This window comes from Pongo pygmaeus, chromosome 3, assembly GCF_028885625.2.
Source record: "Pongo pygmaeus isolate AG05252 chromosome 3, NHGRI_mPonPyg2-v2.0_pri, whole genome shotgun sequence".
NCBI classification, from domain to species: Eukaryota; Metazoa; Chordata; class Mammalia; order Primates; family Hominidae; genus Pongo; species Pongo pygmaeus.
The window spans coordinates 31772102-31844190 of record NC_072376.2 but is presented as its reverse complement, the minus strand read 5'-3'; positions in this window follow the sequence as shown (position 1 = coordinate 31844190).

The following is a 72089-nucleotide window of genomic DNA, read 5'->3' as shown; positions in this document are numbered from 1 at the left end:
TAGTTAGGTCTACTCATCAATAGACAAATACGTTTTCTCAGAAAAAGACACAAAAAACTGCGTGGAGCTGGTCTGAGATGGAATAAACATTATAGAAAAGAAGTTGATCCAAATGGTGGATTCTAGGAGGACACACTTTGGACAAGCTGCAGTGCATTGCCCGAATCCCCCTTCAGGAAAGGACACACATTCCCCTACCTATTGGGCACGTTGCCTGCTGACTGCTCAGTGAATTTATTCCCAGACATGTTCTTCAGTGAAAGACAGATTTCTTGCCCAAAATAATTTTCTCCTCAAAGGCAGCCTGCATCCAGTGACTTGTTCTTTACAAACTGCAAAATCCCAACCTCTTGCCTTAATCTGGAATTTCTTAGAAAGGACATCCCAGCTTCAGAGATTCTCCTTGGGATGAGCTTAAGTCTTGGTTGCAACTGCTATTGCATTTTAACTTTTTCTTCTGTCCAATTCTACTTCTCAGATGTTTTGATTTGCATGATTTCTTTGGGTATTTTTTTTTTTCCCAAAAAGCACTCTTCAGTAAAACTCCTGCTTGCAAATGTCAGTCTCTGAGTCTATTTCATGGGGAATCTGACGTAGAACTCCTATTGCTAAGAACCCCTGACAACATTTGGTGGGGAAGCTAGACAAGCAAAGATATAATCAACAAAGAGTGGGAAAGTACAGTGTAAGGAGCGGTGATCTGATCATATTACTGCAGACCCAAAAAAATGCGGAGGAATAAGTACATTACCTGCTCTGTACTGGTGCTGGGGGTTAGAGGTGATTAAAAACTTTACCTTTTAGACCTGGTACTGCTAATCTAGCTGTAGTCAATAAAATTGACATCAGCAGTTGGAGTTTCCTCCAAAATGCTGCTGCTGTTGGACTCCGTATGCAGAGGCACGCATAGGCCAGTTGATTATTTGGGAGATTTGAACCTACTTTTGGTCTGAATTTCATTCGAAGACATAGTTTAAGCCTCATTCCTTTGATACGTGTGTCACCATCAAGCTTGAATATCCAAATTTCTTCAGACTTTTACAATTCTGGGCATTGAAAAATCATTGGCAGGGTTAATCTGGGTATCTAGGTCTCTGGAACTGAAATTAGGATGGGAATACCTTGGTTTTGAAATAGGGACCCTCTCTTCCACCATCACACATTTTGGTCAGCAAGTATAACTCTTTCTTCTATAAACCTCACAGAACCTAACTCAATATTTTTAGTCCACTTCATATGCTAAAAGGAACTTCTGCATTTACACTTTAAAGTTATTATTATAATTTTGTCTTCTAATAGCTTAAATTTGGGGAAAAGATAAATACCTGTAGTTTTGAATACATTTTGTTTGCATGCCAATGTTAAATAATGGATGACAGAGAGATAAGAAAACCATGTCACACTCCTTTAAGATTTCTGAGGTGTTATTAACTCTGACTCTAAGTGCAGGACATAAGTCTTTGAATCAGTAGCTGATACAAAATAGAAGTGAAAGAATTGAACAAAAGGGAGTCAAATAATTTTGTAAGAGTGAATATAGACCTTCATTATCCAATAAGGTAACCATTAGTCACATATAGCTATTTAATTTAATATAGAAAATAATTAATTAAATTTAAAATTTCAGTTTCTCCAGTCATACTTAAAAATAGTCACATCTGGCTCCTAGCTACTGTATTGGAAATTGCAGATATGTGACATTTTTATCATCATGGAATGTCTGTTGGACAACATGAAGCAGATTCTTAGAGTTCATGAAATAATTCCATGATTTAAGGTAGTGAGGTAATAAGCTATGTACCATTTTAATGACTGAATAAAAAGTGAGAAAGATAATTTTTCTCAGGAGAAGGTTGGTTTCCTACAGAACAGCAATGTTTGGAAAGAAAATTCACTTCCCGGAAACTGGTAAATAAGTCCAATGCTTAAGAAAATCAATCTCTGTGGAAACTTGAGGTGGCAGATCAGAACCTGAAATCCCCAGTCTACTACATTAGACAACTGTAAATAGTATATTAACATGTGATGCACACACACACACACACGCACACAAACACATCCTAGATTTCTGTTTCTATATTGATATAAAAATAATTTAACAGCAATGAAGGACAAATCCAATTTTTTAATTTATTTTATTACCTAAATAGTGTTCTATTTAGGATATTAAAAGGGATGCATTTTACCAAATTAAGATATATAAAGATTAATTAGAAAAACACTTACGTATTTTTTCAGTCAGTTGAACTACATTTTAATGGAGTATATTTCTAATTACCAATGCAATTTGGATGTGGTTATTCTCACTAAAACAAAAAAATTAAATTTAATAGTTGTAAATTAATGCAATTTATGTGACAGGTTTGTATTTTCGGCATTCATTTCAAAATAAATAAATGTAACATTTATTACTACTTAATAAACTCTGATTTTCATGGTAAAATGGTTAAATCTTGTCTGATAACCCAGTTTTATTTGAAGTGTATGACATAATTTTAATGTTCAGAATATGGCGATTACATGAAGCCTGAGCATTTTTTAACCTATTGAGCATTAATAAAAATGATCTTAGATATTATTGTTTGCCATAGTCCTCCCCCTTAAAAACTCCAGAAAATGTGGGGGTGTTAAAAAACAGACGAACAAACAAAAAAACTACTTTCCTTTGGATAAACGCCCAGTGGTGGAATTGCTGGACTATATGGTAGTTCTATTTGTAGTTTTTTGAGGAATCTCTATACTGTTCCTCAGAGAGGTTCTACTAGTTTACATTCTCACTAACAGTGTATGAGTTCTCTTTTCTCTGTATTCTGTCCAACATTTGCTGTTTTTTTTTTCCTTTTGATGATAGTCATTCTAATTGGAATAAGATGATACCTCATTATGGTTTTGATTTGCATTTCCCTGATGATTAGGGATGTTGAACTTTTTTTTATATATTTATTGGACATTTGTATGTGTTCTTTTGAGAAATATCTGATTAGATATTTGCCCATTTTTTAAATCAAATTGTTTGGTAACATTTTGCTGTTGAAATATTTGAGTTCCTTGTCATATAAATGAACTGTTGGATAAGTAGTTTGCAAATGTATTTTCCAATTGTAAGGTGTCTTTTCACAATGTTGTTTCCTTGGCTTTGAAGAAGACCTGTAGTTTAATATAATCTTATTTGTATATTTTTGCTTTTGATTACTTATTCAAAAAAATATTCTCTCAGAAGAATGTCCTGAAGCGTTTCCCCATTTTTTTCTAGTAGCTTTATCATTTCAGATTTTAAAATTAGATCTTTCATCCATTTTGTGTTGACTTTGTAGAGGGTGAGAAGTGGAGGTCTAGTTTCATGTTTCTGAATATGAGTTTCCAGTTTTCCCAGCATCACTTATTTAAAAGACTACAGGTTCCCTAAAAAGTGTTCTTGCTACCCTTTATAAAAATCAATTGGCTGTAGATATGTAGATTAATTTCTGGTTCTCTATTATGTTCCATTGGACAATGTGTCTGTTTTTATACTAGCACTATACCGTTTTGGTTACTACAGCTTTGTGATATATGTTGAAGTCTGGTAGTGTGATGCCTCAAGCTTTGTTCTTTTTTGCTCAGAATTGCTTTGGTGATTGGGGATTCTTTGTAGTGCAATACAAATTTTAGGATTCTTAATTCTATTTCTGTGAGGAATGCCATTGGTATTTTTACCAGGATTATGTTGAATTTGTAGATTATTTTGGGAAGTAGGCTTACTTTAACAATATTTATTAAGGCTTCTGATCTATGAGCGTGGGATGCCATTCTATTTGTTTGCATCCTCTTCAATTTATTTCATCAGTGCTTTATAGTTTTCCTTGTAGAGGTATTTCATCTCCTCTATTTTTCTGATGCAGGGCTTTCCTCCCAGGCTGGAGTGCAATGATGAGATTTCAACTCATTGCAGGCTCTACCTCCCAGGCTCAACTAATCTTTCCATCTCAGCCTCTCAAGTAGCTGCCACCATAGGCTCATGCCACCACACCCAGCTAATTTGTGTGTGTGTGTGTGTGTGTGTATTTTTTGTAGAGATGGGATTTAATCTCGTTGCCCAGGCAGGTCTCAAACTCTTGGGTCTCTTAAAGGGCTTGGATTACAGTAAGGAGCCATGGTACTTGGCCTTTACTTTTTAAATATATATTGTAAAAGGAATAGCCATTTTGATTTTTTCCACTAGTTTCTTATACATGTATAGAAACATTACTGACTTTTGTATATTAATTTTGTGTCCTGCAACTACACTGAATTCACTTATTGGTTCTAGAAGTTTTTTGGTAGAGTCTTTAGGTTTTTTCTATATATAAAATCATGTCATTTGCAAACAGAGACAATTTCACTTCCTCTTTTCCTCTTTGGATTTGCTATTTCTTTCTCTTGCCTAATTGTTCTTTCTATAACTTACAGTACTATGCTAAATAAGGGTGGTGAAAGTGGGCATTCATTTTTTTTTCTCAGTTCTTAAAGGAAAAGCTTTTAGATTTTCCCAACTCAGTATGATGTTATCTATGGGTTTGGATCCACCATAATATGGGCCAACAATAATATATGGCCTTTATTATGTTAAGGTACTTTCCTTCTATACTTTATTTATTAAGGGTTTTTATCATGAAAACATGTTGAATTTTCTCAAATGCTTTTTCTGCATCTATTGAAATGATCATAAGGTTTTTATTCCTCATTCCTGTTGATGTGATGTGTCATATTTATTGATTTGCATATGCTGAACCATACTTGTATTTCTGGGATAAATCCCACTTGCTCACACTATATTATCGTTTTGATGTGTTGTTGGATTCAGTTTTCTAGTATTTGTTGAGGATTTTTGTGTCTATGTCCATCAGGGATAGTGGCCTGTAGTTTTCTTTTTTCACTGTGTCCTTGCTTGGTTTTGGTATCAGTAGTATGCTGGCTTTGTAGAATGAGTTAGAAATAATACCCTCTGCTTCTGTTTTTTAGAATAGTTTGAGAAAAATCAGTATTAGTTGCCCTTTAAAGATTCAGTGAAGTTCAGTGGTGAAGCCTTCTAGTCCCTGACTTTTCTTTGTTGGAAAGCTTTGTCTTACATTTTAATCTCATTACTTGTTATTGGCCTGTTCAGGTCTTCAGTATATCAAAGAGACATCTGCATGGCAATATTTATTGCAGCACTATTCATAGTAGCCAAGATATAGAATCAACCCACAGGTCCAACAACAGATGAATGAATTTTAAAATGTCATATGTATATATGTGTATATTTATGTATATATGTATATACATGTATATATACTTGTATATGTATACAGTTGAATACAATTTGGCCATATAAAAGAATAAGATCTTGTCGTTCCTGGTAGGGTGGATAGACTGGTGGACATTATGTTAAGTGAAATAAACCAGGAACGGAAAGTTAAACACCAGATGTTCTCGCCCATATTTGGAAGCTTAAAAAAAATTTGGTCTCATAGAAGTAAAACATAGAGTAGAGGATACTAGAGGCTGAGAAGGATGGGAAAGGGGAAGAATAGAGAGAGATTTGTTAAAGTATACAAGTCACAGTTGGACAGGAGGAATAAGTTCTAGTGTGCTACATCACCGTAGAATGATTATAGTTAACTCTCATACATTATATAGTTTCAAACAGCTGGAAGGAGGATACTGAATGTTCCTAACACAGGAAATGACATACGAATAAGCTGAAGGATATGCTAATTACCATGATTGATCACTATATATCATTATATGTATGGAAACACCACAATATACCCCATAAATAGGTACAATTATTGTGTGCCAATCAAAACCAAAATAAAAAATAAAAATAAGATAAAATAAAATTACATACATAGAAAAAAGAGAAAAGGAGGCAGGAGTCAACTAGAAAGGGAGAGAACTCACCTCATTTTCAAGCATCTGAAGCTGGTTAGGAAAGGAGAGAGGGCAGCACAATGAAAAAAAAATTGTCAAAGAACATAAAAGGGAGTTTGCACAGAGAAGAGAAAAGTAAGCACAAGAGAATAATTTTTTTTTCATGGAAGGGGATATTATTGCAGGTAAGCACTGTGATAAGCTAAAGTTATAATGCAGGGTAAACTGCTAGGAATAATAGTGTGTGATTTCTACAGCCAATTACTGAAAGTGAAATATAATCATTGCTATATTTATATTACAGGTTAAATTATACTATGACAAATAAAATATAGAAAAGGGATTTGCTAAAAATGCAAATGCTCTATTCATATGAGAAAGGGTGTACGAGAGATGAGCTCAGAGCAACACGAATTCCCATCTCCAAGCTTCCCACCATCAATGAATCAAGTGGCGCTCTGCAGAAGCTCTGAAGAGGGAAGACAGGTTTTTGTTAGATACCAGATGTGGAAAGTGGAAGAATCAAGAAGTTGAAGACAGAACAAAGGCTCAGACTGCGATTCACAGAGGGAGCACAGTGACCTAGAAAAATAAATTAGGTAGGAACCATTATCTTTACTAAATATGCCTTGGGGTAGATACTTGCTTCACAATGATGGCCCTTTCTCTGGAAAAAGCCCTAAAATGAAGTAGAAAATCTTTACTGGGCCATTTCTACACAGTATGTGCCTACTCATCTGATGATAGATAATGATCCTGACACAGACAACTGATCTGAAATGGACAAACAAAATTCTCTCTCCCAACAATTCTAAAATATGGAGGCAGAGATACAGACAAATTGTCAATTTTTCATTCTGTTACTAAATGTTATCTTGATGCTAAAATCTTAGAATAAACTCTAGTTCCTTTTTTCAGAAACTGTGGTTATTTCACTATTTCTTTAACTCCCAATGACGTAAAAAATATTTTTCTATTAAACTCATTTTTTTCCTTAAGCAATTCAACCTTGGTTTCTGCTGATTAATCCAAAAAACAAGAAGCAAACAAACAAGAATTTCAGAGTAACAAACTATTCAGTGCTAGAAAGAATTAAAAGCTGCTTGAAATTTTTTAATTAAAGCTTTACTTTCAATCAGATTTTTCTGTCTCATAGGTGTAAAATGTGATTTCAGTTATTTTTAAAATTAATTTCAAATGTTAAATTTGGAAGCATGAACAATGTATGACCAACGTCTACAAATATGGGAATTTCTGAAAAGCTTAATGTGATATTATCAGATTATCAATAATTCAGGCAACAACAGGCTAGTCTTAATAGCGTTCCTTCCTTCCACCGACCTTCTTTCTCTTTCTTTCTTTTGTTTAATTTTTAGAGATAAAGTCTCACACTGTCAGCCAGGCTGGAGTGCAGTGGCACAATCATAGCTCACTGCAGTTTCAAATTCCTGGGCTCAAATGATCCTGTCACCTCGATCTCCCAAGTAGCTTGGACTACAGACATGTGCCAACACTCCCAGCTAATTTTTAAATTTTTTGTAGAGGTGTTGTCTTGCTCTGTTGCCCAGGCTGGTCTCAAGCTCCTGGCCTCAAGTAATCCTTCTGTCTCTGCCTCCCAAAGTGCTGAGATCTCAGGTGTGAGCCACTGCACCTGGCCTAATTAAATTTTCCTTTTTTATTATATTTATGACACATTATTAGACTTCTTCACCCTCTGAACATTTCCATTTGAATGGCTTCCATACTTCCACAACCACAGAGTAAACCAAAGAGGCTTTTAACAAAATAAATTAGTTTCATTGGTTAGATCATTCTGATCTAAAATATACATACATGATGAATATTTGTTTCATACAAGTATTTTCAGTAAAGTGAATGATTGCGTTTATTGCTATTGTACAACTCAACCGAGAGATGCTAATTATTTCTAATGTTCTGGGAGATGTGTACCCTTCCCAATGACATGTATAATTTTATGTAGGTTAAAGGACCTTCTATTTATATTCTCTTCGCCTATTTCCACTCCTTGTCTTAATAAAGTCAGTAACTAACATACTCATAGGCTAGTTGACATCAGCTTTAACACAAAATAAATGCATTCTGTGCATAGAATTATAGAAATTCTAAGAAAGGGCATATAAATATTTGCATATACTAAGGAAGTATAATATAATTAAATGTTTAGATTTTCCTCTAATAATGACATCTATTAAGTGAAGTTCAAACATATTAAGTACCTACATATTTTGGGTGACGTTCTAACGGAAGAGATCTTCCAGCAATAGCCTGTAAGAAATCAATGTTTGTAATTTTTGAGAAAGTTTTGTGGTACTAATGGGAAAAATATTTTTAACTGGCATTTTAAAAAATAACCCAAAACATGTGATCCCCAATTTATGTTCCAATATATGCATTAACACTGTTCTTTTTATGTGCTAGTGCTTAATGATTATTCTAACTGAAATGTATAGATGGAAGGGTAAAATAATATAAGATACCTATATCTAATTCATTATTTAGAATGTAAGAACATTAAACTGTACTAAAAATGGTTTTTGCTATCAGAACAGTTCTTAATATTGAATATAAGAAAACATGGTGACTTGATATATATACATATACACACATACATATATAATGTACTGATATAAAATAAATATATATAATTTATAAAATGTTAATGACTTTAATTTGTATGTTCTCTTTAAACTTTCTTCAACCATCTGATGCATTCTTAAAAGGCTATATTTCCATAGTATCAATACAAACAATTTAAGAGTTAAAGTAGTCAACTATTACATTTATATAAATTTACATGATAGCAAATAACTGATGTCAACTTATTTCACTGAATTAGGCTGTTGAAGTGCTGTAATCATATCATAAGTATTTAATTAGATCAAACACAGACTACAGTCATTATGAAAATTAAGCAAAAATAATTTCCTTTGTATGTGTGAGAGAAAGAGCAATATGTTTAGATTGATATCTCACCTCTGAAACTGGTGTACTTCTATTTCATTTGCATTGCTCTATTTGCTTCAGCAGAAACATATACAACAGTATATATACATAGACATATACAGCAGAACACATATACAGTGGGTCAATTATGTAGTATAGTACATAGAATATTCCAAAGTATATGAGGGTACAAAATTGGGTTTAAATATACTCCTTCTGTGTTTAAGGATTTTGACCCTATATTTCCATGTTAGCAAACCACAACATACCAGAGAGAGTTGCCACTGGGACCAATAGAGCAATCCTTAGCTGTCAGATGCTGCAAGCCCACTGACCAAATATTCTTTACCAAACTGCTAAGATTTATGGATCTAAGTTATGAAATCCGTGTGTTACATTATCACATATTCAGCAGCTTCCTCAAAATTGAGTTCAGAAACAGGAAGCATGGCTGACCTCATTTAGCAGTCTTTCTGACACTGAAACGTGATGAGCTGACAGCACAGGAAACAAATCATATTTTGGTGTTGGACAGAAACAACACTCAGTGAAGACATTCTGGTTACACTTAACATTTTTCAGTTCCCTTTATCTCTAAGCATTTTGGATGCTACATATTCTCATGAAGGACAAGTAATAAAAATTGTAAGAAAATTTTAATTTTTTTTTTCAAATTGTAGAGACTCAATAGGGCAGAGCAATGAAGAAAAAAGAAAGCCTGTGGCTAATTATTCAAAAATTACATTTGCCGTGAAAAATTCAATGTTCCTTAACATAGTAGCCAGGCATCTGATGGAAAGAAAAAAAAAAATTGCCTTGTAAGGTTCAGCATTTGATGACCAGTGAAAAGACAAAGTAGGTTAACAGCTCAGGCTTCTCCGAATGACTAATGACAATGTCAGATATATTTTAGAAGGAGATATCAATGTTGTTAAAGCATCTAGAGGCTCATGAGCCCTTTTACTGAAAATACACAAAGAAAGGCAATAGTTGAGGTCACCATTCACTGTGCATACCAAACAGCGTAATGACATGGACGATTGGCAACTTCAAACATTTTATCAAGCAGGAAAAATTGAATTAGTGAGAACAAGAATACCGTGAAGCATCAAAAACCAAGAGGAATAATTTTAAAATGCTAGACTAGCACATTTTGAACATCAAATCCTTCACATTTTTACCCAGTCAGACATATAGGAATGGTGAATTCATCACAAATACACTGTGCATTAGTTTCTTTTAAAACTGGTTAGTGTTTGATTCTGCTACGTAACATTTCTAACTGGTTAGACTCCTTAAATATGCACAATCCTGCAAGTTTCCTGCTGTCTACAATTTTTAATTGGATAGTGGAGCCACAAAACTGTTGGGGATAATGATCTAATACACTGAAGAGGGGACATACAATAAAAATTTGAGGGAAGAAACAAAAAAAAATATTAACTTGCATAACAATCAGATATGGTAGAAGAAGAGAATCTTTGACGAGGGCTGATGAATAGGACAAAGGAGAGTATCATCTCCTGTTGTATTATTTCTTTTTTTTTTGACATGGAGTCTCGCTCTGTCGCCTAGGCTGGAGTGCAGTGGCACGATCTCGGCTCGCTGCAAGCTCCGCCTCCTGGGTTCATGCCATTCTCCTGCCTCAGTCTCCCACGTAGATGGGACTATAGGCGCCCGTCACTACGCCCGGCTAATTTTTTGTATTTTTAGTAGAGACGGCGTTTCACGGTGTTAGCCAGGATGGTCTCGATCTCCTGACCTCGTGATCCGCCCGCCTCGCCTCCCAAAGTGCTGGGATTACAGGCGTGAGCCGCAGAGCCTGGCCTCCTGTTGTATTATTTCTTTTAAGGTATAGGTAATTTTTGCATAAACGAAATATACCTTATTATTGCACGTTTAGAACTATACTTATAAACAGTCTTAACTGCTTTAGGAATTAACAATTTTAAGGAATTTATTATAGAATGCATTAGTTAATTTTAAGCAGCTATTTTACATACATTCTGTTTAAATTATTTTGTTCAAGAAATGAAGAAGAAATCGATAAATATTAAAGAAAAAAATTATATTGAATTTTTTCTTCTATTTCTATATTAGCAATTTAAACATTTTCATCTTAGTTGCTTTGTATTCATTTTATTCACATATACTATTTGAATTTGTAGTGTAGATAAATTACTATAGCTTTAGGGTTTCCATTTCTTTAATTTTACTATAACACAACTTTGTAACTTTATTATAAAAAATACTATATTACGTCTTCTTTCTTTTCACTTTTTTTCATTATTACCTGAACAGCAATTTTAATACTATTACTATGTAGTGTATACTGTTTTGAACTCTAATATAATATTTAGCCCATATCTATCTTCATTTCTGTTATATGTAATCCATTTTAATGTTGCTTTCATTCTGATAGCATAAATGCTCATAGGTCAAGCATGCTCATACTTCATACTTTACCAACAATCTTCTTTCTGTTCAACGGATAATCATCACTTTAAGAATTCATGATTCTGGGAAAAAAAAGTGGTCTTTCGAGAAGATACATCCAGTTTAAAACTGTAAAAATTAAGATCCCAAATATTTGTAGATACATGGATTTAATCCAGCAAGGTACATTTAAAAATCATATATATGTATATATGGCTCTTAACTTACTAATTTTTATGTTATTATTGTCTCTTTTCTTTTGTAACATGGCAAACCTTTAAATACTTTGTAATAAATATATTTTAGTATTAATTAGATGTCATATGTTCCTGAGATTTTACTCTTATCCAAGTTATACATGTAGCCAGTACTAGTAGTCCCATAAGGCAAATTATCTTAATTGACAAACTCATAATATATACTCATATATTACATAAACAATGTTGTTAATTTCTAAGTAGCAAGATTACTTGGTTTTCTCTTGATTAGGATAATCTAGACTATGCTACGCTATGCTAATGAACAATATCAAGCAAAGCAAATGGTTATCTATTGCTCTTGTAAATTCTGCTCTGGATCTGTGCAATTCTTGAGAGCAATTCTTCCATGCAGACTTAACAATCCAAGCTGCATAACTTCAGTGTTTCCTTCTTGGGTATTCTCCACTATCTCCTTGGCAAGAGAGGCAAAAACCTGGATAACTGATCTTACTGCCTCAGTTCAGAGTTATCTACATTACATCTGCTCACATTTTTTGGTACAGAATTTGCCAATATTTTATGCAATTTCAAGCAAGGCTGAAATACAGATTTTTTTGTCCTTTTACCTATTTTGAAAAACCCTGTCTTTTAATTTGAATACTGAGTTTAATAACACTAATAAAATTGCAGAAATTTTTGGATTTAGATCTTTCAGTTTGTGTTCTGTCGTTTTTTAAAAAATTAGTTTCTTATTTTATTTTTCAAATTATTTGAATATCTTTTAAAGTAAACTTTATTGATTGGCCTTTTAACTGTACCTATTTACATTAGTTTTAATCTAGAGATTACTATACATATTTTTAACTTTTCTGTTTTCTTAGAATATAAGTGAACTTGAAACTATAAAGGTCCATTTACCATCCCTGCCCCAATCCAAATTCTTCTTTATGGTTAGGATATGATGTAAAATATCAATGAAAATATATTCATTGTTCTATATCAACATAGATATTATAATGACATCCAGAGGAAAATATATTTTTAATTTACCAGCTCTTTCCCAGAGCTGATACTACTTATTCCTTCATAAATATCAAAGTTTCACACCACCATCATTTTCCTTCAACCTGAAAAACAGTTTTCAGTATTTTTTATATTGCAGATCTCCTGGCCACAAATTCTTATTTTCATTTACCTGAAAATGCTTTTATTTATTTCCATTCTTAAAGGTTATTTTTTTTTTGCCAGACATTAAATCGTGAGATTAGAATTTATTTCTTTCAATACTTTAAAGATGTTTCCTCACCATTTTCTGGCCTCTATTGTTATTGATGAGAAATTGGTTCTCGTTAGAATAGTGCTTCTCCAGTATATAATGTAATCTTTCTTTGGATAAGTTCAAGACTTTTAATTAGTCTTTGCTATCCAGTATTTTTAGTATAATGGACCTGAGCATGGTTTCATTCACATTTATACTTCTTGATGTTTTCTAACCTTCTTGAATATATAGACTTATGTTTTTGTAACATTTTGAAAATTTGGGGTCAATATTTCTTTTCTGACCCATTCTCTTTCTCTCTTTCTATGGAATTCAAATTACACACATATTGGAATTTTTTATATTGTTTTATAGCTTGCTGCTGCTCCATTTGTTTTCAATCTTTTATCCTTTGTTTTTATTGAACTATCATCAAGTTTGCTGATTATTTCTTCTGACATTTCTGTTCTGCTATTAAGCCTATCCAGTATTGTTTATACTTAAGCTATATTATAACTTTCAGTTTTAGAATTTTCATATACTTTTATGTTTTCAAGTTTTTTGTCCATGTTTCCCATCTTCTCACTGATTACAAGAGCATTTTTCTTTATCTCATTGAGAATAATTATACAGCTGTTTTGAATTCCATTTTGTGATAATTCTAAAATATAAAGATTGATTTCCATTATTCTATTGTCTCTTGAAAATGAGTTACATTTGCCTGGCTCTTCACATGTCAAGTAATAATTTGCTTGTATCATGAATGTTACGCTGTGGAAACTTTAGATTATACTCTATTTCTCTCCCTGGAGCGTCGACATTTTTGTTTTAACAGGCAATTAACTTGATTGTACGCAAACTGAAAAATTTATGTTTTCTACAGAAACTCGTATATTTGTTCAGTCATTTATGTATTTTAGATGGGTTGTTTTCAGTCTGCAAAGATGGCACTAGGGTCAGTCAGATATTTGTATAACGTTTCTACACAGAGGTTTTTCTTCCTCTCCTGTCTGTTTTCTAAGGTTCTCACCATACATTCTGATGGAAGTGGTTGCCCTAATTTCTGTTCTGTTCCTCTTCAGTTCAAAAAGACTGTGAGTCAGCAAAGTTGTGGCCACACAACAAAGGATAACTGCAGCATGTCCACAGGCATAGCAAAAGAAAACGAAACATAGAAAGAAATTGGGGAGAGTATACCACATGCTGATCCCTTCACGTTTCTACCTTTTTCTAGAATCTGTCTCCTTTTGATTACATTCCAAAGCCTGTAGGTAGTTTGTTATATTTTTCTAGCATTTATACTGTAGTTATCTACGAGAGTGTTGGCCTACTAAGAACTTGCTGAGCCATTCTAAAAGTAGAAACCAGTGTAGACCTCTATGTTTACAGAAGGGAATAAAAATTGGAAATTGATGAATAATGATGTCATTGTCTTTCAAAACCTTGTTCAGTTTACCCTAAGCCACTCTAATAGAAGTGCTGGAGTAGAAGTTTCTTTTTAAAATAAATTGCAAAATGAAGTATTTTTCCACTTAACATTTGGTGAACTGCACTAAAATAGATCTTAAATAGAACTGTGATATATTAATACTCTAAAAAGACAATTAAACATAACTTTTATTTAAAAACTCACTGATATTTCTTAAATTTGCTAATTGAATTCATTAAGTATCAGTATATAAAATGTTAGCTCGATACCACACTTTAATGTGGCAATTAATGTACTAAAATGTAAGAAACTTTTATATATAACTGCTTGAGAGCTCATTTCGACATTTTTTACTACAGAATTTGAACAGAAAGAATTCCTTCTGGTAGTAAGCCAGAAACTCAAAAGAAGCATGGCTTTTTCTTGGAATAATGTAGTACAAATGACTTCCTTAAGACACAATAATTCTCAGATACAAAACACTGAATAAAACTGATGAAAGGGACAACCACAATTTTCTTTTATTTTCCAAAAATATAAAGACATAGTTTTGTGCAAATGAAGTCAACCATGACGTAACATCTGTGGGATGATAGTGAAATGGGTTATTTAACTTGCTATTAAAAATGAAATGTATATGGTTTAATATAGCAAATACCTTCAACCTGGCCTACATTTGCCCTGCTGACTACATATACTAATATCTGACTATCTTTAGTCTGGAATTCAATTCACTAAAAATATCTAAAGCAAATCAAATTGACAGACAAAGTGCAATGACATGTTGCCAATATAAAATTAATGAACCTAAGTTAGGTTTTTGAGTATGCTAAACATATCCATAGGGCAAAGAATACTTTAACAAAGATTAAATCTGCATTTTAAAAATGAACGTAAACTTTATGTTACTTTTTAATCATTTCCCCCACCTCAGAGTTTCCCAAGGCTATGTATTTTGATTAATTGTTTTGCAGTATAATTCTATTATAGTGATAAACTTTCTATTCACAAAAGGGAATTTTAGAGTAAACAGTCATGAACCTGAGAACTAAATGTAATAATTAAGAGACATCTTTACACTTTGGGGACTTACATCTACTAATACATTATTTCTGAAAATGGCTTAATCAATCTTATAGTCTTTATCTATGTTATTTGGTCTTAGTTTATACCTCTTAGTTCATGGGATGTAAATTCAGTTATTATAAAAAATTTATTCTTTTTTTTTTTTTTTAGATGGAATCTTGTTCTGTCAACTAGGCTGGAGTGTAGTGGTGCAATCTCGGCTCACTGCAACCTCCGCCTTCTGGGTTCAGGAGATTCTCCCACCTCAGCCTCCCAAGTAGCTGGGATTATATGCACACACCCTCACACCTGGCTAATTTTTTTGTATTTATGTTAGAGATGGGGTTTCACCGTGTTGGCCAGGCTGGTCTCGAACTCCTGGCCTCAAGTGATCCACCTGCCTCAGCCTCCCAAAGTGCTGGGATTACAGGCTTGAGCCACCGTGCCCAGCCATTGTAAGAAATTTATTCTAAGACATTTATGAGACCTACTGAAAACAACTATTAGGTTGACGCAAAAGTATTTGCGGATTTTGCATTACTTTTAACGACAAAGACCACAACAACTTTTGCACTAACCATATCTCACACATGCATACATACACACACACACAAGAGAACACATTCATACACGTATACATAGTGGCAGAATGATTCCAAGATGACTATCAATGATTCTTACCTTCTAGTATTTCAAAAAAAGAACTATGGAAGTCCAGGCCACAACAGGTCAGTGGTTCTAGTGCCTATATTCAAAAAGTCTTCAAAATCATTGCAACCTAAGATCTAGTATTCCTACTCATATTTCCTTCATCACTGTAGTTGGCAGAATAGTGTCCTAATCCTCAGAACATTTCACATGTTATCTTACATGGCAAATGGGACTTTACAAATGTGATCAAGTTAACGACTTCGAGATGGGGAGATTATCTCAGATTATCTGGTTAAGCCCAATGTAATCACAAGAGTCTTTATAAGAGGAAGGTAGTGGGATCAGAAATGGTAGTATATGTGATAATGGGACCAAGAAGTTGGAGTGATATTAAGAGGAGTCCATGAGCCATAGCATGCAGACATCCTTTAGATGCTGAAAAAGGCAAGGAAACAATTCTTCCCTGAAATCTCCAGAAGGAATGCAGCCTTACCAACACCTTGATTTTAGACTTTGACCTCCTAAACACTAAGAGAACAAAAGCATGTGTTATTTTTAACTATAAGTTAATGGAAATTTCTTATAGAAGCAATAAAAAAACTAATTCAGGCACTAATTACTCTAGCTGAATAGGTATATATAGCCTATGAAGTAGAAATTCTATCAAACTTCTCTGTCCATTAGACTACCTATCAAATGACACACATTAGAATTTCTGTAGCAGAACTGTGTAACCATCAAAACTATAAATATATATTAAGTTCATCAAAAAATCATGAATTTTGGAATGCCCATAAAGTGAAATGGTATAAATTAAATAAATAAAACTATACCATTAGTACAGTCAACAACTTAGATGAATCTCGCAAGCATCATATTAACATTTTAAGCAAAGCAAGTCAGGTTCAAATAAGTAATACATAACTCAATTTTCAAAGAATACTTTTAGAAGCAAAAATAATTTCTGGTAATGTACAATTTTAGAAGTTGGCGTAGTAGTTACCTTGCTGAGTCGTTACTGACCAGGAAATATCACAAGGAAACTTATGGTCGGTTCACTTTGTGTAACTTTATCAAGCTGTGTACTTAATTCATGTGCTATTTTTGTGTATGTTTTACTTTAATAAGGCATTTACTTTTTTAAAAAAGTGTAAGACCACTTATACCAAACAACACTCTCTAATCCCTAATTAAGAGAGTTGAAGGATAATCTTATTATACGAGATTACCTCGGTTTGGGCACAGCATCATGTGGTAGGCCATCCCATACACGTGGGCTCTGCATTACTTACTTGTGTCTGGTTCAATCAACTATGACCTGGAGAGCCAAGGACTCACTCAATGCACCCACAGGAAGTACTGCGGGTAGGAAAATTTACCTTACAAAGGAACTGCGGGATGTCTGATTAGAAATTTGATTATGATGTTTCACTACAAGAACCTCATTATATAATCAGAATATATGAGGGCAATCTAATTTGATGATCTGAGCTTTTGAAAGGAACTTTTTTAAAGCTTTGCAACCCTAATTAAGGTGGTTTGGAAGCAATAACTTTAATGTTGATCATTAAGCATGACACTAGATGGTAAACAAGAGATGCTGAGGAGCCTAGAAATCCCTGCTGTTACTTCAAAAGCAATACATTTGAAATAAAGTCATTGGGATGAAGGTTCTTCTGACAGGACAAGGTGAGCTGGGAGATAGGTAATACTGCCTGTCAGAATAAATTGTCTTGTTTCCCCTTGTGTAGCTTAATTATTAATTAGGTCTCACGTTTAATGTCCATTTTTACATTTTTCTAGATCTCAGTGATCATCATGCCTAAAGTTTACTTGTACAAAGTAGAATTAACTGGAGAAATAGAAAAAAAAAATGATGAATTTCAAATATTATTATTAAATTCATTGCTCAAAAAATCATCAAATCATGTTTTATTTACAAAAAAGATCACGTATAATTAGCTGAACTACAATTATTGTATATTATTATGTTAAACTGTAAACATGTTTTTAATGGAATGCAAAATTAAACTATTTTTATACTCCTTAATTAAATAATAGAATCTTGAAATGGTTAAAATGAATGGAATGTGTAACTGCTATTGCTAATTTTCAATATACTTATTATAAAACAACACCTATCTTTTTTTTTTTTTTTTTTTGGAGACAGAGTCTCACTCTGACGCCCAGGCTGGAGTGCAGTGGTGCAATCTCGGCTTACTGCAACCTCCACCTCCCCGGTTCAAGAGACTCTCCTATCTCAGCCACCCAAGTAGCTGGGATTACAGGCATGCACCACAACGCCTGGCTAATTTTTTTGTATTTTTAGTAGAGACAGGGTTTTACCATGTTGGCCCGGCTGGTCTCAAACTCCTGACCTCGTGACCTACCCGCCTCGGCCTCCCAAAGTGCTGGGATTACAGGCGTGAGCCACAGTGCCAGCAAAAATATTTATCTTTTAGTGTGTTTTCTAAACAGAATTCAAGTTTGGAGGTAATAATTTTTTATTGGAAGTTGTTACATAGCTACCAAATTACAATAACTTATTGATAACTATGACTATGTGAACCTTTTGGGATAGGAAGAATCTGTAGGAAAAATAGGGAAAGTAGCCAAATCATGTACCATAAGTCGACTTGATTAATGGTTTCAGAACCTTTGTACAATTATTCAAGCAATAGATTATACCTAGCTATGAATGTTATGTTCAATCAACAATATGTATGAAAATTTTATTACATTCTTTTATAAATTCTAAATTTTCATGAATTTATTCTTTCAACAAGTAATATATAGAGCACAATTTAGATCATGGTAAAATAACTTACACCGGACTATCCCTTCACCATAAACAATTGTAAAACAATACACAATATATAGGAGATACTCTTTTCTGATATTAAACAATAGCCAGTGAAGGACTGCTGTTCTTGACAGAAGGGAAAAATGTAACGTGAGACTCACATTTTCCCTGGCTTTCTGCCTGGAGTCACATTCTAGGGGAAAGTGGAGAGCAAGCAAAACAAAGTGCTTTCACTTAGTAGAGAAGGCAGAAATGAGAATTCTGTGCCGCTTATGTAGCTTCAACTGATGAGGCAGAAAAGAAAAAAATGAGCAAAATGAGGACTCAGAAGTCTGCAAGGCCCTGGTCCATGATTGATCCAGCATATACAAGGTGAATTTTCATAGAGTATAGCAGAGTAGCTGCTGCAGCACTGAGAGCGGAATAGAGACACAACACAGTGAGCAGAACAGGAAAATGCTGGAATTCTGGCTCAATCATGGTAGGCAAACTTCACCAAAGAACTTGGTCACTTAGTTGAGACTTCAGACAGAATAAGTGGTCAGAACTGTACTCTATAGTAAATAATATGCTCTAAGATCAAGAGAAAATAAAAAATACATCAGCTCTAACAAATAATAAATTAAACCTAAAATGATCAGAAAATCTGCTATTAATTAAGCTGCCTGCCAGAAGAAAATTCAATACTATTAAATGTGAGTATAAAGCTATTTGATGTAACATGCAAATTTACAGGTTTCGGGGTATATGCTTATCTCCAAGCTCATCAAACTGTAAATGTTAAATGTGTATAATTTTTCATATGTCAATCATACCTCAATAAAGCATTTTTAAAAATGTACATCATGAAACAAAATTTATGAGTTATGTGAAGAAGCAGAAAAATGTGACATAAAAGTAATTCTTTTAGTTAAATTGATACAGACCCTATGGGAACTTAAATATTGAAATTAATGGTTAAAGAATTTAAAATATGTATTTTAAACATGTTTAAAACTCTTAAGGAAAGATAATATGAGTGAACAGATGGAGAATTTCAGAAAACAATAAAGCAAATATAAATAAACAAATTAGAAACCAGTATAAATTCAAGAAGTAAGTAGTATATATCTGAAATGAGTATTTACGGGATAGATTTAATAGCAAAATGTAAATTGAAGGAAAACAGGTCAATAAAGGTTGGCCTAATCTAACATTTGAAAAAAACTGATGACTGAAAATTTCGTATATTGGTAGAACACACTGATGCATTTTTATAGTCAGTGAAATCTAAATAGGCTAACATTGACAAAACACATATTATAGTTTACCTTATAAACCAAGAGTAAGGAGAAAAGCTTAAATGTAGCCAGAAGAAAAAAGTCACATTACATAGAGAACAGTGATACAAATGATAACTCCTCAGAAACAGTGGAGGCCAGACGACAAATAGGATTTTTAAAGTGCCAAAAGAAAAACTAGCAAGCAATAACAATAAAATCACTACCAATCTAGAAATCAATGCCTGACAAGATTATTCTTTAAAGAGAAAGTAAAACAAACATATTTCCTGATAATTCAAAGATAAATGTATCCCCAATAAATCTGAATGCTAAAGAAAAATGTTCAAATGAGATCTTCAGGCTGAAGGAAGACATATCATGTTCTAACACTTTACATGAAATGGAACAGTATTGATACTAATCATATAATACGTTAAAGATGCCTATTGCAACCCACAGTTGATCCGGGTGTCCAATAGCATATGGCAGAAGCAATGGCATATCATGTCTGAGATTCAATTATGGAAAACTGCAGATTGTGTCTTTTGAGATCTTGCTCTCTCTCTTTCAGGATAGGCCAACAACCAGGTCTTGAGGAAAGTTAGGCAGCCTTTGGAAAGGCCCACAAAGTTAGAGACACAGGACTTTTTTATATATATATATATATTTTTTATTATACTTTAAGTTCTAGGGTACAAGTGCACAACATGCAGGTTTGTTACATATGTATACATGTGCCATGTTGGTGTGCTGCACCCATTAACTCATCATTTACATTAGGTATATCTCCTAATGCTATCCCTCCACCATCCCCACTCCCTCCACCCCACAACAGGCCCCGGTGTGTGATGTTCCCCTTCCTGTGTCCAAGTGTTCAGAGGATTTTGAACAACAGTCAAAGGAAATGGAGGTCTGCTAGCGATCCTCTGAACAAGTTTGGAAGGAGCTTCTTCAGCTCCATTTGAGCTTTGAGATGATCTCAGTTTTATCTGACAGCTTAATTATAGTCTCCTGAAAGACCCTGAGCCACAACTACCCATTTAAGCTGCTCTTGGATTCCTGTTCCTCAGAAATTCTATGAGATAATGTTTGTTGTTTTTTAATTGCTAAGTTTAAACGTAATTTGCTTTATAGTGATAATAACTGAGACATGAGAGTAGATTTGATAACATAGATAAAATGGACAATTTCCTTAAAAGTTACAAACTACCAGAGCTCAGTCAACAAGGAACAAACTACATCTTTCTATGTCTGTTAAAGAAATTTAAAACATCAAATTTGAAACTGGAAAGTAGTGTATTTTAAACTGAGTGACAAAAAATCAACCTCAGATATCCAAATATATGTGCTGCAACTAAACCATCACTAAAATAAAACTATATAGCTTTCTACTTTTATGTTAGAAAAAATTAAGGACTTTAAATTCAACAATTTACGATTCTATCTTAAGAAATGAAAAAAAAGTGAAATAGCCTAAAGCAAGCAAAATAAAGGAAAAAATAAAAAACAGAAATAATCAAATATAAAACAAAATAACAATATAAATAAATCAATGAAACCAGAAGTTGATACTTTGAGAATATCAATAAAATTAATAATGCTCTTGCCTGACTGATCATGAAAAACAGACACAAATTTTCAGTATCAGGAATGATAGAGGTGACATCATTAAAGATACTACAGCCATCAAAATGGATAATGTACTAGTTTTGATAAAGTATTTTATATATGTTTATAGATATTTCACATCATTCAATTGTAGAAACACTGATACTTGTGGAATGTCACTTGGATTATCTAGGAAGAGTTTTTATATGAAAAACAATGTAATAACATTTTATTTTTATTGATCTACGCTATAAAGATTCAAAGAATGTGTTTCAATTTAATTAATGAAATATAAGAATGTTTCCAGTATCTAGAATTAATTAATTATAATAATTATAACAATAACAAAGTGTGCATTTCTTGTATCATTGGACCATAACAAGTCTAAGAAAAACTGGTACATTTAGATTAGTATCTATAGAGCATATCATATTGTTGGCATGATATATAGGAGTTCAGTAAACTTATGTTGCATAAAGATTTCCAGTAAGCAGATTTAAATATTGTTTATATTGTAGATTTTTATAAATAATATATCTAACTTGTTCAGAGGGAAATCCTTCTCATGATAATGCTTAAAAGTTGTATAGAACAATATTCAATTTAAGCTAAAAATATAAAACAAAATTTATATGTTCAACAAAATTACATAAAAACATTGTCATATTATTCTTTCAAGAATGCCAGTTCAATTAGCTTTATGGAATCATAACTGAGGACATATGCTCTTTTTCTTTCAAGCAACTTTTATGGCCAAATATATGAACAACATTTCCATTCCTTGTTTCTTGATGTGGCATTATGGTTTTCAAATTTGGATATTTTGATGCACGCTACACTAGTTTACTCTCCAAAGAGAATCCTGAGGACATACTCAGACACTTCTGCTTTATGGGTTGCCCAACTTGACTTTTTTAGGCTGAAGTTGATGGCTCTTTTGGCAATAATATTAAATAGATAGTAATTTGTTGACTTGAATAATTTATCTTTGATTGTATTACTTGACTTCCAGCCATGATCATCATTTTCATTTTTTATGGAGGTATATTTTTTCATTTAATCTTTCAACATTTTTCCCTATAGCAATACTTTTTATATTACTAGCATTTTGCATATATCAGTTTTTATTTTGTGGCTGAGGAATAGTACTCAGTCTGCAACAGTGACCAGTAACTTGCATCAGTGTCAAACACAGTATCTCATAATTACTTGGTAATATATGGCAAGAGTGTATTGAAATTGTTTTAATAACAACTGTGTTTTATTTTTTATTTATGCAGGTTAAGCTTACTGGAAAATTCAACACTAAGTACTTTATATTAAAATAGAAATAAATATTTTCATGCCTTGAGTGTTAGAGGGGTAAATATGAGAAGTACCAGTATTAAAATTGAGAAGTATAAACAGAATATCTGTAAACACTTTTTAATTAGCTATTAAAGGCCTATCAAATCAAAAGCTATTATATAATGTTTTAAATTATTACAGTGCCATAAATCTGGAAGACAATTATTGTGTAGTTTCTGGCTTATGAGACAGATTCAAGTAGCTGTTTTGGTCTGTGTCGTAATAGAAATGGGAGATCACCAAAAGGATTGAAAATGAAAAGTGACATTATTGAATTCATGTTTTTTAAAAATTATTCATCTGGATCTTCAATAGAGAAGATGTACTATATTCAGTGGGGTATAGAAATATAAGAATAAAAGAAAGAAACACAGTTACTTAGTTTTCCTAGTGATGCAGCAATAAGTTAATAGTAGCTATGGGCTAGGACAGTGTTTCTTGATGTGTGGTCCAGGGACTTTTGGGGGAAGAGGATGAGACACTTCAATGAGTCTAGTAGATCAAACTTTTTTTCATAGTAATATAAATATAGGATTTACCTTTCACTTGTAATATCTCACAAGTGTGCAGTGGAGTTTGCCAGAAGCAATATAACATATGCTATTCTAAGGAATGAAATGCAAGCAAAAGCCATGGGAATGCAACTAACTATCTTCTAAGTCAGAACAAAGGAATTTGTAAAAATGAACAATAAAGCCAGCCGGGCACAGTGGTTCATGCCTGTAATCACAGTGCTTTGGGAGGCTGAGGCAGGCTGATCACTTTAGAGCAAGAGTTCAAGGTCAGCCTGGCCAATGTGGTGGAACCCCATCTCTACTAAAAATACAAAAAAAAAAAAAAAAAAAAAACGGTGTGATGGCACATCCTTGTAATCCCAGCTACTCAGGAGGCTGAGGTAAGAGAATTGTTTGAACCTGGGAGGCAGGGATTGCAGTAAGCCCAGATGGTGCCACTGCACTCTAGCCTGGGTGACACAGTGAGACTCTGTCTCAAAAAATAAATAAATAATAAAATAAAATAATGCCACTTTTCTCACTTAGTTTTGTTTTGGTAAAAACAGGCTTTCCCAGAAAGTGTGACAACAAGGAGTGAGTCTATTATTCCTACTTATACATTAATATATTTTTAAATTTTCAATTTTACATTACAATATGGTACGTGTCAGTAGATATAACCAAATAAACAAAGGCTATTGAGGATCCTCAATAATATTTAAGAGTATATAAAGATCTTGCACCCAGAAGGTTTGAGAACGAATGGATTAGGAGTCTGGCATCTATAGGATGACCCTCATAATTTTAACCTGCTAATTCATACAGCTTTAAGTCTTACTTCCTGAATTCCCTCAGCTTCTATATACAATCACAATAATTTATGTTAATTCTATATTTATTTTCATAACTATACAATGTATACTATTTTCAGAATGATCAGATCAAATACTTGGGTTTGGCACTCTCAAATTTTATATTCATTCCATTCTACTTAAACATTGGAAAACTAAATTCTAAATTTCTCACTATGGTGAAGATTAATTTGTTCAACCAAATCCATTCTCCCTTTTTTAATAGGAATATAAAGCAGTAAATTGTCATGAGAAATTAATGAGATTGAAAACAAGATATCAATGGAGAAAACCAACAAATTAGAAATTGGTTCTTAGGAAAGACCAATAAAACTAGTAAAACCTATAAACAGCCTAACTAAGAAAAGAGAAAGAACATAAGTTTAAAAAGTCAGGAATGTAAAAGGGAACATCACTACAGATCACATGGACATTGACAGGATAATAATAGAAAACTAGGACTAACTTTTTGTCTGCAAATTTTATAATTTAGACAAAATGAAAAAGTACCTCGATAGACACAACCTACCAAAACTCATACAAGAAGAAATAGGCAATCTGAATAAACCTATATTTGTTAAAGAAATAAGACAATAATTAATAGCCTCTAAAAATAGAAAGGTTCAGGCCCAGACATGTTCAGTTGCAAATTCTGACAAACATTTAAGGAAGAAATTTTGCCAGTTCTCTACATTTTCTTTCACATTTAGAATCAGAGATAATACTTCCTAACTCATTTTATAAGGCCATTATTATCCCAATACTAAAACAGACAAACATATTACAAGAAAACTACAAATATCTTTCATAAACATAGATGCAAAAATCTTCAACAAAATATTAACAAACTGAACCCAATAGTATATGAAAACAATTATACTCCATTACCAAATTGTATTTATCCCAGGCATGCAAGCCTGGTTAGACATTCAAAAATTTATCAACAAGTCTGGGCGTGGTGCCTTACGTCTGCAATCCCAGAACCTTGGGCAGCTGAGGTGGGTGGATCACATGAGGTCAGGAGTACAAGACCAGCGTGGCCAACAGAGTGAAACCCCATCTCTACTAAACATACAAAAAAAAAAGTTAGCCAGGTATGGTGGTAGGTGCCTGTGATCCTAGGCACTCAAAAGGCTGGAGCAGGAGAATCACTTGAACCCAGGTGGCAGAGGTTGCAGTGAGCAGAGATCGCACCACTGCACTCCAATCTGGGTGACAAAGCAAGACTGTCTCAAAAAAAAAAAAGGAAAGAAAAATTGATCAACAAACTAAAGGAGAAAAATTTTGTGCTTATATCAATAGATGCAGAAAAAGCATTTGGTGAACTGCCATACCCATTTATAATTAAAAATTCTCAGTAAATTAGAAGTAGAGGAGCTCTTTCTTAATTTGATAAATGATATCTACAAAAATCTTACAGCTAGCATCATACTTAGTGGAAACTAGTAGCTTTCCCACTAAGATCAGGAAAAAAGCAAGTGTATTCCTTCTCACCATTGTTTTTCAACATCATGTTGGAAGTCTTCACTAATGCAATAAGAAAAGGAAATTAATATATACACATAAGGAAAGAAAAAATAAGATTGTTTTCACTTCACAAGTGAGATGACCATCTATATAGAAATTCCCAAAGAATCAACAAAATAAGATCTGGAAATAATAATCTATTACAGCAGATAATCTTGCAAGACGAAAGGTTAATACAAAAAAAGTAAATTGCACTTCTATATATCAGTAACTTACAAGTGGAATTTAAAATTTTTAAAAATACCATTTACATTATTACTCTCTCCAAAAATAACATACTTATGTAGATATTTAAGAAAAGATTTATACAAGAAAACAATAAGACTATGATGAAGTAAGCAAAATAAAACCCAAATAAATGGAGACAGATTTCATGTTCCTGGATAGGAAGGTTCAATATTGTCAAGATATCAGCTTTTCTCAAACTGATTAATGTAATTCCAATCAAAATCCTTGCATGTTGTTTAATGGATATTGATGTACTATTTCTAAAATGTATAGGGAGAGGCAAAAGAAAGAAAGATAGAAAGAAAGAAAGAAAAAAAAAACCAGCCTAGCGTTCAAGTCTTGCCATAAAGCAACAGTAATCAAGACAGTGGTTAAGGACATTGGTTAAAGAATAGACAGACTAACAAAACAGAATAGAGCGCTCAGAAATAGACCCACATAAATATGGTTAACTGATCTTTAACAAAGAAACAAAGACAGTACAATGCAGAAAAGATAGTCTTTTTAAGAAATAGTGCTAGAACAACTTGTTATCCCCATGGAAAAAAAAAAAGAGAATCTAGACACAAGCCTTATATACTTCACACAAATTAACTCAAAATAAGTCACAGATCTAAATACAAAATACAGAACTATAAAAACTCTTGAAAGATAAGAGAAAATCTGGATGAACTTGGGTTTGGTGATGAATTTTTAAATGCCACCAAAGTCATTCTTCCTGAAAGTAAGAATTGGTAAGTTGAATTTTATTAAAATTAGAATTTTCTGCTCTGCAAAAGACACTGTCAAGAGACAAAAAAGACAAGCTATAGACTGGGGGAAAATAATTGCAAAGACATAGCAGATAAAAAGCTTGCTATCGAATTTATATGAAGAACATTTAAAATTCAACAGTAAGAACACAACCCAGTTAAAAAATGGGTCAAAGACCTTATCAGACACCTCACCAAAAAATATATACAAATGGGAAATAAGCATATGAAAAGTTACTCTACATTATATGTCATAATTAAAACAATAATGAAATAGCCCTACATACCTATTAGAATGACCAAAATCCAGAACACTAACAACATCAAATGCTGGTGAGAATATGGAGCAACAGTAACTTATTCATTGCTGATTGGAATGCAAAATGATACTACCACTTTGGAAAGCAGTTTGGCAGTTTCTTACAAAACTAAACAAACACTTATAAGAGAACTAAGCAATTGTGTTCTTTGGCATTTACTCAAAGGAGCTGAAAATTTATGACTACAAAATAACCTGCACATGGCAGCTTTTTAATGGCAGCTTTATTCATAATTGCCAAAACATGGAAGTAGCCAAGTTGTCCTTCAGTAGGTGAATGAATAAATAAACTGTATACGTCAGGCAGTAAAAAAATAGTGGTTGCCAGTGGTTAAAGGAGTCAGGGGGCTAAAACTATGGCACACAGAGAATCTTAAGGCAATGAAACTACTCTGTATGATACTGTAATGGTGGATACATATCATTATACATTTGTCTAAACCCACAGACTACATAATGTAGTCTGTATCCTAATGTAAACTATAGACTTGAGATGATAAATATGTGTCAATGTATTCATCAATTATAATCAATGTATCACTCTTGAGAAGGGGTTATGTTCATAATGGGAGAGACTATACATGTGTCAGGGCAGAGAATATGTGGAAAAGCTATTCCTTCCGCTTAATTTTTTATGTTAACCTAAAATGTCTCTATGAACCAGAGTCTAATTTTAAAAAAGTATATATAGTGAATAAAACATGAATATACAGTGAAGAAAACATTATTTCCTGAAAAACAAACTGTTTAACTATCAAATTTGGTCTAGTGTATCAGTTAGGAAGACAGAAATCACACTGCTTATGCTAGCAATGATAATTTATTATGGAGGATTGTTTCAACAGATTTTAAAGTTGAAAGGGAAACCTCAAGTAATATAGCCATAATAAGAGCAGTAAGGAGCTTATGTCCGCCTATCACATTTCTTCCTAATGTGATATTTTTGCCAATCAGACCATTACATTTTATCTGTATCTTTGAAATAAAGCAACCTTGCTGAGACTTGGCTTAGTGTTGCTCATTTGTTTTCAACTTTCGAAGTACATGATGTGCAATTTCAGTATGGATAGACAAAACTTCTTTTAGTTTAGGACTTGTCTTTGAAAAATATCTTAATTTTGTTCTATTCAATTATACAATGATATGCTTTTCTTCATTGAAAATTTCAAAAAATAAATATGTCGATTCTTCTTTAGCTACCTTGCAAACTACCATTGAATCTCTTTTAACTTTGTTCATTTCTGCTACTTTTCTTATGTGTCTCAATTTTAACCTTTATCTTAACTTCCTTTAAATATCTTTACATAGAGTTGAAGAAAGTAATAGAAAAGGAAAGACTCCATGAGAACACACCTAAGCACAGGGAGGAAAATGGTTCAGGGTATGAGTCTCAGGGAAGACATTCAATGCAAATTCCTCACTCTAAGGTAAGGGATCTCCTCATTGTCTTCCTAACAAGATTTTACAATTTTTATAGACCAGTACTAGCTGTGAAACTCCCATTCTTTCTCTTCTCATGCTGAAGTATTTATTGCCATTACCTGTCCCGTTCCACCAATATACTGTGCTGTAGTGGAGAGAGAGGGACTCTCTAGGGAGGTAAGGCAACTAGGAACTAGTTGTCTTCTTAGTATATGGATGTCTGTATCAGGGGAAGACACATTTTACCCGTTATAGATATGACCACTAATTCCAAGTCTTTGAGTGTGATGACATGATTGGGCAGGGTTTTTGTTTGTCTTATTGAAGGAGCATAACTGAGTGTGTATTTCAAACAAAATAAACGGTGAAAGACTATCTGTAAATAATAGATATTATATTACATATCTCAATTATCTACAAGTTAATTTCTGTTCATTTCTGAGGGCAGATTATATTCTCACTCCCAGTAGATATTAGAATTATCTTTGCATATGTTAATCAATGAAATATGGATGAAAGATACATTTATTTTCTAAGTAGAATTTTCAAGACCTCACAAGTAATCTGGCCCTTTTTTTGTTGTTGTTTTGTTTTGTTTTTTTCTCTTTGTTATAAGAATGATTACTGCCATGAGGTTTTCTTTAGTGCATACCTAGTGAGGACAAAATTGAACTTTTTTACTAAGTTGTTGAAAACCACTGAGATTTGGGGGTTAATTTTTACTATAACTCACCTAATCTATCATTTTCTAACTGATATACTTTTCATTCCACTCTGTATACAATGCTTTCTTTTGGCATTGAAATATATCTAGACAAACCGTTATTATTCACTCATGTACCCTTTTGCCATTGTTCCAAGCTTCTGAGACTTTTATATTACTCTTTAATTCTGGATAACTATTTACTGCTAATTTTGTCTGAGGTTAGTTGCAGATTATACTACTGTTTATCATTTCTGTGGATGGAAAATTGCCGGGAAGGAAAGTGTGCAGAAATGAACTTACTCCGTTAGTTTTGTAACCTATCTTTAACTCAAGGTCATCGATTTTCTTAGAATATGGTTTCTCTATTGTCTTTCCAAGAATTTTCCTATTAAAAACTAAAATAATAATCCATCATCTATCATTTTAAAGTTTGGTTTGTCTGAGTTTAGAATTTGTGAAGCAGTGTGACCAGAAAGTCTAGGTTTCAATTCATTTTTTCCTAACCTTCTACAAATGTCTCATGTGTCTTCAGTTCAATTTACAAATGTGAATAATTTTTATCTAACAATTCTAAAGTATGTAGTTTTGTTTCTATAAGAAAAACACAGTTATGCATTCATATTTTGTTGGTTTATAAAATGTTCATTTCACCAAAATAACTTCGATGATAATATAATAGCACTAATATTTGATACAAACAGAGCTGATTTGGATTTGCATTCATTTAACCAATGCAGCAGAGAAATGACACACTTTTTTTTTTAAAGTAGTCTATTATTCATGAAATGTGTCTTTCTATGAACATTAGTTTGTATATTTCACAGAGAAAATTTTCAAAAAAAAACATTGTTAAATACAACTAAGAGATGAGCATTTCAAAGAGCTATTTACATGGAAATATCTATGTCAGGATATTAAGAATGCATGTCTCTGAGTAATAGAATTTTATGGCTTTCTTAATATTTTGTTTTTTGTGTTTTTCTATGATTCCATATTCAATTTATATGTTATTCTCATTCTTAAAATTTGATCATAAAAATAGAATATCTGTAACTTTTATGCTTTGGCCAAAGATTTTAACCTTTCACTTAGATTTTAATCTAGAAAAAAATTAAAATTAAGAATATTAAGTCTTTCCTGTTTCTTCATTTCATTTATTTTACAATTAAAATAAATTACTTCTTTTATTAATAATTTTGATTATTCCATGTCATTAATGAAGTATTATGGAGGCTTCATACGTGATAGGTCCACTATATACATAGTGTCTTGTCTCTTCATGTTTTCTTCTTCTAACCCTTCATATGGCTTGTGTTGTACCTTAGCTCACTTTAATTATTAATGTTCTTGACATTTGTATATAGATATATTCCGCATATTACAATTTCTCTTTTTTTATGCACCATCATAGACCCAGCTCAAATTTCTTCCCTTTTTAAGTTTTTCCTGGACCCCTTTGGTAAAGGCAGACGCTCACTCACTTTTGTATGCTTTCTTCCATTTAGCCAATAATTATTTGCCAATCATTATTATTCCTGTTTTGGTCCATTCATTCAGTTAATTGGTGCAAATAAACCACAGAGCCAGAGGCAGTATCTTCATGGAGTTTATATACCAATATAAGAAACAAACATTTGGAAAAATGCATAAAATTGCATTAGTGATATGGATAAAATAAAGATTTTAAGGTAATAGAAATTAATTGAACTGATCAATTTAAATTTATAATGTTCATGGAAATATTTATTTTCCATTTCTTGTTTGCATTTTATGATATTTTTGACGTGTGCCTTTTGCCTTTTTCTCATTACCTCTATTAGTCCAACTAGTTCCCTCGAATTTTTCTCCCCCACTACCTCAGTATAAGTGCCAAGAATCATTATGAAGATACAGTATAATTATATTAGTAGCAGACAGTCTGTGAATAGATAAGTAAAACAATTTTTCATCAGCGCTGGATATTATTTATTTCAAATTATGACTATTTTCATTTGAGATGCTTGGAGCTCAAAAATACGTTTACTGTCATATTCACAGACCTGTGAACTGTGAAAATAATCCACAGCTACCATATGTTAAAAGAACTATTTTAGGTGATACATAAAATTTACTTATTTTTACAGTTTCCTTCTGCCTTATTTTAGAATAAAAATTCTACATTGTTCAACCAGCTTTTAATTATAATTAAAATCAAGTGGCATTGCTATAATTATTCAAAATATATTTTGTAGCTTTTTCTGCAGCCAGGGACAATACCCCGTCATCCAGACGCTGTGGTGGGAGCTAAGTATTTAAACTGAAGACTGAGTCTAACTGGTTCTGATTCCAAAACCAAAGCCTAAAATGGGCCAAGATGGGCCAGGAGAGCATACACACAGTATGCTGGATAAATAAGAGAATTCTAAACACTCCTAGTAAACATATATATATCTATATATATATGAGAATTCTAAACACTCCTAGTGAACATATATATTTATGTTTACATAATATATATATTCATAAGGGGATATATATTCATAAGAGAAATGGCTCAGTCATGTGAGTTTAAATCTAGGGTGTCTGAAAATACTTGTATTTATGCCTAAATTGAGCAATTCTTGCTCTTCTTAGAGTAAACACAGATAGTTAACTACCCTCTATTTTTTCCCCTGCCTTCTTACTAAAAAGTATCTGGAATTTGTTCAGAGCAGCAAAGTACTCAGAAAAAAAAAAAGATAACAACAGGATTTTCCAAAGACAGAATGATAAATAATTTATGTATACATTTAGGTACAGAAGCAGATGTGAATTTCAATAACCTGTGGCTCCTGTGGTTGATATTTTCTGGCAACTTCTAAAACCATTATTTCACATTAACATTAATTTTAGCCTTTAATAATACTTAACATCATTACTTATTTTGAAAGCTTATGGAGTTAATGATTACTGGGATTTCTTAATGGTTCATTAAGAAAATTTTGCTTAATACAAGTTATTATACTTGTATTTTCAAGGCAATGATCAAGATACTGAAGGCTATATAAAGATTCCCATTTTGTAATGTCACCAAGTCTAACTTGTCTCAAAGCATTCTAGTGTAACTTATCACTTATCCAGAATTTTGTATTTCTATTAACATTTATTTCTAACTAATTAATAGGCTTATCACATTCAGTTTGTCTAAACAATTCCCAATTCCAAAACTGTGTGCCTGTAACATTCTAATATTAACTCCCATGCTTCTCCACTCTAAGTAAATGGAACCAGCCTCTACCTAGTTCAAGCCAGAAACCTGGAATTTATTATTTTCTCTTCTCTCTCTGTCTCTCTCTTTATCTTTCTCAATCTACAGATTTATTAATTCCAATTATTACTATTTTGAACCCTGAGAAAATGCATTAGTCAATCACCCTTTGACTTGTGTATAAAATTAATAATTTAACAAACATTTATTACCACACATTGATAAATTGGCACTGCTTGTCTGATAGACTACAGTGATGGTCTATCACTGTAGTGATAAATAGTGATGAAGGGTAAAAAGCCCAATATTTCTGGACTTTCACATTTTAGAAAGGAACACACATAGTAAAATAAGCACAAACAAAAGTTGCAGTTGTTATAATAAATCTTATCTCAACAGATTTGCATGTAAATTTTTATTCTTATGATTTAAAAATTATTTTCAAACTTTTGACACAAGAAAATGCACATTGCAGAATATATGCATTTTCATTTGATGACACATATATATGCATCTCAAATAATTAAAGATATATATCAAGGAAATTTAAAGTAATTAAAAAAATTAAACATAACTTAGAAAATTACTGTTACCTTTCCACAAAAAGCCTTCTAAATGATTTGAGATTTTGTTTTTTGTAAGTTAATGTTAATAGAACCACAAAGAAATATAAACTCACAATTCACAAGAATAGTGCCTGCCTAGACAAGAGAAGAGAGATGGCACTCTGAAGTGAACTGATTTTATTATATGTGGTACTTTCATTAGGCATTTCTGTAGCAGCTCTCAAGCAGCACAATGAAAGAAAATCGTATATTAAGTTTTTAAAAAAGGAGTATATTTTCTGGCAGGCATTCAATTTAAGTTGACAGGGGAAAAAAAACTAAATGCTTAAAGATTTTTTATTATTATAAGAACTTATGATCATTTCTACCTTGAAAACTGATGTAACATTTATGTTCCATATATGTTTTCCTATGCAAATAAAATGATTTTGAATTCTTAATTTTTCATAAATAGGCATAAAAATATGTTGCATAAAATGTGCATTACTTAATGTCATCTGAATTTGAAATCAAATACATTTAAATGAATTAATGCGATCCAGTGTCTTTCACTCTTGTTATCCACACTTCAAAGTAATGTGTTGTTGGTGGCACTCCTGAGACACAGGCTGGGAGATCAGGGTTTGCCTCCATGCAGGTTATAGCAACTTTCTCAGGCACAACATATTTCAAGGAGTAATAGAAGCAGGATTTGGCAGAAGCAAAAATTGAACTGTAATGCATTTGCAACATTATTTTTTCAACCCTATAAAGAATTCTGAAGCCAGAATGATCCTTCCAATGTGTCCCAAATTCAGACCAGCCAGCCAATCCTTTATATTTCCATATCAACCAATCATTGAATGTGGGCTGTTTTGGGAAAGAAGGATGTGTTAGCTCATTTTCACACTGCTACAACTAACTACTTGAGACTGAGTAATTTATAATGAAAAGAGATTTAATTGACTCACCGTTCCACATGGCTGAGAGGAGTGGATGGTGAAGGGGAAGCAAGGCATGTCTTACATGGTGGCAAGACAGAGAGTAAGAGAGGAGGTGCCACCCTTTTAAATCATCAGATCTCACTATCCTGAGAACAGCATGGGGGAAACTGCTGCCATGATGCAATCACCTCTCATGAGATCCCTCCCTTGACATGTGGGGATTACAATTTGAGATAACATTTGGGTAGGCACACAGAGCCAAACCATATTACTCTGCCCCCAGCTCCTCCCGTATCTCATCCACTTTTCACATTTCAAAACACAATCATGCCTTCCCAACAGTCACCCAAAACCTTAACTCATTCCAACATAAATCCAAAGTCCAAGTTCAAAGGACAAGGCAAATCCCTTCCACCTATGATTCTGTAAATCAAAAACAAGTCACTTATTTCTGAGATACAGTAGGGGTATAGACATTGGGTAAATACGCCCATTCCAAATGGGGTAAATGGGTCAGAACAAAGGGGCTATAGGCCCCACGCAAGTCTGAAACCCTGCAGGGCAGTCATTAAATCTTAAAGCTCCAAAATTACATCCTTTGACTCCATGTTTCACATCCAGGGGAAGCTGATGCAACAGGTGGCCTCCTGAGGCTCTGGGCACCTCTTCCCCTGTGGCTCTGTAGGGTACAGCCCCATGGCTGCTTTCAAAGACTGGTGTTGAGTGCCTGTGGCTTTTCCAGGAGCATGATGGAAGCTGTCAGTGGATCTAACTTTCTGACATCTGGAGGACAGTGGCCTTCTTTTCACAGCTCCACTAAGCAGTCCCCCAGCTGGAAATCTGTGTAAGGGCCTTAACACCACATTTCCCCCTCCACACTGCCCTAGTTGAGGTTTTCCATGAAGCGCCATTCCCACAGAAGACTTCTACCTGGACATGCAGGTGTTTCCATACATCCTCTGAAATCTAGATGGAGGCTCTCAAAGCTCAACTCTTATCTTCTGCATACCCTCAGGCACATGGAAGCTACCAAGTCTTGTGGCTTGCACCCTCTGAAGCAATGACCTGAGCTTTACTTTGGCCCCTTTTAGCCACAGCTGGAGCTGAAGTGGTTGGGAAACAGGGCACCATGCCTTGAGGCTGCACAGAGTAGTGGGGCCCTAGGCCTGGCCCACAAAACCATTTTTCCTCCTAGGCCTCTAGGCCTGTGATAGGATAGGCTGCCATGATGAACTCTGAAATGCCCTGCAGACATTCTTCTCCATTCTCTTGGCTGTTAACATTCTGTTCCTTGTTACTTATGCAAATTTCTGCAGTTGGTGCCTTGCATTTCTCCCCAGAAAATGGGTTTTTCTTTTCTACCACATGATCAGGCTGCAAATTTTCCAAACTTTTATGCTCTGCTTCCTTTTTAAAAATAAGTTCTACTTTAAGACCATCTCTTTATGAATGTATATGACTATATGCTTTCAGGAAAAGCCAGGTCACATATTGAATGCTTTGCTGCTTAGAAACTTCTTCTGCCAGATACTCTAAATCACCTCTCTCAAGTTCAAAGTTTCACAGTTCTCCAGGGCAGGGGCAAAATGCTGCCAGTCCTTTGTTAAAGCATAACAAGAGTGACTTTTATTCCATTTGCCAATAAGTTTCTCATTTCTATCTGAGACCACATCAGCCTGGACTTCCTTTTTCATATCCCTATCAGCATTTTGGTCAAAACCATTCAACAAATCTCTAAGAAGTTTAAAACTTTCCCACATTTTTCTCTCTTCTTCTGTGCCCTCCAAACTGATCCAACCTCTGCTCATTACCCAGTTCCAAAGTTGCTTCCACATTTTCTGGTGTCTTTATACCAGTGCCCCAAACACCTGATACCAATTTTCTATATTAGTCCATTTTCATACTGCCTGAGACTAGGTAATTTATAAAGTAAAGAGGTTTAATTTACTTACAGTTGCACATGGCTGGAGAGGCCTCAGGAAACTTAAAATCATGGCAGAAGGTGAAAGGGAAGCAAGGCATGTCTTACACGGTGGCAAAGGAGAGAGCAAGAGTGGAAGTGCCACACTTTTAAACCAACAGATCTCATGAGAATTCACTCACTATCATGAGAACAGCATGGGGTAAATCACTCCCATGATCTAATCACCTCTCACCAGGTCCTTCTCTCTACATTTGGGGATTACAATTCCAAATGAGATTTGGGTGGGGACACAGAGCCAACATATATCGGGATAATTTTTCATATTAGTGTTCTCCAGCTGAGAACATTGCTTACTGGGGCGCTTCAGCAGTCAGGCACCAGTAGGTGACATTTCCAGCAGTTTTGGAAATGAAAGCCTTCTCTATGTGGAAACTCTGGATAGCACACATTAGCATCTTCTACAAGGTAAAGTCAGTAAGTCCTAGAAGTAACACCTAAATTTATGCTCATTGCTATATATATATATATATATAGCAATATATATACGTATATGTATATATCATGAAGTTGTATCCAACCACAGTCATTAAGATAAAACTTTAAAAAAAAAATTCAACATAATAAACCATTTGAGGTTGACATAACAAAAATGGTGCATGATGAGATTGTGAAATCTTTCTCTCAATCCTTTCACAATTTTTTTATGAACAGTTGACTAAAATGCAATCAATTCACTTCAGATTTTTTATTGAAGAGAACTGCAACTTCTTTACACACTTATCAATTCTTAAATTTGAGCCTAGTTGTTACTCCTGGTCATATTGTCAAATGCCCTGATGTCTATCATACAGGAATACCCAGTCCTAGAGCTTAGCTGGTTGCTAAGACCGTCAGAACAGCCACTGGATTTTTTACTAAGGTGACATCGTTAGTCCTATCAGCCGAGAGTATTAAAAGTCAGTGATGGAATCCTAGCACTACTTTTAGAGAACATTGGTCACTGGGTCACTGCTATTGATTAAAAGTGAAACATATCAATTACCAAATCCAAGATTCCAGAAGCGGCCTGAGGTATAAGACACATCCAGGATTAGAGGATCTTAAACATGACAAAATAGGTTATAGCCAAAGTAAATTAAGAATTCTTGAGAAAACTAAAGCAAGTAAGCTTAAGATGGCTATTTGTAATTTTCATTGATTTCTCATATTTAAGCATGTATTCAAGACATACGCATAGGTGGAATGTATTGTGGCTGCTGTATGCTAAGAAAATATAAAGCCATCTTAAGCCAGCTGTAATACCACATGTGTGACAGTGCCTATCTACTAGATTTTCAGATTTTAATTTTTTGAGACATGACCTCCTGCCCCCTCACACATATCTGTATAAAATAAGACACTCAAAATAGAAATTAACCAAATAGAGGAAGTTGTTCATAATTTGCTTGAAGTTTGTTACAGTGGGGTTAGGAAAGGGAATATTTTGACCTAGGAAACTTTAGATAGTATTAACAATATTGAACTAGTGTGAAGGAAGCAGGATCCTAGTCACGACATATGAAACAAATAATAAAATTTATTAGTAATTTGTTTTAGTCCATTTGGGCTGCTATAACAGAATATCATAAAATGAATGGCTTATAAACAATAGAAATTTATGTCTCGCAGTTCTGAGGGCTGGAATGTCCAACAACAAGGAGCTAACAGATTTGGTGTCTGGTGAGGATCTACGTTTTGGCTCATGCATGCTCACATGGCTAAAGGGGATGAGGTAGTACTCTTGGGTCTTTCTTATAAGAGTGCTAATCCCATTCATGAGGCTCTGCCCTGATGAGCTAATCATTTTCCAAAGACACCCATCTTCAAATACGATCACATTGAGGATTAGGTTTCAACAATGAATTTGGTGGAGGCGGCACAAACATTGTCTATAACACTCTTCATCAAAATATATCTTTTTTAGTATGTGCAAAAAACTTGAGAAGCCTAAATGCAGTTAATTATGTTCAAACGCTAGAATAAATGTTACTCATTTGAAGTAAAATATGCATTTGTGATCTAATATTAACTAAAATATTTGAGATTTTTGATTTTTATAGCACATGATTAATTTCTTTAAAAATAATAGAAAGGTATAAATGCTTAAGATTTGATAATATGTCATTGTTTATCATGGCTTATAAACAATTTTGTTTGTATACCTTTCCTTGAAATACATGGAAAAAAGTCTTCCTTCATTAGTCTCTCGTACGCAATGCAATAATACTTCCTCACACATATGAAGTCTATGTTTTATGGATAATTTGTATGCATTAATGGTATCATATGTTCATTATGGAAAGAAAGTCCTATGAAGGCAGAGGCTGACAATTTTTAGTGGGTATATGTTTTTGTTTTGTTATATTTGCTTCACAGCCTATGTGTTTTATATGATTCTGATTCTAGTTATGATAAGACCAAAGTTTGTCCAGCGAAGGTATGCCATCTCTTTGGCTACAATGTTTGGTCTGAGGTTGTGTATTTGATCCAAAGTGCAATGATGAGATTTATATGAGAAATCCTATTAGCACTAACAGAAAAAGTCCTGCTCTTGCTACTGGGAATGTAAAACTGTGACTATTTACGCCTGAGAACCAGCGCAGGAGAATTATCTTAGGAGAGCCATGCTAAAAGCTTCCTGGTAATTTTTGAACAGCTGAGCCTAAAATCTCCTCTTTCAGAATCCTCAATTGCTTGAGCCAAAATATTTTTTTTATTTGGTTCGGTTAATTTGCACCTAAGAAAATCCAAAAAATTAGTATTTTATTATCCTATTGTATCCTAAGGGTAATAGAAAGAAAACGAGAAAGAGATACATTGAACACCACAAAAATGTTTGGAGTCCAGTCTCACACAGAGTATATATGGATGGATCATGGTAATTACATAAAATCTCACACAGATAATTGCAAATTGATTTTACTTTGATTAATCTTTCTTTTCAAAGCTCATAGGGCCTCCTCAGCAAATTTTAGAGTCATATATTTTATATTTTCTTTGGAGTTAAAGTTCTACACTTTAATTTTACATAGTGAAAAGTATCTCTTAAATTATCACAAACATATATAAGTATTTTTTAGAAATTAAATGCTAATTAATACTGAAAATAAGCAGAGACAACACTATATTCATTGATACGCACTGTAAAAGCAGTAAGATATAAATGGTTCCTAATATTTTAGCATTTGGAGTTTTAACATTGTTTGCACATATTATACATTCTATTCTGGCGTGATGTATACTCAGATAGGAATAGAATTGGAGGTGCCTGCCTTATTCCAAGGGAGGTATAAAAATGTAAATAATTTTTTTTACTATCAATGTTTCTGTTCAGTTCAAGAAAGTCATTTTTATCTTTGAATTCTGAAAATGAAATTCTTACTGGGGGAAATAATACTTTTTTCTCCTAGAAAAACTTTTTCTAACTATCTGAAGAACATCCTGCGAAATTATGTCAGACAGTGTTCTCATATATCTTAATATATATTTTTAAATATAGTTTGGCTGCCTAGTGGAATATATGCTTTAAATTATTTTTTCATAATTTTGAAGATATTGTTCCACTGTCTTCTAATATGACATTCAGTGTTGAAAATAACATAGATAGATGGATAGATAGATATTAACAAATACATATATCACTTTTATTGTCTCTATATAGATTAACTGTAATTCTCCCCCTTTAAAGATATGTAGGATTTTCTACTTTCCTGAGTGTTCAAAATGTCTGAGAGGAAAGTTTTTCCTTAATTTCTGATCCATTCTCATCTTGTATTGAGTGTTAAATTTACACTTTTCTCTCTTGTCTTTTTTTCTTTCTATTAGGCAAATGTTGCAACTTCTAAGAGTTCTTTTCCGTTTTAGAACTTTTTTTTCATAAATTCCATGTTCATATGCCTTCATAACCTGCTCTTAGAATATTTCTCATCTTTGTCTTCTAGCTCATAATATGCTTCTCTACTGTGTCTATTATATACTTATTTCATCTATTATGTTATTACTCCATGATCACTTTCAGTTTATCTAGTTACTGTTCATTTATCTATTAATTGTATTTCCTGCAACTTTTCTATTTTTCCTCTTTTATGATGCAGACTTTCTTCCAATATCTCGTAATTCTTGGTTATATGCTCACTTTGTAATTGAGTTGTCCTAGTCTATCTTTCTGTTGAATCTGCACAGTCAGTCTAGGCATGCATGGGATGAGAAGAACTGCTAGTTGCTTGCTGTGTAAATGGAGAAGAGTCATGGCATAGAACTGAGTGGAATACTTCATTCCATACATAAACATTGCCAGAAGCACAGAAACTTTTGGCCCTTTAACCCAGGGTACCATATCCTCTGCTCTAGGTAGAAGCAAACCCCCATTCTTTCCCATTCCTGCTGCCTCTCCCGGGAAGAATGAAAAAGGATGTACATAAATCAACCATTCTAAGCTTCTACAGTAATCCCTCCTAGGTCACCTTGTGATTATATGCTATATAACTGGCCCATAAAAACAGAAAACTGATCAGGTAGGAATAAACCATGAAGTCAAAAATGTCATATCAATTTAGGGATTACCATTTCACCAAGAAAGAAAGTTTACTAGTGCTAACCTTTTAAAGAAATAATCAACAAATAAAGACTGGAAACCGTTTCCTGGGTTTTCTACCTGGCGATCTTTAGTAACTCCTTCTATGGAATATCAATTGGAATAATGGGATAGAAGGCAGATTTAGGCAAGTCAAGGAGATAATTATAAAAAATTACTTTGGAAATCAAGTCAGCAAGTATAGATGGTGTTTTTAAGTGATTGAACAGGAAAGGAGTGATTTAAATGTAGATCTGTAGATTATAGCAGGCATTTTTTGTTCCTTACCCAATAACCATTTTCACCTTCTGTTTTATAGCAAAACTTGATGTTTATCAAGGAAGCTGTGGTTGATAAAGTTCTAAGAAGGACCTGATATCTTTACACTTGTATAATTCCCTCTTCTTTGAGCGTGTGTGAGACCTGTGAATGTGATGAGCTATCTTTCCCTTGATTGTGATTGTGTTATATGTCATTGTCAACCTTAAGGTAGACAGATCATCTAGGTAGGACTGTTGTAATCACATAAGCCCTTTAAAAGCAATGAGTTTTCTCCAGCTGGTAGTAGAAGAGGAAGTCAGAAAGATTCAAAGCATGAGAAAGATTTGACATTTCATTGCTGATTTAAAGATGGAGGAGCACTTGTGAGAAGAAATGTGGGTTGCCTGAAGGGGCTGAGATCATTACCAGATGACAGCTAGTGAAAAAATGGGGAACCATACCTATAATGACAAGACTCTGGATTTTGGCAGCTACCAAAATGAGCTTGGAAGCAATTCTTCCACAGAGCCTTGAGATATGATTTCCACCTGGCCAGTACACTGATTCTGGTCTTGTGATACCCTAAACAGATAAACATGTTGAGCTCCCCCAGAATTCTGACCTAAACAGATATGAGCTAATAAATGGATTTTTTTTGGCCATTAAGTTTCTGGTAGTCTGTTATACAGCAATAGAGACTAATATATCAGCAATGTTTCTAGCTAAAATGTCTTTCCTTCCCGGAATCTTTAATTTGGAGGTGGCCATAGGAAAACATCTGTTAACTTTTAATATGTAGGTGGATGTCTTTTTGAGAAACCTGGAAAAAACTTTGGCTTTTTAAAGATAGGCTTCATCACTTTCTTCCTTTTCATCCCTGACATGCAAAAGTAGAAATGGTTGTATGTGGCCCGTCTTGTAACGATGAGGCAACACACATGATGGCAAAAGCCAACATAATAGGGACATTAGAATAAAAAAACTCTTTAAAAACTGGACTGATGATACAATGAATGAAACACAATGTTAATTTCTTAATGACTTTATCAAGACTCCTGGTTATGTGAGAAAATACACTTGATCTCTGTGTATAAGCTACTGGAGACTGGTATTTCAATAATTAGCATCAAATGTAATTATCACTAACGTGAGGGTGAAGGGATATTTTACAAGTGAGTTTAAAAATTTTTTTTCTTTGTTTATTGTGGCCAGTAGATAAAGAACATCAGAACCTTTGTAGGCTAATATTGGTAAAATGGGTATGATCACAGGCTAAGAGAATGAAGCTGACAAAGTTAATTTATAAAAGGGTGTGAAAGAGTACTGCAAGGGTTAAGGCAAAAACAGAGGGTCTGTGTGTACTGAACAAAAAAAGTTATAACTATGCTTTAACTTAGGTTTGTAGGTATGGGATGAAGCTGGAGATGGGAAATAAATGCCTAATCACTCTAATTATCAGATTAAGTAGGGCATAATGCATTTTGCTGAATGTGATGAAGATTACAACTTGAGGAGCTATTAGAATTTTGCAATAATTGATAAAATATAAAACTGAGATATTTAAAGAAAAGTTTTAAATAAAACCCTTTTGAGTGGCTTGATATTTACAAAAGTTCAAAGGCATATTTTTTTTGAAATATTGCCAGTCTGTAGTAAGGTAGTTTCTTTTTTTCTTTTTTTGCCAGCAGTACTATGGAATAAAGAAATGGAAACAAATCCTGAGAATTGGGAAATTGGTCACTACTGAGTGATTGAGGGCTTTTTTGTTTGTTTGTGTTAAAAGAACTCCACTGGGAAGAGACAAAGAAGTGGTAGAGTAATGCATCTCTTCCAAGCTCAGGAAAATGTGTTGAAAACCAAGAAAAAAAGAAGAAAATAGACGAATCAAGCAACTTGAGCAATGTTACTCAAAGTGTTGTTCATATACATCTGCATCTGCTTTACTGAGGGTGCTTTACCCCTTTTTTAAAGCAACATTATTAGGACATAATTAACATACCTGTATCTCTTCCTTAGAATGTTTTCATTTGTGTTTTTCCATGTTGTGCTATGTGTTAGTATTTTGTTCCTTTTTATTGCTGAATGTTATCCTTTTTTAACTGATATCTCACATTTTATTGATACACTTGTCAGTTGTGGGCATTTAGGTTGCTTCAGCCTCTAAGCTATTATAAATAAGACTGCCATAAATATTCATGTACAAGTTTTTGCATGGATGTGTTTCTATTTATCCTGGGTATACCTAGGAAAGAAATTCCTGGGTTATCTGGTAACCCTATGTTTAACATTTTGAGGAGCTTCCAAACTAGTCACAACAGAAAAGTACTAATGAAGCTTCCAGTTTATCTATATTCTTACCAACATGTACTATTACCAGTCTTTTTTATTATAGACACCCTAGGGGTGTAAAGAGGTAACTCACTGTGGTTTTGGTTTTCATTTCCCTATTGACTAATAAGGTTGAATATCTCATGTTATTGATGTATGTTTCTTGGCTGTTTGTATATTTTCTTTAGAGAAACATTTCTTTAGAAACTTTTCCAATTTTTAAATTGGTGTTTTTTTTATTTTTGAGTTGTAAGAATTATTTATATATTCTAGATACAACTTCTTATGAGATATATGATTTGCAAATATATTTTAGCCTATGGATTATCTTTTCACTTTATTAACGGTATCATTTGCAGAACAAAAGTTTTTAACTTTGATGAAGTTCAATTTATGTAGTTTTTAAAATTAGTTTATTCTGCTTTTGGTGTTATATCCAAGAACACACAAAATATTTGCTCCTATTTTTTAAAAAGTTTCATAGTTTTAGGTTTTACATTTAAGTCTATGATCCATTTTGAGTTAATTTTGTATTTTGGAATGGAAAGGTACCACCTAATTCTTTGCATATTCATATCCAGGTGTTTTATAGAATTTATTTGAAATTTATTTTTATTTTTAATTTTTGGTGGTACATAGTAAGTTTACATATTTATAGGGCACATGAGATGTTTTCATACAGGCATGCAATATGAAATAAGCATGTCAAGAAGAATGGGGTATCCATCCCCTCAGGCATTTATACATTGAGTTGCAAACAATCCAATTAAACTCTTTAAATTATTTTAGAATGTACAGTTATTAATGACTATAGTCATGCTATTGTGTTATCAAATATTAGGTCTTATTCATTCTTTCTTTTTTTTTTTTTGTATCCATTAACAATCTCCACTTTTCCTCCAGTCCTCCACTACTTTTCCCATAGGATCTGATAATGATCCTTCTACTCTCTATGCTCACGAGTTCAATTGTTTTGATTTTTAGATCCCCAAAATAAGTGAGAACATGCAATATTTGTCTTTCTGTGCCTGGCTTAATTCACTTCAGTTCACTTCAATGACCTTCAGTTATGTTCATTTTATTGCAAATGACTAGATCTCATTATTTTTTATCTCTGAATAGTACTCTATTTTATATAAGTACCACATTTTCTTAATCTGTGTATCTATTTATGGAAACTTAGGTTGTTTCCAAATCTTAGCTATTGTAATCAGAGCTGCAACAAACATAGGAGTGAAGATATCTCTTCGATACACTGATTTCATTTCTTTTGGTCGTATACTCAGCAGTGAGATTGCTGGATCATATGACAGCTCTGTTTTTAGTTTTTGAGTAACCTCCCAATTTTTCTCCATAGTGGTTGTACTAATTTACATTCCCATCAAAACTATACAATGGTTCCCTTTTCTCCACATCCTTGCCAGCATTTTTTATTGCCTATTTTTTAGATATAAGCAATTTTAACTGGGATGCGATGATAACTCATTGTAGTTTTGATTTGCATTTCTCTGATGATCAATGATGTTGAACACCTTTTCAAATACCTGTTTGCCATTTTGATTGGATTATTAGTTTTTTTTCTATAGAGTTGTTTGAGTTTTTTATATATTCTGGTTAGTAATCCCTTGTCAAATTGGTCATTTGCAAATATTTTATCCCATTCTGTGAGTTATCTCTTCACTTTGTTGATTGCATTCTTTGCTTTACAGAAGCTTTTTAACTTGGTGTGATCCCATTTGTCAAATTTTTCTTAGATTGCCTGTGTTTGTGGGGTATTGCTCAAGAAATCTTTGCCCAGACCAATGTCCTGGAGATTTTTCCCAACGTTTTCTTGCAGTAGTTTCATGGTTTCAGTTCTCATATTTAAGTCTTTAGTGAATTTTGATTTGATTTTAGTATATGATGAAAGATAGAGGTCTAGTTTCATTCTTCTGCATATGGATATCCAGTTTTCCCAGCACCATTTATTGAAGAGACTGTCTTTTCCCTCTTGTACACTATTGGCACCTTTGTTGAACATAAGTCCACCATAAGTGTGTGAATTTGTTTCTGGGTTTTCTATTCTGTTCCACTGGTCTATGTGTCTGTTGTTACTCCAGTATCATGTTTTGGTTACTATAGCTCTGTAGTATAATTGGAAGTCTAATAGTGTGATGCCTCAAGCTTTATTCTTTTTGCTCAAAATTGCTTTGGTGATTTGGGGTCCTTTGTAGTTCCATGTGAATTTTAGGATTTTTTTTTTTATTTCCATGAAGAGTGTCATTGATATTTTTATAGGGATTGCATTCAATCTGTAAATTGCTTTGGGTAGTATGGAAATTTTAGCAATAACAATTCTTCCAATCCATAAGCATGATTTTTTTTTTCATTTTTTGGTGTCTTCTTCAATTTCCCTCATCAGTGTTTTATAGTTTTCATTATAGAGATTTTTCACTTCTTTGGTTAATTCCTAGGTATTAAATTTTATTTGTGGCTATTGTAAATGGTATTACTTTTCAAATTTCTTTTTCACATTGTTGATTGTGGGCATATAGAAATGGTACTAGTTTTTTTACGTTGATTTTGTACCCTGGAACTTCGTTGAATTTGTCTATTAGTTTTAATAGTTTTCTTATGAAGTCTTTAGGTTTTTCCCAAAATAAGATCATATCACCTGCAAACAATGATAATTTGATTTCTTCCTTTCCAGTTTGGATGTCCTTTATATCTTTCTTTTGTCTGATTGGTCTAGCTAGGACTCCCAGTATTCTATTGAATAACAGTGGTGACAGTGGACATCCTTTTCATGTTCCAGATCTTAGAGGAAAGGCTTTTAGATTTTCTCCATTTAGTATGATACTAGCTGTGGGTTTGTTATATATGGCCTTTATTATTAAGGTATAGTGCTTCCATCCCCAGGTTTTTGAGGGGTTTTATCAGGAAAGAATATTGAATTTTATCAAATGCTTTTTAAAACATTAATTGAAATGATTATATGGTTTTTATCCTTCATTCTGTTGACATGATATATCATGTTCATTAATTTGTGTACCTTGAACCATTCTTGCATCTGAGGGGTGAATTCCACTTGGTGATGATGAATGATCTTTCTAATGTATTGTTGGATTCAGTTTGCTAGTATTTTGCTGAGGATTTTTGCATCAGTATTTATCAGATATATTTGCCTGTAGTTTTCTTTTTTTGATGAGTCTTTGTCTGGTTTTGGTATTAGGGTAACATTGGTTTCATAGAATGAATTTGAACATATTCTTTCCTCCTCTATTTTTCAGACTAGTTTGAGTCTGATTGGTATTAGTTCTTTAAATGTTAGGTAGAATTCAGCAGTGAAGCCTTCAGATGCTGGGCTTTTTTACTAGGAAATTTCTTATTATGACTTTTATCTCATTATTTGTAATTGGTCTGTTCAGGTTTTGGATTTCTTACTGATTCAATCTTGGTAGGTTGCATGTATGTAGGAATTTGTTCATTTCTTCAAGATTTTCCAGTTTATTTGCATATAGTTGCTCATAGTAACCATTCATGATCTTTTATATTTCTGCAGTATTAGTTGTAATGTCTCCTTTTTCATTTCTAATTTTATTTACCTGGATCTTCTCTCTTTTTTAAATTAGTCTGGCTAAAGCTTTGTCAGATTTGTTTAACTTTTCAAAAAAACAAACTTTCTTTTCATTGTTCTTTTGTATTTTTTATTTCTATTTCACTTATTTCTGCTCAGATAAGTATTATTTATTTTCTTCTACTAATTTTGGGTTTGGTTTCCTCTTGCTTTTCTAGTTCTTTAGCATTTATTGTTAGGTTGTTTATTTGAAGTTTTTCATCATTTTTTATGTAGGCAGTTTTAGCTAGAAACTTCCCTCTGATTTTTGCTTCTGCTGTATCCAGGTTTTGTTATGTTGTGTTTTCATTATTATTTGCTTCAATAAATTTTCTAATTTTCCTCTTAATTTCTTGATTGACCTACTGATCATTCAGGAAAATATTATTTAAATTTCAGCTAGTTACATAGTTTTCAAAATTTCTCCTGTTATTAATTTCTAGTTTTATTCTATTGTGGGCAGAGAAGATGCTTGATACTGTTTCAAGTTTTTCTTAATGTTTTTAAGACTTGCCTTGTTACCTAAAATATGGTCTGTCCTTGAGAATGATTCATGTGCTGAGGAAAAGAATGTGTATTCTGCAGATCCTGGGTGAAATGTTCTATAAATGTCTATTAGATACATTTGGTTTATAGTTCTGTTTAAATTTGATGTTTCATTGATAATTTTCTGCCTGAATAATCTATCCAATGCTGAAAGTGGGGTGCTGAAGTCTCCAGTTATTATTGTACTGGGGCCTATCTCTTTAGTTGAATAATATTTGCTTTACATATCTGCATTCTCCACTGTTGGGTGCATATATGTTTAAAATTGTTATATTATCTTGTTGTATTGATCACTTAATCATTATATACTGACTTGTTTATCTCTTTTTATAGTTTTTGTTTTGAAATCTATTTTTTCTGATATAAGTATAGTGACTCCTGCTCTTTTCAGTTTCCGTAGATATGAATTTTTATATCCCAGTATTTTCAGTCCATATGTGTCTTTATACATGAAGTGGGTTTCTTGTAGGCCACAGATTAATGCCTCTTGTGTTTTCATTCATTCAGCCTGTCTATATCTTATGCTTGAATAGTTTAGTCCATTTACATTTAGTGTTATTGTTGATAAGTATGAACTGACTGCTGCCAGTTTGTTATTTGTTATTTAATTGTTCTTCCTTTTTCATTCTATTCTTGTCTTCCTTTGGTGAAGATAATTTTCTCTGGTGATATGGTTTAATTTCTTGGTTTTTATTTTTTGTATACCCATTGTATGTTTTTTGGTTTGAGGTTGTCATGGAGCTTGCAAGTACTGTCTTATAACCCATTATTTTAAACTAATAGCAACACCGTTTGTATAAAAAAACAAACAAAAAAGAAAAGTAATAAAAACTTGCCTTAACTTTGTTCCCCACCATTTTACTTTTTGCTCTTTCTGTTTATACTTTATTGTACTGCATATGTCTTGAAACATTGTTGTAGTTACTATTTTTATTGGTTCATCATTTAATCTTTCTACCTAGGATAAGAGTAGTTTATACACAACGGTTATTTATTGCTTTTAGGATCCTTGCTTTATCCTTGACCTATGGGAGTTTGATTATTAAATGCCTTGAGGTAGGCTTTTTTGAATTAAACCTTCCTGGTATCTTCTAACCTTCTTGTACTTGGATATTGGCATCCTTCTTTAGGTTTGGGAAGTTCTGTGTCATTATCCGTTTGAATAAACTTTCTACCCCTATCTCTTTCTCTGCCTTCTCTTTAAGGCCAATAAGTCTTAGATTTGCCCTTTTGAGGCTATTTTCTAGATCCTGTAGGCATGCTTCATTTTTTAAATGCTTTTTTCTTTTTTTCTCCTTTGTTTATTTTTAGAATAGGCTGTTTTCAAGCTCACCAATTCTTATTTCTGCTTGATACATTCTGCCACTAAAGGACTCTGATGCATTCTTTAACATGCCAATTTCATTTTTTAGCTCCAGAATTTTTGCTTTACTCTTTTTAATTATTTATTTCTCTTTGTTAAATGTATCTGATAGAATTCTGAATTTCTTCCCTGTTCTTGGATTTCTTTTTGTTTCCTCAACACAGATATTTTGAATTCTCTATCTGAAAGGTCACATATCTCTCTTTCTCCAGGGTTGGTCTCTGGTGCCTTATTTAGTTCATTTGGTGAGGTCATGTTTTGCCGTATGGTAAGGATGCTAGCAGATGTTCTTTGATGTCTGCGTTGTCTGAACATTAAAGAATTAGGTATTTATTGTAGCTGTCCTTCTCGGAAAGACTTTCCAGATATTTGAAAGCACTTGGGTACTGTGATCCAAGCTGTTTCTGCTTTAGGGGGTACCCTAAGCCCAGGAATGATGAGCTACCTAAAGGGTGGAGTAACACAAGCACCCCTGTGGTCACCACCACTATGATTGTGCTGGCTCTGGGTCAGACCTGAAGCCAGCACAGCACTGGTTCTTGCCCAAGGCCTGCTGTAATCACTCCCTGGCTTCTGCTTATGTTTATGTAATGACCTGTGGCTCTATAATCAGCAGCTGTCAAAGACAGCCAGGCCTGTGTCCTTCCCTTTAGGGCAGTGAGGTCCCGCAGGTCCTGGATGAATCCAGAAGTGCCATCTGAGAGTCAAGGAGCAGAGTCAAACACCTTAGAAGTCTACCCAATATTCTATTATATTGTTGCTGAGCTGGCACTCAAACCACAAGATGCAGTCCTACTCACTCTTCTCACCCCTTTCCAAAGGCCAAAGAGCCTCACTCCATAGCCATCACCACCTCTGAAAATGAAGAGTACTGCCTGACTACCACCAATGTTCCTTCCCTTAAGGCCAGTGGTGAGGAAGGGATGGCATAGGCAATTCAGGATTGTTTTTTCCTATCTCTTCAATGCCTTTTTCAGCAATATAAAGTTAAAACCAGGTACTGTGAGTACTCACCTGATTTTTTATTCTTATGAAGTGTTGTTTACTGTGTAGATAGTTGTTAACTTGGTTTCCTTATGGGAGGGTGAGGAGTAATCAGTGAACATTTCTATTTTTCCCTCTTGCTCTCTACGGGATATTTTAAAAAGCTTTGTGTGGCAACACATACCACCTGACAGAAGATCCCTCAGAGAAGGGTTAAATCATAATTTTTTAACAAAATGATCGAATGATTCATATGCACACCAGAGCTTAAGAATGACTGGATTAGAGGTGTTCATTAGACCAAACAAACAAATATCAAGTCAAGTGGGAGTGAGCATATGAGGAAGGGGGAAGATACAGTAGTTTTGTTTTGAAGAAGAAGATTTATTTCTATTTTGTAACATGGAGCCTATCTTTATGATGACAAGGTTCAAGGTGTGGCCGTGGGAGAGATTTTGTCAGTTAAGTGAAAATATAAGTCACTGTAATTGAGGTCAAGAAAGAGTGAAGCCTTTTTTCTACCGTGCAAATGGACTGTAATGACAAAACGCACAGAAGTCTTCATATTATTTATAAATGTTTAATTCATCATAAAGGAGTGTACAAGTCAAAGTAACAGTATCATTAATGTTTTTAGGTTCTTTCAGCACTGGGATATAAATAATATGTATAATAAGAAATCAACCATTACCTTTTTATTCCTCTACTATCAATAGTAACATTTTAGCAAGTTGATGTTAAGATGTACTTTCAATGTCATTGAAAGTTACTAACTTCTGCCCAGTGAGCTGTGATGAAAAACTTTTTTTGATTACTACATTGACACTTGGGCATCACATTCAGGCAGGAATATGGCAGGAAATAAAATCATGAAGAAAGGGAATCATGGACCAAAACATTTAACAAATGTAGTTAGTAAAAGAGGAGGTCCAATAATTAATACTTTCCATCCCTTTAGTGTTGAACCAATTGAAGAATAAGAAAAATAAGTCAGTTAGATATAAATCATATGTCTTTATTACAATATTGGAGAACATGGCCTGTTTTGCAAGAAAGCAGAAACTTCAAATTGATTAATCCAGTTTGTCTTAGTCTGCTCTGGCAACTATAACAAAATACCAGAGGCAGAGTGGCTTAAGCAACAGAATTTTACTTTTCACAGTTCTAGAGGCTGGGAAGTTCAAGATCAAAGGGCTGGCGGATTTGCTGTCTGGTGAGAACTCACTCCCAAGCTTGCAGACCGCCACCTTCTCCTATGTGTTTATGTGGACTTTTCTTGGTATGTGTTCATGGGGAAAGAGAGAGAGAATGAGATCATTATCTCTTCCTCTACTTATAAGAGTAGTAAACCCATCATCACCATCCCCTCCCCACTACCTGCATAATTTAAACCTAATTACCTCCCAAAATCCTCACCTCCAAATATCAGGATATTGAAATCTAGGGCCTCAACATGTGAATTTTGAGGGGACACAAACATTCATCCCATTATACAGTCCCTGTCGGTAATGGGGCACTGCATGCCTTTTATGTGGTGACTTTACTGCTAAGCTAACTGCATGGTTGAGAACAAGTAACATAGCATGTTAAGCCTATATCAAGACAGAAAGAGAGAGAAAGAAGAGCTACAGATATTTTACTTGCTTTTCCAAATTCATCTTTCTGTCACATAATGAAGGGACATAATGAGAAAAAAAAGTTTCACCACCAGAGACCCGGTGTTACTCTGGCCCATTTACCGAATGATCCAAAAGGCTACCAGTTTTGAGTGGGGTCCAGAACAGGAGAAGGCTCTGCAATAGGTCCAGGCTGCTGTGCAAGCTGCTCTACCACTTGGGCCATATGACCTAGCAGATCCAATGCTGTTTGAGTTGTCAGTGGCAGATATGGATGCTGGCTAAAGCCTTCAGCAGGCCCCCATAAGTGAATCATAGAAGAGGCCTCTAGGATTTTGGAGCAAGGCCCTGCCATCTTCTGCAGATAACTACTCTCCTTTTGAGAGACAACTCTTGGCCTGCTATTGGGATTTGGTGGAAACTGAACGTTTGACTGTCAGTCTCAAAGTCACCATGCAACCTGAACGGCCTATCATGAACTGGGTGCTTTCTGACACATCTAGCCATAAACTGGGTTGTGTACAGCAGCATTCCACTACCAAATGGAAATGGTGTATATGTGATCAGGCTTGAGCAAGTCCTGAAGACACAAGTAAGTTACCTGAGGAAGTGACTGAAATGCCTATGGTCTCCACTTCTGTAACCCTGCCTTTTCTCCCCCAGCCTGCACTGATGGCCTCATGGAGAGTTCCCTGTGATCACATGACAGAGGAAGAGAAGACTAGGGCCTGGTTTACAGATGATTCTGCACGATATGCAGGCACCACCCAAAAGTGGACAGCTGTAGCACTACAGCCCCTTCCTAGGACATCACCAAAGGACAGCCGTGAAGGGAAATCTTCCCACTGGGCAGAACTTCAGACAGTGAACCTGGTTGTGCACTTTGCAAGGAAAGAGAAATGGCCAGATATGCAATTACATATTGATTCATGGGCTGTAGCCAATGGTTTGGCTGGATGGTCAGGGACTTGGAAAAAGCATGATTGGAAAATTGGTGACAAAGAAATTTGGGGAAGAGGTATGTAGATGGACCTCTCTGAGTGGACAAAAACTGTGAAGATATTTGTATCCCATGTGAGTGCTCACCAACAGGTGACCTCAGCAGGGGAGGATTTTAATAATCAAGTGGATAGGATGACCCATTCTGTGGACAGCACTCATTCCCCTGCCACCCCCGTCATCATCCAATGGGCCAATGAACAAAGTGGCCATGGCGGCAGGGCTGGAGGTTACACATGGCCTCAGCAACATGGACTTCCACTCACCAAGGCTGACCTGGCTTTGGCCACTGCTAAGTGCCCAATTTGCCTTCAGCAGAAACCAACACTGAGCCCTCAATATGGCACCATTCCTCAGGGTAATCAGCCAGATACCTGATGGAAGGTTGATTATACTAAACCTCTTCCATCATGGAAAGGGCAGAGGTTTGTCCTCACTAGAATAGACACTTACTCTGGATATGGGTTTGCCTATCCTGTACGCAATGCATCTGCCAAGACTGCCACCCATGGACTCACAGAATGCCTTATCAACCATTGTGGTATTACACGCAGCATTGCCCCTGATGAAGGCACTCACTTTACAGCTAAAGAAGTGTAGCAGGGGGCTCACGCTCATGGAATTCACTGGTCTTACCACTTCCCCGTCATCCTGAAGCAGCTGAATTGATAGAACGGTGAAATGACCTTTTACAGTCACAATTACAATGCCAACTAGGCGACAATACTTTGCAGGGCTGGGACAAAGTTCTCCAGAAGGCCGTGCATGCTCTGAATCAGCATGCAATACATGGTACTATTTCTCGCATAGCCAGGATTCATGTGTCCAGGAATCGGGTAGAAGTGGAAGTTGCACCACTCGCCATCATCTCTAGTAATTCACTAACAAAATGTTTGCTTCCTGTTTCTGTGACCTTATATTCTGCTGGCCTAGAGGTCTTAGTTCCAGAGGAAGGAATGCTGCCACCGGGAGACACAACAATGATCTGATTAAACTGGAAGTTAAGATTGCCACCTGGACACTTTGGGTTCTTCCTACCTTTAAGTTAACAGGCTAAGAAGGGAGGTACAGCATTGGCTGGGGTGATTGACCTGGACTATAAGGAAGAGTATGCATGGAATACAGGAGATCCGTTAGGGTGTCTGTTAGTATTACCATGCCCTGTAACTAAGGTCAATGGGTAACTAAAATAGCCCAATCCAGGCAGGACTACAAATTGCCCAGACCCTTCAGAAATGAAGGTTTGGGTCACTCCACTAGGAAAAAATCCACGACCCACTGAGATGCTTGCTGAAGGCAAAGGACATACAGAATCGGTAGTAAAAAAGATGGTCATCAATACTAGCTATGACCAATTATAACTTTATTATTGTCTTTATTTGAAGATTGTGTATGATCTCAGGAGATGAGTATGGGTTCAAGTCAACAAAAGGTGGACTTTGATGGTTAAATACTGTCAACTTGATTGGACTGAAGGATACAAAGTATTGACCTTGAGTGTATCTGTGCAGGTGTTGCCAAAGGAGATTAACGTTTGAGTCAGTGGGCTGGGAAAGGCAGACCCACCCTTAATTGGGTGAGCACTAACTAATCAGCTGCCAGCAAATATAAAGCAGGCAGAAAAACGTGAAAAGGAGAGCCTGGCCTAGCCTCCCAGCCTATATCTTTAAAAGCCTCCATGCTGGACACTTCCTGCCCTCAAACATCAGACTCCAAGTTCTTCAGTTTTGAGGCTCAGACTGGCTCTCCTTACTCCTTAAGCTTGCAGACAGCCTATTATTGGACCTTGTGGTTGTGTCAGTTAATATTTAATAAACTCATATATAGGAATATATATATGTGTGTATATATATATGTGTGTGTGTATATATATGAGTTTATTATTATACACATATACATACACGCATATATACATACATATATATTCTATATATAATTATAAAAATAATAATTATCCCAGAGTGTATGTTTAGGATGCAAGAAGAAATAATGAACACAGAAATTAATAAACAAAAAATATAACAAACATTATTTATATAGAAAAATAGAAAATAAATATGAGGGTTACTAAAAGAAATAAATACCTAATGCTTTCCATCCCTTGAGTGTTGAACCAATTGAAGAATAAGAAAAATAAGTCAGTTAGATATAAATCATATGTCTTTATTACAATATTGGAGAACATGGCCTGTTTTGCAAGAAAGCAGAAACTTCAAATTGATTAATCCGTTTGTCTTAGTCTGCTCTGGCAACTATAGCAAAATACCAGAGGCAGAGTGGCTTAAGCAACAGAATTTTACTTTTCACAGTTCTAGAGGCTGGGAAGTTCAAGATCAAAGGGCTGGCAGATCAGTGTGAAAATTCTAATGAATTATTTAACCATTTCCTTCCTTAAATTTATCCTTTAAAAATCTGGCACAGTACCAACTAATAGGCAATAAACAGAGACTGTATTATATCCTAAAATCCTGCAAATTAACTATCGCATATTATATACGAAAATCCTGCAATTCAGAGTAGTCCACAGGCCAGCAACATCACATTACTTGTATTCTTAGAAGTGCAGAATATCTCATTTCACTCAAGAGTTAATGAATCAGAATCTGCATATTAGTAGGATCACCAGGTGACTAACAAGTACATTCAAATTTGAGAAACATTAGTTTAGTGCATAGCACCTTAAAAGTAGAGCTATCTTGCTTCTTTTTGACCCTGTAATGGACTTTCTAGCAGGTCTTGACATAAATTTTATTTTGAGCACATCTCCTCTTCAAGATGTCCTCAATATCTCTACACAATATATTGGCTGGTAGTAACCGATGTCACGCTCAAACTGAAGCTGGGAAATTACTTTAAATTTTGCTTTCTTTCTTTCTTTTTTTTTTTCTCCAAAAGCCATTTTTTAAGCCCTTTTTGATAAAACCACCTTTTATAGCTGTATCAAATCATTTTATTTATTTATTTATTTATTTATTTATTTATTTGAGACGGAGTCTCACTGTGTTGCCCAGACTGGAGTTTAGTGGCACAATCTTGGCTCACTGCAACCTCCGCCTCCCAGATTCAAGCGATTCTCCTGCCTCAACCTCCCCCGTAGCTGGGATTACAGGCTCCCACCTTCACGCCCAGCTAATTTTTGTATTTTTAGTAGAGATGGGGTTTCACCATGTTGGCCAGGTTGGTCTTGCACTTCCGACCTCAGGTGATCCGCCCTCCTCGACCTTCCAAAGTGCTGGGATTACAGGCGCGAGCCACCACACCCAGCTGTTGATTTTTAAATTAACTTTTTTCTCTAAAAAAAAAACTACCATTTAAAAAATCAAAACTACTTTAATTTTGCTTAACAGTGTAATCTTACTAAATATTGTGTTAGTTTTTAAAATTGCAAATATACTACATGTTGACTGTGAATAGTTTGAAAAAATGTAACAATGTATAAGACAGAAAATAAATGTCATGCCTTTTCCAGGCTTATTTTAGATTTAATTTCATAAAGGGCTACTTTTTTATACCACAAGTGCCCAAACAAAAGAAACCAGGAAAACATCTTGTTACTTAAAATATTAATAAAAATAGATAATGGCCACTATTAATTATATCCATTTGTTCTTTTATACTTAGGAAGATACCAATAAAGAAATTTCTCAGAGTCAGCGAAGTCCTATTCAAATTTTATTTTATTAGACAAGGTCATTATTAACTACGTCTTTATACAAAATTTATTGATACAGAAGATTTTTATTTTATATTGGTATGTGAAATTGAGGTTATAAAATCTGCACTACATATTTACACATATACACATTCACATTCACTTTAAAACACTTATGTGCTTAAACATACACATTCATATACGTACACTTGAATATTACAGAAAAAATAAAAGCGTCAGCAACGATTAGCAAGTGAATAAACTGTGGATACTTTTTTATCCTCTTTATATATTTTTAAATGTATTTTCTGAACTGAACATCAATTACTACTGAGGTCAGAAACCAAAAATTAAATTATCTTGTTTTACTTTCATATTTATTCATGTAGAAAGAATGTTAAGGCAGAATTTACAAACAGATATAAATATTACCCAGTACCAGTTTTTAACCCTTTGCCCTTGCAGAACTTCCTTTATTATAGAGGATAATATTTAAAAGACACTCTCCTATCTTTTAAAACAAAGCTGTATTTATTGTAATGTTTCACTGAAATATATTAAAATATTTATTAAATAGAGAAGTCAAATCAAACAAAGTGATTACTTAGTTATAAGCCTTTTTATAATATGTGACATAGCCATACTTAAAAAGGTAATTAAAAATACATATTCATTTTAAAATAAAAATTCACATTAATCTAACTAGTTATAAATACAAAATTAAATGGTAATATTTCTACTACAGAATATATTCAAAGCATGTTTACATAATATGTTATAGTTAACTGTATCTAAAATCCTACAATTTCTTAGTATTTTATTCCTATCTCTCATCTATTTGTTTATCTCCACACACATATATAGTTTAATTGAGGCAATGAAATATTGAATTAGAAATAAGAGATCAAGATAGTCAGAGGTTCTAATGTATTAACCTGATTAGATATGTTGAGAAAGTGAAATATTCTTGATGAATTTTAGCTGCCTTGCTTGAAAAAGAAAGACTTGAATTCTCTGACTCATTCATCAGCCAAATGAAGATATTAGGACTCTACATATTACACACTGTGAGAGTTACAATTAAATAATGAATGTGAATTACTTAGCAAAGTGTTTGACACATGGAAAGTGTCCTAATTTTACTTAACACCATTTTCAATTCAAAAATTCTACTGATTAGTAATCAACTTTCTCTTCATTTTTCCCTTCTGTGTTTAATGGGAATAAAGTACATTTCTACAAATTATTCATTTGTGTTCTTTCCTTTCCACTCAGGTCATCGAAGGTACAGCAGTTAATTCAGCTGTTGACCATTTTAACCCGAGGGGTTGTTGAAAATAAATCCTCTTTTAAAGGCTTTCTAAGATTTACTGATGATTTCAAAATAGCTTGAGAATCAGATTAACTGAAACATTTCCTACTCATTTATTAGAAAACTGATGTCTGTATAATGCTTCTTTGACATTGTGAACCTCTATCATCTTAATTTTTACAAAATGAATACTAAAAATTAATACATGAAGGCGGATTCCTCCCATTTAGTTTTTTTGCTCTGGAAATTCTCATTTCTAACTAGCGTAAGGTTAATATGAGTAATGTCTGTCTTTGAAAATTACTTCTTCACGTTTTTAGGGGCTTTCCTTCTGTCTCTGCAACATTTTTAAACAAAAAAAAACCTTTCAAGCTCAAGAAATAAAGAAAAAAAAGCCTTATTATTCCAGTCCTTTTTTTTTCTTCAAAACATTGCAGAACTGTAGAGTAATAACTGATAATTTAAAATATGGTTAAAATTATGCTACATTGTACAAAATTAGAAGCCATTCAAACTCTCCGAGCGGCAGTTTTTCCATTAATCAATAAATTATTTACAGTTTTATCTCTAAAACACTATAACATATATCTCCAAGATATGTATTGAAATAATGAAATAAAGAAAAAAGCTCAAGAAATTAAAAAAAACTTTATTATTCCAGTCCTTTTTTTTCCAAAAGTTTGCAGAACTGTAGAGTAATAACTGATAATTTAAAATATGGTTAAAATTATGCTACATTGTACAAAATTAGAAGCCATTCAAACTCTCCGAGCTGCAGTTTTTCCATTAATCAATAAATTATTTACAGTTTTATCTCTAAAACACTATAACATATATCTCCAAGATATGTATTGAAATAATGAAATAAAGAAAAAAGCTCAAGAAATTAAAAAAAACTTTATTATTCCAGTCCTTTTTTTTCCAAAAGTTTGCAGAATTGCATAGTAATAACTGATAATTTAAAATACAGTTACAATTATGCTACATTGTACACAATTAGAAGCCATTCAAACTCTCTGAGCTGCAGTTTTTCCATTGATCAGTACATTATTTAGACTGATTTATCTCTAAAACACTACAATATATGTCTCTGAGATATGTATGGCCATTTAGGTGGACTTTTCTAAAGCAAGCACTGTGTTTATCTAATTCACTTCTAGATCAACCAACACCTAGCTGTTTCTCATTATGTAACAGACTTTAAATAATAGACTTCAAATAAATAACAGACTTTGAATATACAAATGATAAAATTTTCTTTTACAAGTTTAATGACATTTTGTTGTTGTTCTTGTTGTTTGGAGACAGAGTTTTGCTCTTGTTCCCCAGGCTGGAGTGCAATGGCGCTAGGGCAATATCTTGGCTCGCTGCAACCCCCACCTCCTGGGTTCAAGCAATTCTCCTGCCTCAGCCTCCTGATTAGCTGAGATTACATGCACGTGCCACCATGCCCAGCTAATTTTTATATATTTAGTAGAGATAGGGTTTCACCATGTAGGTCAGGCTGGTCTCAAACTCCCAACCTCAAGTGATCCACCCGCCTCAGCCTCCCAAAGTGCTAGGATTACAGGCGTGAGCCACCACGTCTGGCTTGATGACATTTTGAATAGAATTTTCCGTATAAAAAGGACAAAGACTCTTTAGGAAATTGGGACAGAATTAAGTCAAATTCTTAGATAATGGAAGATTTATGACTTGGGTAGGCAGATCAGTAGTAGTGCTTAGCTGAGCCACATTGGTGCCTGAGATAAAAGGAAAAATAATAATCCTGACTGTATTTATGATTTGATGCTTTACTTAAGGTGGATTTTTAAAATTAATTTTGGTGCAATTTTTTAAATATTGCATGAAAATGTATTCATGCAATTTTTTGAATATTGCATGAAAATATTTATCTCGATTATGAGTTATTGGGGGCTTCCTCAAATTTTGTCTCCAAAGCAAATGTCTCAATCACCTCATTGTCTCAAACATGAGGGAGAGAAAGGAAGACAAAGATTTCAGGGAATACACAAAAGTATGTTAATACAATGAATCATGTAATCAGAGTGGCTAAAGATGAAAATAAATACATACAAGAAATGATAAACAAGGAATGACAGATAGTCAACACTAGAAATCTTGTTGCAATTAAATATGCTTTTTGGAGTATGGGTAATAGTAGAAGGAGAGCTGAAAGATTAGGTGGTGTTGGTTAGAATTTGGATTTCTTGAAATTAAGATTTTGAAGGAGGTGAAGTTATTGGTAATTATAAAGGAAATGACTGGTGAAAAATAATTCCATGATACTAATTAAAATAGGAAATCTCTCCTTTATAAACATTGCTGGAGTTATACTTGAGGCTAACTAGCTATCCTGATAAGTTTTCTTAGTGTCTATCTAAACACAGCAAGTTTTTGTATGATATAAAAATAATCTGAGCCTGCTTACATACTGTCTGATTTTGGGTCATATTGCTTATTAAGTGGCCAAAGTTTTTTTCCATTATTTGATGCTAAGATTTAATAAAGTAGATGAAATAACCAGAAGACAGTCCACAATCACGTTCCACATTTATTTTGAAAAGGAGCTCATCTTCAAGTAATAATTTCTATAAACTATGGTTTTTAAAACCTTAAAATATAATTAGAAGTGATAATTTCTAATTATTGTGGTTGGCTTTTCCCAGAGTCTCTAACAGCTTCTATGATAAATTGTTATGTGCAACATGGTATGTTAACAACTGAATTAGAACATCCTGACCATATGTCTATCACTGCAGGCAAAGTCTAGGAGGATGGTGGGAATATAAAGACACAGGATAAGTTATCCTCATAATTACTTGGAAGTAGAAACTGATGGTTGACAGATAATAAATAAGATGTAAAAGTATTGCTTACAATGTTAGGAGATTAATAAATGGGTACATGTGTGAAAATATATGCAACACACAAGAATTAAAGCAAATAGCTTCAGAGAACTATATACTTCACTAAAATTCTTCTTAACATGAGATCAGATATAAAATTTATTAATTCAAACACAAGAGCTTCAAACCATAAATCTGGGTGAGGTTACACCTTTTTAAAACTGCAAATTGAGGTTAACAGATCAAAATCAATTAGGTCTGCTAATCTGCTCACGAAGGTGTAAATTCTTAATCAGAATTTATTACAAGGCTGACAATGTAATTTAACAGCAGTACTTAAATCTTGATCAGACAATTCAACTTTCAGACTCCGGTCCACTTTTTCTTTTCCTTCTTCTTGAAGGAAATAAAAAGGCTCGATTTTAATGTTAGTACCGAATGACAATTATAATATTAAGTGCATATAATATATACAAAAAGTTACATATAAGATGTCATTTATATGCTAAAATTATATTACTCAGTGTCAATTAGGATTTTGGTACATCTTATGAGAGTTGGCATTTGCTATTTATATTATTGGCATATTATTTTATGTTGGAATCGACCACACAGTAATTTCCCCTAAAATTCCTGTTTTTGAAATAATCTCAACGGTGATCTTGATTTTCTATAATAATTAGTACTTCAGAGGAGTGTAGTACCTCTGAAATGCAGTCAGCTATACTTTCACCACTGTCACTGGTGAAGAAATTCTAACAGCCTCAAATTATTCAGCATAATGATCATCAAAACCATAGATGTTTTGATAATTATGCAATTATAATTGTCTTCAGAAAGTGACATATGGAATATTTGTAATGGTTATCTTTGGAGATTAAAATTTTATGTTTTACTTTAAATCAACGGATGTTTATCTGGAGTCTATTTTAAGTGAAAAAAATTTATTCAGAGTGGATATTGGTGGATACTATAAAGAATTCAAGTCTCATTTTGTATTGCCAATAAAGTTCTGTCATTGGCTTACATGTGAGAACATATTGAGAGGTGAAGCCAGCTGGGCTTCTGGGTCAGGTGGGGACTTGGAGAACTTTTGTGTCTAGCTAAAGGATTGCAAATGTACCAATCAGCGTTCTGTGTCTAGCTAAAGGATTGTAAATGCACCAATTAGCACTCTAAAAACACACCAATCAGCACTCTGCATCTAGCTAAAGGTTTGTAAATGCACCAATCAGCACTCTGTAAAAACGGACCAATCAGCACTCTGTAAAATGGACCAATCAGCACTCTGTAAAATGGACCAATCAGCAGTATGTGGGTGGGAGCCAAATAACGGAATAAAAGCTGGCCACCTGAGCCAGCAGGGCAACCTGCTTGGGTCTCCTTCCATGCTGTGGAAGCTTTGTTCTTTCACTCTTCACAATAAATCTTGCTGCTGCTCAGTCTTTGGGTTTGCACTACCTTTATGAGCTGTGACACTCACCACCAGGGTTTGCAGTTTCATTCCTTAAGTCAGTGAGACCACGAACCCACTGGGAGGAACAAACAACTCTGGACATGCCACCTGTAAGAGCTGTAACACTCATTGGGAAGGTCTGCGGCTTGGATCCTGAAGTCAGCGAGACCACGAACCCACCGGAAGGAAGAAACCTTGGACACATCTGAAGGAACAAACTCCGGACACACCATCTTTAAGAGCTATAACACTCACCTTGAGGGTCTGCGGCTTCATTCTTGAAGTCAACGAGTCCAAGAACCCACCGGAAGGAATAAATTCCAGACACAATATGACCATGTGAGGAGAATAAACACGTGGAAAGTTAATTGTATTAAATTTTCTGAAAATTGGCTGGGCACAGTTGTTCATGTCTGGAATCCCAGCAGTGTGGGAGGCCGAGGCAGGTGGATCACCTGAGGTCAGGAGTTTGAGACCATCCTGGTCAATATGGTGAAGTCCTGTCTCTACTAAAAATACAAAAATTAACCAGGCATGGTGGTGGGTGCCTATACTCCCAGCTGCTTGGGAGGCTGAGGTGGGACAATCTCTTGAACCCTGGAGGTGGAGATTGCAGTGAGCTGAGATCACACCATTGCACTCCATCCTGAGCAACAAGAGTGAAACTCCATCTCAAAAAAACAAAAAAACAAAATTTAATCCTTAAAAATATCTTAGAAATTTGATGTATGTGCTTTGTGTATTATTTGGTGTATTTTGTTGTACTTCTGGATAGAAACCCTGAAGTCAGTCTAATTGGGGTCTAAGACCCTTTTTTGCTGTATATTATGTATTTACTTGCATTAATTTACCTAAAAGCATAGGGTCTTGGTTGTTCTTATGTAAAATGTAGATTTAAATAAGATATACTTGATTTTAATTAAGTAATTGTAAAGTATGACAACCTGCTGTCAAACATACATTCTCTCTACTTCTAGTGTATGTTGACTATGCTTTTAAAAATGATTAAACATACTGCACTTCTTTTGAACTTTGTATATGCTGTATCAAAGTGTTTCCTCAAGCTCCACCTCCGATTAAATTACTATTTATTCTTCAGAACTCAGCCAGGTTGCTACTTCCTCAGGAAATTGTTCTTTAACCTCTAAATTAAATAATATCCCCCACTATAAGTATTCATATCAGCATGTACATTTCAGCGTTTTTCAAGGTTGAAATTATTCACTTACGCAATCATTTGTTTAATGCCTGTCTCCTGTGCTAAAATGCCTGCCTCCTGTACTAAATTGCAAGTAAATGTTCAGTTTCTGTCTTTTTCCTCAGTATTTTATTCCCAACACACAGCACATTGTCTGGTAAATAGGAAACGCTCAAAGCAAACAAGTAAATCAGAAATTTTTCTTATGAGTAATGTTTGAATGACTGGTCTCTACTTTGCATTCATTAATTTTCTTTCCCCCTACAGTCTAACAAAAGATCTAGGAAAATATTTAAACCGCATAATTTATTATAAGATTTTATAGTATGTACTGCAGTGTAAGGTATATGCCAGGAATTTCAGGATATTTTATAATCATAGAGCATCTTAGTATATTAGGTCAATATATCAGATATAAAATTTTCATGATAATCTTCTGTCATACTTAAAGTATGTATTCTATAATTAAATATTCACTTTTTGTTAACATGTCTTGAAACACTAAATAAAAAGATATTTTCTTAAAATAACAAAGAAAAACTTAAAAAATGCCAAGAGAACGCCTAATAACAAACCATTAAAGCTATTTGTATATTTTCCGGAATATAACAGCTAAACAGAATGTTTAAATGTAACTATTAAAAACCAAGGTATAAATTATTATTGTCTACCTAGAAAATCACATCCTGAATTTACCATTTAGTGAGCTTCAGAATTCTCACCTGTATAGTTTAACAAAACACATGGTTGTTTGAAACAAACAAAAATCTCATGAGATAAGCAACCTTAAAAACTACAAGATATAGTACATATATGCTTAGTAATAGAATGATTACATATAAGGTAATTTTCTAGACTAAAGAAATTGGAGGGTTGCTAAAATTTACTTTTGGTACTATGTTAAACAATATGCCTAATATTGTAATTAGGCTATTTCCATTAAAACTTAATTCATTAATGTTAAGCAATTATATGACATATTTTTAGCATTTGCCTTTCAGTAAATTATTCTCCTTTCTCTTTAAAGCAGCAACTGGCCCTCTGGTAATTCACAGGGCATAGTTGTCTGTCCCCAGGGATTACAACATGCTTCAAAAAATGCATCAAAATTCATCTCAGGTGTCTGCAATGCCGTATATGCTTTTCATCTTCAGTCATGATGTCATGCTTCAAAGGACAGCATAATAGGAATGCAGTTACTCCATGACAGCTAACAGCTCTGCTAAGAGAAACTTAGCCCTAGAAAAACGTAAAAATCTTAACTCAGAGATGTGATCAAGTTAAGCTCTCTTCATACCCGCCCTGAAACACAAAAAACAGAGTCTGTGGTTACTCAGCTGTGAAGTAACAACGCTGTTGCAAGGTGATCATTCAGCTTTCTTTTATTTTCCAGGGAAATGCATGTTGCCAAAACTAGTGGATTGAATAACAGAGACGAGAGACAATATCTAGAACAGAAGATGTTCACATACAAAGCTAACTATAATGCTTTGGGTATACATAAGGAAAACTACAATAATTAAGTGTATTTTGTAAGACATTTAATTTAGGTATCATAATAAGATATGTTAATACAGAGTACAAAGCTCTCAAAATACATTTCGAAAATATTTTTCAAATTTGCAAACAATGATTTATCTATAAATCTATTTTATAGAGATTAGACAATATTCAGTTATTACATTAAAAAACTTTCATTTTGTTAACAGATGCGCTTTATGATGATTTTACTCTTCATATAAATGAACACATTCTTGAAATAATCTGCCTATGAATCCAAAATTGTAGCCTAACCTATGATAACACTGCAAACATTTGTAAATTTGTATTTTATTAATTTACCGTTATATTTATGGAAGTTGTGGGGTTTTTTTGATATGTGCTTTAGAAGCCTAATAAACTCAAATGTTGACAGTCTTATTTATATTCAAAATGTAAATTTGTAGACAGTAAAAGAAAACGCATTTTAACTTATACAGACAAGTGAGATATTTAATTAAAGTCAAAGAGATTTAGGGTCTGAATTTACTGTAAAGAACATTGAGTTAAGAATATATTTTACAGATGAGTATATGGAGAAACGGAGCAAAGGTAATGTTCACAAGGGATTATCCTCCAGGTTACTACTGACAAATCAGTATCTGAAGATTGTTCTTCTGAATGCCAGTATTCTACACAAAAGTGAATTTTATTATAAAATCTTCTTGAAGAGTACCTAGAATCAAGCCAATAAATTTAATATAGATGATTTGCTTAAATTATTTAAAAAGTAGATTTTATTAGAAAGACATTTTATCCCCAAAATTTAAGTTTAATCCTATGAAAACATGCGACAGCCATTCCCTTAGTCTAGACTGGAGGAAATTTCTTCATGGCAAAAGAAAATAAATGCAAACAAACCAAAATAAAAACAAAAGCAAAAACCAAAAACACACCATCAATATTAATTTGGAGAAGTTTATTTAGTATTTACATATTTGTTTTGTTAAAGGTGAAGCAATTCCAGAGAGAAACTAATTTCTATGCAACATATAATTCATAAACTATATTTCTTATACAATTGTACATGACATAATAGAATTCCACATTAGTCTTTATTTTCAACATTCAAATATAATCACACATAAAAACACTGTAAGAAAATGTTTATAGCGGAAAAAAAGAAAAAGCATGGACTGAAAATACAATTTTAACTTCTTAAACTAGCCAAGCATACTGTAAAATGAATGTAATGCCAAGTCTCAGAAAAGCTAGTCATAAAAACAGAAGTTACCTTTTGAATGTAAAGTTAAATAGACATGTAGGAACTTATTTTTGTCATATTCTAAATTTCATTTGATATTTTTTGGTCCAGAATACCAATGTCAAAATTTGTCTCTCTGATTGATTTTCATCAGTGGTTGATGAAATAAGAAAAATTTATACCAAATAAAAAACTTCAACTTCACTAGCAAACTCCAGTTTAGTTCAATGAAATCTTTTCTTTGTTATGAAATAATCAAAATATTTTTAAAATTATACACTGACAGGACTGAAATGCATATTTGCCAAAAATGCATGAATTAGGCAAGAAAGAACATAATATTAAATTATAATATTAATATTAAAGACCATTTTAATAATAAAACAGTCTTAAACAGAACCCTCAGTATGAAATTTAATGTGTCAAAAACTCCATACTCATGATTTACTCAGTTTCCAATATAATATAGTTGATAATTTGCTTTTTTTCAATTTGCTGTGTTATCCGTCTATTTATTTACCTAGTTGAAGAGGAATGAATCAAAAGTTGAAGATGAACTGGCATCAAAAGTTGTTGACTTCTTAATGGTTACAAAATAAGAAACAGTATTTTTATGGTATGATTTACTTCACTTTTGGAATATTGAGTCTTGATTAGAAAATTTTAGAAATAAAGACCAATCAGAAAACTTTCAATAATAAGGGAGAAATTAAATTGTCAACATTACATTTACATTCTTTATATAAGATAATATGATGAAGTATTTATAATAGTTTATTTATACTTAAAAATGTGAAATATACTTGATTACATGACTTCAGAAAGCACAAAAAGGAACTTTTTAATATGACAGACAAGGAGGTTTTGGTACACATACCACAGAACTAACAACTAATGCCATCCAACTCTGAAACAGCTTCTTGTGGTGATGACATTCCACTAATAGATTAAAACATTGAGAATCTGAGTGACAATTTGCTCAATAATGATTAAGGAGGGATTCATGTATTGAAGGTATTTGGTGCTAATGTGATTTTATGATTATATGTAATTTTATTATGTAATTTTAATATTTAATATTCAAAAAAAGTCAGATACTAACTGTATCAATAACATAACATGATTTTTAAACAGAAATTACAAAGACATCATGAGAGAATTGTGGAAATGGGGAATGGAATGTTTATACAAATAATAATCTTTGAAAGTGATGAAGCATAATGTTAAAATAAACACCTGTGAATAAACTACACAGTTCACAAAGTAGAACGTTTGTTCTAGAGATAAAGCACATACTCCCTCTGTATGAGAAGTAAACTTGATCTTCATTTTGATACGACATTATTTATCCCGGTTGCACGCTGACCACTCTTAGATCAGTTAAGAAAGGCTTCTGCCCAAGGCACTACACTTAGGGAATCCTTCATTATCACAATTATTAAAGCAATAGGTTATTTAAGACTCAATGCCTTTTTCTCTCGGGACACAGTCCTCAGTGCTGGTAAAGTAAGACCCATAACTGAACAGCCACTCCTGTGACTAGCCCTGCTCAGGTCCCAGGAAATCACTTCATCATGTCTCTTAAGTCTTTGAAGGAAAAGAAAAATTACTTGCTCTGAATGTCATGTACTACCCTTACATAAAACACAGACAGTACTTCTGAGGACAAGGAGGACCTGAATGGTTGAAACAATTAGTTAAGGGAAAACACAATTTAATGAATGCATCAAATAACATGATTAGTATAGGTTATTCCATTAATATCATTTTCCAAGTGCTAAGCATGCCATTGTCTCCTTGTTTTGGGGGCATACTTGGTTCCATATTATGTAGGAATTAGTGTTGTATTCACCACAGATGCAAATTTTGCAATATTAAACAGTTCATGTCAATCTTTTTTTGCAGACGGAGTCAGAGAAATACACAAACACACAGAGAGATTAGTAAAGAAATAACATAAATAACATTTGATACTGAATATTTGTATTAGTAGAGGTATCTGAATATTGTTTTAAGATATGATAACATTTTTACATAAGCTGTCATCTCCTCAAATAATTTATCTAGCTCAATAGTTTTCTTTTGTGGTTTTGGAAATCAGAAGCTCAATATTGTACTTCTTAATCTATTCTCCATCTCTCTTAACTTCTGTTTCCATTTTCCATCTTCTTATCTTTCTAAGTTAAATTCTAGAAAACTTCTTCACTTATGCATTCCAGCTCAGCAATCTTCCGTTTTCCCTAGCATGCTATGACACACATCTATTAAGTTAACATTAGTAATACTTTGTATTTCACACTTCTAAAAGTACTTAATGGTATTCTTGAAATATGCTTTCTTCTTTTTATGCTCTTTTATCCCCTAGTTATTTTTATTCTTTATTAATAAAATACTACCTATGGATATTTTACATCTGTATCTATCAAATCCAAGAACTGATTTCACTGGAACTCTATTAAATAATTTTTCCATTTCTCTATTGACTTACTCATGATGTGGTGGGGTTTTTTTTTTGTATTTGTAACTAAGTTAAAAATAATTTTCCATTGAATTTAAATTAATGTCTTAGTTTGCAATCCATACTTTTACAAATTTCTGTAAAATTGAACTCAATGTTTCTGACAGCAGGCTTACTCTTGGCTGCAAATTAGCTGAAGATGTTATTGTTTGTTTGTTTGTTTCTACATATTCATTGTATCAGATAGATTTCTTGTTATTTTCCACACCTAGTAAAATGAAATGATATTCATCATCTTGAAATGTATAAAAATTTTAAAATAGGGATGCTAGATAAGCACTATTAAAAATCGCCTGTATCGCGCCTATAATCCCAGCACTTTGGGAGGTGGAGGTGAGCAGATCATGAGGTCGAGAGATTGAGACAGTTCTGGCCAACATGGTGAAACTCTGTCTCTACTAAAAATACAAAAATTAGCTAGGCATGGTGGCAAGCACCTGTAGTCTCAGCTACGTGGGAGGCTGAGGCAGGAGAATCGCTTGAACCCCAGAGGCGAAGGTTGCAGTGAGTCATGATTGCGCCACTGCACTCCAGCCTGGTGACAGAATGAGACTCCGTCTCAAAAAAAAAAAAAAAAAAAATCCTGTAAAAATATAAATTTACTGCTTAATAACTTTAAACTATTGTGATACCAGGTAGACCAAGATGTTTAAGACAAAAGGTTTCATTTCTAACATTTTTTACTGCTATTTGTAATAACTTACATTCACCGTATTTTACAAACACATTAATAATAGTGTAACATCAGCTTGAGGGATTTAATTTTTCACTTTAATATAAGAAAATGTACTGAATTTTCAAAAACACTCAAAAAGATTTATACAAATTAACATTTGGGGAAAAATTATTTTTCTACTACTAAGAGAAGTTTGACAGAGTAGAACAAAAAGCTTGAGGTGAGGGTAGTCATAGATTTAGGGCACATAGACAAGAAAGGCAGTTTGTAACCTGATTAAAGAATGATCTAGTGTTTCATAGCACAATAGGGTGACTACAGTTAACAACAATTTATAATATATTTGAAAATAACTAAAAGAGTGGAATGGGAATGTTTCTAACACAAAGAAATAAATGCTTGAAATGATGGACTTCCAAATTACATATTGTATACTTGTATCAAAGCAGCATCTGTACCCCCACAACTATGTATAACTATTATATATCCATAATAAAAATTAAAAGGAATAATTTTTGTTGATAAATCAGGAGAATCCTAGTATGCTCATGACTTCAATTTTGTTTTAAATGTATATTTTACTTGCCTGTCCCCTTCTACCAATAAAGAGGAAAATAAGAAACAAGAAAATCAGTGATTCTTAGGAAATGGAGCTAGAAACAAGAAGATATCAAAAAATATAGTAACTTACTACTGAATGCAAAATATTTGTAAAATAACAAACAAGTTATTAGATTCCATAATAAATGCTTGTTAACTGAATTTATATAACTATGCATCTATTTATATGTGCTACAACTCACAAATTTGCAGTTATGGGACAATTATCTACACTTTCCTTCTGTTTTCAGTGTTCCATAGAACATGACTTCTGATTTTCTTTGTTCCAAATGTAAAGAATATATTATTGATTGCTTCTAGCTAATGATTAGTGATACCTATATATAGACCTTACTATATTTAGTAGTGTTGTTTTGTGAGTCCCTAGAATATTGGCTGAATGGTTTTTCTAACGCTGAGTAATTTATTTTAATATTTTATCTATTTATCATTGTATTCATTCATGTTGTTAATGGCTGTCTAGTATCAGTGGTTCTGAACAAATTCATTACATAACTTCAAATAAAGTAGATATTTCTTTAAAGTTAATGTTAACATAATGGGATTGATATATAGAGAAAATATCACTTATTAATTACTGGGAATGAATTTATAGGAATTTAAGAAATCTGACTCTAACTTAGGTTTCATCACTAATAGGCTGTTGTCTTATTCCTAATGTAGTAGGGGTAGAAAGGTGTGATACATTTCCTTACTGATTGTAAGGCTCACTCCAGACACTTCTATAACAAAAGAGAAGAGAATTAAAAATTTATTGAGTTAAAATTTTATGTGACATTGGAGATTTTAGGAAGGAAGAGCAAAACACCAAGAGAAAACTGTTCATTTGGATGCTGAGATTTGATGAAAAAATGAACAGCAGTGTTGAAATGGGACTGGGCAAAAGAGTGTACAATCTAATGGTAATAGACCAAAGCGGAATCCAGCAAGGCCTGTTTAGAAACTTCTTAGACTCTTTGTGCAGCATTCTTTCCTTCTGGGGATAGGGTAGGACCCCTCTGGAATGAGGTTCTTATGACCTACTACCATACATGCTAGGTAAGAGAATTTCTTTATGGCTGTCTCCTACACAGAAAGGAGTTAGAGGAGAGGGTTAGGGTAATATCTCTAGGCTTTATGGCTTGCTTTGGGGAAGAAAGTTTCTAGTTTCTATTGACCTGCCTTGGAGAAAAGGAATTCTGTTTTCTATGACTTGCTTCAAGGAAAATGAGGGGCAAGTCATAGGAAAAACCTTGGTCCTGAGGCTGCTTCTGAGGCCTTCTAATATCCTTTAGTTCAAAGTATTCAACATACCAAAGTACTATACTTGGGATATCATTTTCTTTTTTTTTTCTTACATATATATATATATATATATATATATATATATAAAATCTATCTATCTCATATATATTATATATATATATATATATATTTTTTTTTTTTTTTGAGACGGAGTTTTGCTCTTGTTGCCCAGGCTGAAGTGCAGTGGTGCAATCTCAGCTCACTGCAACCTCTCCCTCCCGGGTTCTAGCAATTCTTCTGCCTCAGCCTCCTGAGTAGCTGGGATTCTTCTGCCTCAGCCTCTCGAGTAGCGCCCACCACCATGCCCAGCTATTTTTTTGTATTTTTAGTAGAGATGGGGTTTCACCATGCTGGCCAGGCTGGTCTAGAACTCCTGGCCTCAAGTGATCTGCCCACCTCAGCCTCCCAAAGTGCCGGGATTACAAGCGTGAGCCACTGCTCCCAGCTGGGGTATCATTTTCTAATCCCTAACACTCTCAGAGTTTATGCATTTGTTTCGCTCTATGTAAAAAGGTAACAATAGTACTAATTTTGGGAGAAGCTGTGAAGATTCCATGAGTATTATTTGAAAAACAGTTAGCATCATGTTTAGCCAATAGGAGCTGCTCACTGTGGAACCATTCATTGCAAATCAAACACTTTTAATACTGAATGCCTATAGGCATACCTATAGGAAATTAATACTGAATACTTAAAGGTATTCCAGGTGTACCTAAAGGTATTCAGTATTAAAAGTGTCTGATTTGCAATGAATTCAAGGGAATAAAATCCAAATACCAAAGAAACTCTTTATAACCAATATCATGATATAAAATCAGAAATTTATATCAAGGTAAAAAGAAAGTTTCAGCCCTTGTCATGGCATCCTTGAATATGATGATACAACCAACTAAGCATGGGTTTCAGGGGATACTGAGAGATGATTGCTATCATCTAGATATGTCTGAAGAATAGAAGACAAGTAACTGCAAAGCTGAACCCTGCTGTCACAGTGAATTCAGAAGGCCTTCCCAGAGCAAAAGATAACTTGCAACTTTTTTCCATGTATTCTAATTTGTCTAGTTTCTTTCAGATTGGCAATATCCACTCCACATCTGGAAAGCTCACATATAAGTGGTGATGTACTCTCCCTCCTGAGGAGCTGGCATTCTCTCTAAGCCTCTTTCCAAGTTCCCTGACTCGGTGCTTATTTGGTTTGTGGAAGCCATTTTTGAATTTGCTTTTGTGACACAAAAATGAAACTCTGCAGAGAATCATGCTGAGTTTTGCTTAGTGAGAAGCAGGAAAAACAGAGAATTTTTTTTTTGTATCCTAAACTAAACAGCATGGTCTTAAACAAAGCTACTAGATCAACTAGCCTAATCTTTACTTCACAGGAGATGTAAGACAGGTACCCGTCTGTACACTTCACGTGTAGTACCTTAGCCTGAAGAGGGCCTTTGCTTTGTGGAATATAAAAGATGAATTGAAGTGGACCATCCACAATTTTGCTTTTTCTCTTGGTGTTCTATGTGAGTTAGACGTCTGGGGTTAATTATGTATCAAATGTGATGTAATCATAAAAGTTGTTGTTTATTCTCATTATGTGATGAGTATATGATATTATTTTGAATTTTAAGATTTAATTTGAGAATTTTACTATCACAT